The sequence below is a fragment of the Cucumis melo genome, chromosome 11 (genome assembly GCF_025177605.1).
Source record: "Cucumis melo cultivar AY chromosome 11, USDA_Cmelo_AY_1.0, whole genome shotgun sequence".
Classification (NCBI taxonomy): domain Eukaryota; kingdom Viridiplantae; phylum Streptophyta; class Magnoliopsida; order Cucurbitales; family Cucurbitaceae; genus Cucumis; species Cucumis melo.
In genome coordinates, this window is record NC_066867.1 from 28,335,694 (window position 1) to 28,407,782 (window position 72,089).

At 34.9% G+C, this 72,089-nt stretch overlaps 4 protein-coding genes and 1 long non-coding RNA gene across 5 annotated transcripts; 2 read left to right on the top strand and 3 right to left on the bottom strand.

Moving 5' to 3' along the window:
* Positions 1-20,797: 20,797 nt before the first annotated feature.
* Positions 20,798-34,392, bottom strand: LOC127151727 (uncharacterized). Its single transcript, XM_051091770.1, has 4 exons — positions 34,353-34,392; positions 33,601-33,663; positions 31,536-33,029; positions 20,798-22,039 (listed from the first exon to the last, which is right to left on the bottom strand). The coding sequence occupies exons 3-4, from the start codon at positions 32,411-32,413 to the stop codon at positions 21,106-21,108; spliced, it is 1,812 nt and encodes a 603-aa protein (XP_050947727.1). The 5' UTR covers positions 32,414-33,029; positions 33,601-33,663; positions 34,353-34,392; the 3' UTR covers positions 20,798-21,105.
* Positions 34,393-46,281: 11,889 nt separating this feature from the next.
* On the top strand, positions 46,282-49,356 carry LOC103503028 (uncharacterized). The gene is made up of 4 exons (XM_008467176.2): positions 46,282-46,576; positions 46,858-46,978; positions 47,282-47,435; positions 48,970-49,356. The coding sequence occupies exons 1-4, from the start codon at positions 46,385-46,387 to the stop codon at positions 48,983-48,985; spliced, it is 483 nt and encodes a 160-aa protein (XP_008465398.1). The 5' UTR covers positions 46,282-46,384; the 3' UTR covers positions 48,986-49,356.
* Positions 49,357-52,731: 3,375 nt separating this feature from the next.
* On the bottom strand, positions 52,732-54,370 carry LOC103503030 (uncharacterized). The gene is made up of 3 exons (XR_540704.3): positions 54,221-54,370; positions 53,228-54,109; positions 52,732-53,117 (listed from the first exon to the last, which is right to left on the bottom strand). It is a non-coding gene; the product is annotated as an uncharacterized LOC103503030 (long non-coding RNA).
* LOC103503029 (xyloglucan endotransglucosylase/hydrolase protein 31-like) lies at positions 53,463-55,117 on the top strand. Its single transcript, XM_008467178.3, has 4 exons — positions 53,463-53,793; positions 54,035-54,135; positions 54,246-54,463; positions 54,538-55,117. The coding sequence occupies exons 1-4, from the start codon at positions 53,463-53,465 to the stop codon at positions 54,878-54,880; spliced, it is 993 nt and encodes a 330-aa protein (XP_008465400.1). The 3' UTR covers positions 54,881-55,117.
* A 7,393-nt stretch (positions 55,118-62,510) lies between these two features.
* Positions 62,511-64,853, bottom strand: LOC103503031 (probable glucuronoxylan glucuronosyltransferase IRX7). Its single transcript, XM_008467179.3, has 4 exons — positions 64,303-64,853; positions 63,844-64,205; positions 63,506-63,756; positions 62,511-63,410 (listed from the first exon to the last, which is right to left on the bottom strand). Exons 1-4 carry the CDS (start codon positions 64,601-64,603, stop codon positions 62,945-62,947), a joined length of 1,380 nt encoding a protein of 459 aa, XP_008465401.1. The 5' UTR covers positions 64,604-64,853; the 3' UTR covers positions 62,511-62,944.
* Positions 64,854-72,089: the final 7,236 nt, after the last annotated feature.

Consider the following 72,089-nt stretch of genomic DNA (forward strand, 5'->3'; position numbering starts at 1 on the left):
GAGAATGTGAGATCATTCGGTCTTGTAGATGAGGCGGTAGAATACGTAATAGTTGAAAGAAGCCCCTTATCATTCATTCACTCATTAAGTGAGTTATTCATTCACATTCTCCAAACTCAGTCTTAACAAGTACACAGTTTCTCGCCAACAAGCAGACGGACAAGGTGGCTCTGAGTTACGAAGCCAGCTCCATTGAGGCGGTTTAATCGAAGAAATCGTAAGCTTGGACACATAGTGCATAGCCTTGAGACGAATCTGTTTCGAGTTTACTCATCTGAGGAAGAACAAAGAAAGCAAAGCAATTACCTACGGGCCCGGCTAAAGAGGCAGGTTAATAAGGGTTAAACTGCTGGACCACTTTCCCAAAGTTGGAATCTCATATTCGTTCGGAAAAGAAAGAAGAAGTTCAAGAAGAGAAAGAAGAAAGAAGACAAGACAAAATAAACTACGAAAGCCTAGGCTCCGTAGGAGTTGAGAGAAGCTTTCTTTTCTTGTTAGTAGGCTCCCAGTCCCGATCCGTGGTAGCTTAATTAGTCATTGATCTCTTTTCAAGGGATTCCACCTTCAACCCTTCCCAGTCAAATACCGCCATAAGAAAGGGTTTAGGTCTTTCTCAAAGCGCGTAGTGCCTTTCCCTGCCAAATGCTTTAACCTTCCAAGAAATAGGATAGAGGATTCGATAAAGGAATGAACCCCCCATTGACTCAAACTAGGGTCAGACACCCGTGGTGGTTGTGGTTGAGGAAGAAATGATAAACCGATAGGGAAGAGGAATTGACTTGCTCAACCTTTTGGATGAGGAATGAACTCTATGTTCAGGAAGTTGACAGGAAAGATGCGCCCATGATAACAGTCCTTGGTTCTTTCCCTTTCCGCTTTAGTTCCAGTTGCTCTCACTTTTGTAGTTGACAGAGTTTAGGAAGAGGTTAGAAATTGGAGGTTTCACGGTAGAAAGAAGAGGGATGGATACAATCCAAGGATACCGAGTCAAAAGACATGACCTCACTCATTCATTCACGATTCGATCTCAGACCTTAAAAAAGAGAAAGATTGACCATCAACTTCTTCCACTCCTTCGATCGAGAATATCGATCGATGTAAACTCCTTCGCCCTGTTCGAACGTCTTTCATTTCGAACCAGCCCTTGATAGAGCACCGACTCCCCACTGAAGACTTGGCTTTTCTACCGCTACGTGTGCCAATGAGAGGTTAATATGGTAGATTTCAGAGGACTGAGGGCTCAAAATGAAAGACGTTCGGACGTCTCCACTGAAAGGAGAGACGTCTCGCTCTTGAACTATTCTCAAGAGAATGATCTTCTTTTTCTTATGAGACAGCTTACTCGCTTTATAAGATTCATGATTCATAGTGTTTTTTTCCTCTTGATGTTATGAACTTTTTAGCTTCGGGCTTAAAGAAAGAAAGTATTTTGCGAGCCTATCAATACCAAAAAGAATAAGGAGACCCGACCAACCCGATTCATGGTAGCTTAATTAGTCGAGTTCTATAGCTTTCCCTTGATTCTCGTTCTCGACCCCTGACTTATTTCGCAACGGATACTTCTGACTCAGATGAACTATGACTCTGACTCAAGAAGAGAAAGACCCCTGACGGTCGAGCGCATATCAAATGATAAGAAGATCGATCGGAAAGATCTCAAACTTTCTCCTATCCCGATTTGTTAACTCAGTTTAGACATTCCAGGATGATCTCTTCTTTAACCTATCCGCTTTCCAGTATGGAGCCATCGTCCTATTTTACCCTTTCTATCCCTCCATAGAAGTCTCAAGAAGACAGATTCCTATCCAAATAAACTCTGCTTCTTTTTACTCAGATGAATATAGTATTTTGACTGGTTCGAATCTCTCACATTCTTTGATCCTCTTGATTTGTTTATATCCAGTCCTTATCAATGAGACCACTAAAAGCCTAGTCAACTCCTCTCAAATTCTTTGAACCTTGTTCATTGATGGACTTGTTCATTCCACTAAGATTTGTGGATGACTCAAACTTGGAGGCTACGCTTTCCTCTGACTTGATCTTCCTTTAATAATTTTAATTAGTAGGTTTAGAAGGAGGAGTCTGAAGGGAGAGAGATTTGACGTGATCTCATTCAATCGAGAGGCGCTCAAGAGGAAAGCATATAAAGTGGTCGCCTGGAGAGGAAGCGAACCCCACCTCTTGAAGGTGTCCTTTCCGTCATCGTAGCAGTTGAGGAGGCAGTCGATGTTGCCGTGAAGTGGAGGTTGAAGTTCTTATGCCTGCTAAGGATGCTAATATTTCGTAATTCTGAGAACGAGTAGGACGAGGAGTGGATTCACTACGGATTGATTCATCAGACGAGTAGTTTACCCACGTAGCGGTACGAAGAGTTCCCACCTTCAAGCAGAAGAAAGAAACTCCCAAACAGAAGGGAGCTCCCCAATCGTACCATAATCAGAGGCATCGGCAACTAATTAAGCTACCACGGACCGAGAAAGCCTAGGATCTTGCCAGGGAAAGGAGGACTGGCCCTAATTCAGAATAGAGTGGAAGCAGCTTTCCTTCCCCGATGCCCTGTCTCAGTCCCAGTTTAATAGGATCAAAGTGAAAGGAAGAAGTTTGAATGGAATTCAAAGGTTGGCTAATATATAGGATGAAAGTAGAACGAGTGAATATGCCCGAAATGGCCAATATCGCAGATCAAATGATAGACTTTGGAATCGCAGGAAGAAGTGGAGACAAGAGGAAGTCCAAGAATTCAATCTCAGTTGCTGGAATTAAACTACCATAAATCGGTATGAAGCAGGCTTTACCTAGTTTGAGAGGTCAGATAAATAGAAAGCTTTCCCGATCGGTGCAGGTTAGAAGCCGAAGAGGAAGAGTCAGACTTGGTTTGGGCCCCATTCCAGCTCTGTAGATATGGTAGATTTCATTGAGCTCCACTGGAAATGAACGGTGTAAATATTGCGAGACTTGAAGAGGAAGAAAGTAGCTCTTGAGAGTTGGAGAGAAGAGAAGAGGGTATAACGAAATAGGAAGCTTCATTCGAGGAGCAGCTGAGGCAGCAGAGTTGGAGAGCGAAGCAGCTGGTCAAGTTATCACTATTCACTAGTAGACTAGATTAGAACTAGCCGTCAGATAGAGGAATGAGATCTTTCATCAGTCACTAAACTAAGAAGCAAGGGAGAGGTGTCGAGGAGAAAGGGGTCTTTATAGAATACAATAAAAGGGAATCTGTCTCAGTAAGGCATCCTTAGATTCAACTACGGAGGACGAGTAGTCTTCTGGAATATATATTAGTCACCTGGACCTTTGTTTTTCCATAGATTAATATGGTCTTAGTTCATATGGATTTCAGATGTAAAAGGATCAAAGCTCATTGAATAAAGAGAGAAGGGGAATATGAATATGTCCTTATCAATGAGACCAAAAATAGCCGAAAGAATATTGATGAATTTGAGAGGAAGAAAATGAAGACAAGAAAACTCCAGAAGAAACTAAGGAATAAGACTTAAAAGGAGGCTTCCAAACCTACTAAAAAGATTTAAGCCTATCCTTTATCTAAATCTTTCTTAAGTTTCCTTTAAGCCCTTTACAAGGTAAGGACTTCAAACTCAAAGAAAGAAGTTTCTTCACCAAGGCATGAGTCAAAGAAAATGCTTTCTATATGTATCTAATGCAAGATCCGACGATAAGCTCAGGCTAGGAAGGAAGGCGAATCAGTCCATTCTCTTTTTCTTTCGCCTCCGTCCTCCCGTGCAACCGTCGAGGCCAAACCCTATACTAAGATAATCGGGCCAGAGGTTGTGCAGCAGCTTCCCGTCGAGCCTCCTACAGATCATCCGCCCGGTTGGGCTCAACCTCAGAGAAAGGTTGAGTGAAGAGGAATCCATATAATAAGGCCTTTCGCCGGCTAATCTCTTCCAAAGAGTATCAGGAGGGTGGAAGGGCAAATTCACCTTTTTGAGGCTCGCCCCAAAGAGCTAAAGCAAAAGGCCTTAGAGCTCCTTCATCCTCCTTTCATTCTAGTGGATGAAGAGTCAGATGTGGGGCTGGCAATCAATCTTCTCTTGGAGAAGAAGATAGGCGACCGCCCTGTGGGATTCCTCTCTAGGGGGATTCAGGCGATTAAGAATGGCAAAAGTCGCTTCGCTCCTTCCCTCCAAATCCCCGATACGCTCTCTGGTAGCACGAATGCGCCTTCTTTACTGGCAGGATCAACTCCTACGGAGCTACTCAAAAAGAGGTTTAACACTCTATGGCCTCATCTCATTTTTCAGTTGTCCCATTTTAGTAGTAATTGCAGAAAGCCTCTTTACAGCATCCATAGCCATACGTGCTAGTACTCAATTTCTTTGATATGAATTTGATGAGTAGCCTCTATTTATTCTAATTGATGTTGAGATCCGTGAATAGTACTTCTTCTTTCATCAGACTAGGACTACTTCCCCTTCCTCTTTCGGTTATCTTTCTCCCAGAGTTGTAGAGGAATCTCTCCATGAAGTAGGAATTGGATGGCTGGCCCACCCAATTCTGACTACTATAACCACGCTTCCTCTAGAAGAAAGAAACTTTGCAGAACCCTTGAACCTAATCGATCGTGGTTCAGTCAGCAATGGATTCGATCGATCATCCACGTCACGAATTGGATGGCGGCCCAATTCTAATTAGTTGTCCCCACTACTTTTCTGCAGTGAAAATATTTTGATGCCTATTTAGTGAAAAACTGGCAGGCTCTGGCTACCTTGCTCTACAATGAAAACCCAAATCACACTGCCTAGAAAAAAGGACGAACATTCTTTAAGCCTCCTATGGTCCTCTGGACTTGTTAATGGAACTGATTATAGTAGACGAAGGCAAGACTGAAAGGTGCGAAGTAGCTCAACAAAGAAGGCGTCAATGATGATAATAAGGGTTGAATCAGGGGTAAATCAGGGTCAAGACGACGAAGTGCAAATGTTCATTCCTTCATTTTGCTCTCTTGTTACGGGACTTGTGAATGGAACTGATTTTCATAGGACTCAATATTCTTTGAGCCTTATATGTTATCTAAAACTTTCTTCATCGTCTTTTTCCCTTTTCATACCTGCCCTCAGATCGTAGGTGATGACTTCTTTCTTAGCTCAAACTCAGAAAATGCTAGTAAAAGTAAAGGCGCAAAGAATTTGCAAAGGAGAGGATCTTTCGAAATCTTCATTCCACTGATTTGATAAGACTGATTTTGACATATAAAATTTCTTCTTTTTCTTAGCGAAAATGAACAATTTGCTAGGTTTTGACATAGGTTTAAAGAATTTTCAAGTCAAATGCCTTGTTTTTCAGTCTATTATTTTTATATAATTTATCAATCTGATTTTTTCTCACATTTTGCAAGAAAAAAGTCGAGAAAACGTCAACTTTCTAGGACAAGTTGGATCTTTGAGAATTTGCTTAACACATGAAGTCAGTCCTTATCAATGAGACCACTAAAAGCCTTCTACGCCATAAATCAGTCCAAGAAAAGTGAATGTGGAATCATTCATACATTTTGATATGAGTCGGCTTTGAGTGGCACTAAGCTAGTCCGGACCCTTAATTTAATCCATATTCATCTAAAAGGAGAGGTTCAAAGAATTTGAATGAAAGCGAAACTCCTTCCTTATTCTTCAAAAAAAAGGAGTGCAACGAAGTTCATTCCACTAATATTGTCTGGAGGACAGATGAAAGTATAGGACAAGCCCGCGCCCCACTGGATCGACTCTTTCCCCTTTTTAGTAAGGAATGAAAAAAAAGAAAGCTCCAGATGAGTTGAGGACGCACCATCCGGTCTTTACCGAGAAACGAAAAACTCACTCGTTAAGAGGTCTGGTGGCGGAGGTAGAGGTAGCCCTTGTTCATTGAGCCGGTAAGAGAAGTAGCTTATCCTCTACCTGCCTCACTCCTTTAAGATAGATCAGAAAAGTGATGAGATAACCTAATTGATAACTTCTTTATTTGCTTATTTTCCTCTCCCTCTCCTTACAGTTGAGTCGTTTTCACTCCTTCTCCTTCCTCTGAAACTATGAATTCCTAAGTCTCAGGTTCAGGTCTAAGAACTCTTCGGTAAGTAAACTCCATCGTCCTCGCTCTTCGTCTTTCGTCCCAAGGCGTGTCTTTCTGAATTCATTTATTTCATGCTGAGGATGAACAACGTGTCTTTCTGAATTCATTTATTTCATGCTGAGGATGAACATTCCCCAAAATCTGATTTGACTGGTGGTTTAGATACGATTTGCACTTGAATCACTCCCAAAACCTGCAGATCGAACTAATCCACGGGGAGGAAGGAAGGAGTTACCCGGGAGGGCGAGGTGCCCTTCCAACATGAGTTCTTTTAGCCGTTGTTGATGGACGATAGGTAATTGGAGTGAAATCAAGGCTTCTCTCAAGGCCCACGGGAAAGGGCGCGGTGAACCAACTGGGGAATCCGCAGCACCCATAGCTGTTCTTGAAAAAGCCCGTACGAAGGACTTATTTATGGTCCTTTTGATAGGCTTTCCTTCCTCAAATTCTTTGAGCCTATTCCCACTCCTTTCTTCTGAAATTAAGAATAGAGCTCCGACCTGATCCCAACCAGACTCTGATGAAAGACTAACCCTATCCTTCTCCGGCCAACTAAAAGGCATAAAAAAATTTTAACTAGGTCAATCTAGACTTGCTTCTGCCCCTACTCAATCTGATGAATGAAACTCAGCCAGTATCGCTTCCAGTTACACAGCCACTTTTGAAACTGATCATTGATCCCGATCCAAGAAAGAAGATCGGACACATCGAATTCACTGCAAACAGAAAGACCCAACTCCTCCGCAACTGCTCCTTCTTCGATCATTCTTTGAGCCTCTTTCGTCGTGAAGATGAGAGTACTAATTTCTTCTTCTTTTAGAACTTGTGACTCGGAGGCCTCCTTCCTTCGAACACCCACACTGGGGTTTCAATCTCTCCTTGAGATTCAAATACTCACTTCCTATTTCCCAGGGTTAAAGCCCGTTGAACTGCATACAATGTTGCTTTTCCGATTCCCCTATTTAGACCTCTTCTTAAAGAGTAAACTCAGATTAAGAGATCTGACTGTCCTCTCATCTTTGAGCTACTTCACGCCCCTCAAGCTCAACTATCTTATTCTGCCCCAAAAATAAGAAGGAATTCCCTATTTGGTCCAGTGCCAAGGAGATGTTAATATGGTAGATTTCTTCACAAATTCTTTGCCCCTCTCCTTCTTAGACGAGCTGCTTCGCACCCTCAACCCTTGTTCATTGATTCAGCTTGAATCTTGGACTCCTTTCGTAAATTATTTGCTTCTGTGAAGTCGCTTCTCAAGCCTTTGTTCATTGACTCCTTCTTAGTCGAGCTGCTTCGCACCTTGAAGGTGAATATGGATTTCTGACTCATCTGAAGCTTTCTTTTAGGACTCTTAACTACGAGGTCCTCCACCTTTCTTATTGAGAGCTTTGACCCTTTATTTTTAGGTCTCACTAACTATGAAAGGAGGACTAAGAACCTATCTCGGTTTCTATTTCTAGTATAGAGATTGAGAAAAGAGAGGGAAAGAAGTCAATGAACAGGGGCTCCTTCGCTCCTTTCTCCTCGGGATAGCTCCTACTCTCTCGCTACTTTCTAGCACTCCTAATTCTCGCTGTCTATTTGGGAATACTCAGAAGATCTCCACAATCCTTTTCCTTACCATGTATGGATCTTTGGTTTTGATTGGTCTTTCTTTCGAGTTGTACGCTCCTGGTCGAGTGACTAGGCTTTGATTCTTGAAAGAGAAAATGGGGTTTATAGTCAAGAAGTTGACTCAACTCTCATCCCAACCTTAAACTTGTCCTATCTATCTTGGTCGATCCGTTTGTGACCAATACACACATTAATATATCTACTCCGGAAGGGGAAAGATTTTAACCCCTATCTGATTCCGCCAATCCAGTCTTTGACTTCTTTCATACTACCGAGGTGGAAAGTGCTTTGAAAGAAGAAGGTACTCCCTCGATCCAGTCGAGTTATTTCATTCCGATTCCTTTCTTTTCTTCTTCGATCTGATTCTGGTCCTTTTCTTAGCAGTCGGCCAGTTACCACTACCCGATCGATCCAATAAGAGATGGATTCAACCTCTCATGCTTGAGAAATGGTATTGACTGATTTCAGCTTAGACGGAAAGATGACCCCTTCGCTAGCTTCGCACCGACCCTCAATCCAGTCTTTCTCAGGCAAGGGATCCCGCAACTCATCTTCGTCATCTGACTTCTTTCCTTTCTTCAGTGAGACCTCCAACCTTGAATGAGAAAAAGACTGAGACTTCTCCGATGTGGAATAAGTCAAAAAAGAGTGAGATTGCCTCCCCAACTTTTGCTTGTTATGCTTCTCCCCGATTGAAAGACCCGAGTTGTTATGCTTCGTCTGTGTCTAAAGGGAGAATGAGTGAAGGTTGGGAGCTGGTCTTTGAGCTGCTGCGCACCGAGCGTACTCTTGAGCTGCGTTTATCGCTTTGTCCTATTCCCCCCTCTTGTTCTGGCTGTTGAGCTACTTCGTCTGTTGACCCGCTTTGTTCGCTCTGATTTCGAGAACATGATGGGTGAGAAGAACGGATTCTGAGAATGAACTGACAATGAAAACCAGAATGAAAGATCTTGAGAATGAAAAAACACCTTGATCTGTTGAATTAGCTCTTTCAGAAAGTGATCCATGAGGAAGAGATCTTGAATGAACTAGAAATTTCACTCTCAGATTCCCAACAAACAAGATAGAAAGAAATTGAGATATCTTGAGAAATTCAATATATAATTTGAAGATAGTTGTTGCATCCGAAGGACTGATTTATCCATATTCACTGATTCTTATCTTTTAGAACCCCAAAAAAAAGGAAGGAAGACTCTGTAGGAGGCCTGCTAGAGGTGATAATTACCATTTACTCATTCAAGAGCGGACACAGCTACTGAAAAAACTAGGACATTATCCCTTAAGTTGTAACTCGAAGAAAGAACTGTGCCTCAACCAACAGCTTCCTCTACCCCTGCCTCTGATTCCGATCCGGAGACGGACTCTTTCAGTTATGCCTCATCTCCGACTGATGAGGGAACGGACCTACGCTGCTGGTTCCAATTGACTTTGGTCTCGTGTTTATCCGGGAGCAGAAACCTAGGAAACTGGGAGGGATTCCTATAACGAAAGAAGGTTGAAAGCTCTTTCCCTTCGTCGATCTTCTTCTCAGTAGAGGTATGGAATTGCTTTTATGAGACTTTATTCGTAAGGAGAAATCTCAAGTTTCTGCTCCTCCAAAATAGAAAGTAGTTGACGTTAACGCAGCCGGAGCCAAGAAGGTGAGGGTTCTTCTTGATACAGTTAAACGTCGTAGCATACATCATGAGGTGACCACTGGGCATCCGCTCATAACCAATTGAGAGCTCCTTTACCTATCAATCGACCAACTTATCGGGTTTTGAGAAGGGTGGAATCCTTCTCGCTCTATTAGAGAGATAGGGATGGCTTCGTAGGAGGACTCCTTTCTAAAATCAGCCTTGACCTTGACGACCATATCTGAGCGATAAACAAGGCTTTAAAGGAGTTGACTCTCTCATAGGGTGATGAGAAGACCTTTCCTATCTTTATACTCGACCAATGGCAACCTATCCTTTCATATTCCATCCTTGAGTCCTCTGGACTGGGAAATCTTGTCAACTGGGGAGGAAACCTTTTCTGGGGCGAGCAGCCGATGAGGTTAACTTCCACAAAGAATGCTACTAAATACCCTTCCACGAGACAAGGTTCCCTTCTGACCACCTATTTTGGAAAGCTTCCAGGGTTAGGTAGCGTACTCACTTATTCCTATCTTCTGAGACTGATTAGTCTTTTTCTAACCTCCTTTTCGTCTGCTTTGCTCCTTTCCTACCTTGAATCAATGGAAGGTGAAAAGCATTCAAACTAGTCTTTTCCCAGACTCAACCCCTCCGTTAGAAGTATTAAGACCGAAGGACTCATTCATCCATATTCACAAACCATCTCCCGCTCCCTTGATCTTTCCTACTTATCTTAGACGAATCTTTCCTACTTCTCCGTCTTCTTCCTCTTTCTCTACGCAAATGGCCGATCCCATTGATGAGTATTCCAAAGATTACTATCCGATTCAAATCCCTATCTCCCTTATACCGCATGGAGTGGGGAATTGAGATTCGAGGAGTGGATTTGAGGTGAAGTTCCAATTCTACTCAGCCCAGGATGGCAGATTTTGAGTATTCACATTTCCCTCGCTGTACTAAGAGACGAAGGCGAGGTTACGAAGGAGCTCGACGAGAAGAGGTTTAGTTGCCTCAGTGGCCTTCATGATAAAAGGTAATTGTCAACTAGAAATTTCTTTCGTACCTCGTAGTGGACAACCCCTCTTCCCACTCATACAGATATGTCTGAACCTCTACCAAAACGATCTTTTCTTGCGCGAGATCTAAGACAGCATTCCCATAGAAAGTCCTTCCTTTGTTCATTTTTCATGAATGGAATCAATTAATAGAAAGAAAGCATTAACTCATTAAGGAGAAAAGGAATGAGCACATTCACTCATTCCCAAGCATGAATCATGAGAGATAAGAAGTCGAATTCATAATAGATAGTAGAAGTCGGTGGATTTCCCTTTCCTCTCCAGCTCCACCAATGAGTATCGTGATTAAGAGTTTCGTCATTCACGTAGGCCTTCCCTCTCTGTCGTCGGTGGGCGGAGTACCTTGGAGCAGTTGAATGGTTCTTCACTCATCTTAATCAAAAGAAAAGCGTAAAGTCGTTTTCGCAAATTTTTTGCTCGGGTCCAGATGTTATGAAATAGCGAGACTGAATCAATGAACAAAGAGAAGCTCCTTACCTTAACAGGAGTGCAACTAAGGATTCTGGAATATGAATATTAGGATAGGCTTTCTTCCTTGCCTATGGTCCTTTTAATAGGCTTTCTCTTGTTTTTCTTCATTCAGTGGATAGTCGGACTTAGAAATCTAGGAATGAATTTCCTTGTTCATTGACCATTCTTTTCATTCATGAATTGAGAATGAAACCTATGACTTTTTGTAATCAACGACGTTGTAATCCTTAGCTAAAATTCTCAATTTGCTAGGTTTTGGGTATGGTAGGCAACAAGAAATCATTCAAAATCAGTAAAAACAAGGTCTTTTATAGGTCCGAGGACTCAGAAATCCATATTCACCTTCGTCTAAAAACTCACATTTTGCAAGGAAAAAACCGAGAAAAGGCAATGAATGAAAGGAAAAAAGGATCTCAGGGAATTTGCTTAACACATGAATTCAGAGAAAGAGAAAGAGAAGAAGAAGAAAGAAAAAGCTAGAACTACCTCCTAATTGACTTCTTCTATTTCATTTAGAACGAGATTTCTTTCTCTTTTCTTTCATCCTTCTTCAAAGAAGATTGAGAAAAAGTCATGATAAAGCTTGATAAATAGGGAAAAACTCTTCTGACGCTAGGAGCAAAGAATTTTCAAATAATGTCTTATGGAACTGAATAAAGAGGAATTGAACCCTTGTTCATTTACTCGAACATTGATTTGACTTTTTTTAGGGAGGGAAATCCCACATTTAGTCACTTTTGGCTATAGCTGGCAGCAACTTTGAAAATCAAATGGGTGGTTTTTTAATATATTTGGATATAATAAGAATAGGATCATAAATCGCTAAAATGGTCAAAATGCAATTATATGGATAAACGAGTCCGTTGGTTTTGATGATTTGCATTACTATCTCAAACCTGCGACACAACCTACGGCATTTTAGTGGATAAATAAGTCCTTCGGACGGGTGGAAAAGTCCTCCAGACCGTACTCCTTCTACGCGGTCAAACGCAACTTTCTTTCTCTCTTTTTTAAGACCCCATTGGCCTATTTCTGTTTTGGTACTTGGATTCTAGCCTCTTTTTTAAGACCCCATAGTAGGAGTCTTCCTTGCCCTAAATTCTGATGAGTCTCATTTTCTCTTTTTTTTCCTTCCAGCCTTACCCTAGGTTTTGAATCCGGTTCTTTCTCTCTTGCTTTCATATCACGATTTGAGTTCGTCGACCTCTCGCTTGGCTTCTTTCTCTTTTTATTGGGATTGTCATGATTGACACGTATTTTCCAGGTCAGAGAAATGGAAGTGAGGCTATTAGCCGACAAGTGACCATCGTAGCGGTTGTAAAGGGAAGGAGGTCCATCTATCCTAATTCAACTACCCGAGTGAACTAGCCTCAAGCCTGAAAGTGGGATCGGACTTCATCTTCTTCTTACTTATGTAGTGGAATGCTCACTAAAGGCTAAAAAGGAAATCGATTGAGATCTAAATCAATGCATTTTTCTAATATTCAAGACCAAAAGAAAGCACCGAGAAGAATGGAAGAAAGAAGACCTTCCCTTTTTGAACTCTGACTGAGACTTCCGGAAGAGAGAATACTAATGGCTTTCTCTTTCTCTTATGCCTCCAACTCTCGCTTCTGCTTGATCTTACTAAGGAGTGCTTGCTCGACCTACTTGTGAGGGAAAGGATGGAATCGGAGGCTAAAGGAGTACTTCCTCCTTTTGCTTTCCACAGGGAAACTGACCACATGATCGACAATAGGCATAGACCCAAAAATCAGATTCACTCCTTCAGCCCTCACTTAGACCCCACGGAGCGAGAGAGACCCCAAAGATAGGATGAAAGGGGTAGGCGATTCCTGAACGGATAAGATGGAAAGAAATTCATTATTTCATTTATTATACTGTCGGAAAGGCCGATACGATAGGCCATGAAAGACTGAATTTAAGGATTCCATATTAAGCTTTCTGACAAATAGAAGGTTCTCAATATTCTCCTCTCTCATCTTAACCTCTTTTCTCGTCTTATTCCTTGCCCCTGGTATTAACAATGAGTCTGATTCCTTTAAGGCTTTCTCAAATTCTTTGAGCCTTTATATAAAGCTGGATAGAGGTTGATTTTGCAGTCATTTTACATGAGTGCAAAGACTCCTACGTCCAAAGGAGAGGGTCGGAATCAATCTCAGTTTCATGATCAGGAGTCAAAGGGCTTGACTGTGTTGGAGAGAAAAAAGAAGAAAGACAAAGAGAAAATGAGAGTTGATTTAAGTTTCAAAGAAAGAGAGAGGTGAGATGATACTCGACCTACGGGAGAGAGAGGGGAGATGAAATTGAGGAGATCTTGTGCAAGGTTTATGAACGAGAAGAAGAACGAAACAGAGTTCTTTCAGTTTCTCTCAAAAGCTCTCATTCATCTGAACCCACGGAGCGGTGTTCATAACTAATTCAGTTTCATGATCTCTTTAATGATCTCCTAATTCTCTCTTTCCTGTCTTCTTATCTTCTTACCGAGCAGGAAAGGGTTCGAGATGATAGAAAAGCATACAATTCAGCGGAAACAGATCGGATAATTACTCTAATTGCAATTAATTAACAAAAAACCCTAAATTGAAAAAAAAATTAAAATTAGGGTTTTTAGGAAAAACTTATGTTCGAAGTACTTATTGATGCTTGAACCATCACTAGGGTTGACCTACTATCCTCTAGACTCAAAACCAGGTTGTAGGACCCGTTTAATGAAGGAAATCGGGAGAGAGAGAAAAAAATGGAAAAATATGGAAATGGGTTGGGTTTGATTTTTTTTTAGGAAAAAATAGCCCAATTTTTTTCTTTAGAAAATAAGCCAACCTTTTTCCTTGAGGCCAAAAGAGCCCAATTTATAGAGGCTTTTAATGCAAAGTTGCATGTGCATGCAAACAGACCAACACATAACCCACTAATCATTAGTGGGCTTAATCTCATTATAGTTTGTTAACACCTAGCCTACTATAGTTAGTGGGTATATCCAACAAAATGTTGGATTTTCCCACTAACTTTAGTCAAAGGATAAAATTGTCATTTGGTCAAAGTCAAACTTTGACTTTTCAAACCAAAAAGTCAACATTTTGACTTTTTACAATTTTATCCGTTTTGACTAATTTTGACCTTCCAAGCATGAATCCACATTTATTTTCTCAAGATTCAAATCAGATTTGAATATATTGCCGATCAAAGTTTGATTTTTCAAAGTCAAAAGTCAACATTTTGACTTTTTACAACTTTGACTATTTCCATCTTTTTCGAGCTTCCAGATATAAATTCACATTCATATCTTTAATATTTAAATCTAATTTAAGCATGAAGCTCTATTAGTAATCTAAAACCAACGGCTATATCACATATAATTGTCAGTTTCTCTCTCCTCTCCTCAAACAATTCGACTCATTCCATCATATTGTTCTAAGTTTATTCCATATGAGCTAGCAGAGGAATCTAATGGACCTATAGATCATGGGCTCCAACGATCCAAGATTAACAGGCTAAACTCTTTTATACTGAGATAATCAACATTCGTTAACTAACGGATCATTCCAAGTCCCGTAGTTGCACTTCCCTCACTATAGATATATTTGTGTCCATTTGATATAACCATGATCAATAAGTTAATCCTTCATAGGTTGTTCATAACCTCGGCTGGGTCAAAATACTGTTTTACCCCCGAGGCTACATCTTGTTCCTTAAGTCTCATTGATCCACTATTGAACAATTGGTTTAAGGTCCAACCTGTAAATCGAATCTCTCTCGAACCAATGAGAGAGTGGGGCCCCTTTGTTCAAGACTTGGATTCAGTTCTTAAGAGAAGAACCTATCTACTAACCCTAAAGCGAGTAAGAGTGAATTTCGTCTTGCACCTTATGTTCTCATCTATCCACCCAATCTTACCCCTGAAATGGGAGACTTATTAGGCCAACGCTAATGAGTTGCCCTCACCTATGCATATCTAAAGATAATCTCGTGAGAACAAGAGTTCACAGTTAGCTTAGGATTAAGATTAAGTTACCTAGGTCATTAATAATCGATATAGTCAGTTTTGAACAGTAAACGACATTATATCGCAAAAGTGACTATTTCATGGTTTTGTCTTATGTAAACCCCTTACATAGGATGCTCTCACTTTCATGTCTCTACATGAACGATTCAGGATTACATCGTTTGTATTAATTACAAAGCGAGTCGCATCCATAATATCTCTGAATAAGGCGCCCAACCTTTATTTATATACTATAGACTATTTATAGTATCTCATTTCCGCAATAGCTTTTGGAAGCACATCTTTATCCACGGCCCCTTGCGACCCTTCATAGAGTTTCGCACCTTTGTTCATTAATTGTTAACAAAAGATGAAAGACAAAGGGGGTACGAGGTGTCAAATAAAGGTCTTTTTACTTAGAAAAACGAGTTGGGAATCCTAGTAGAAAAAAGGAAAGGCATCTTTCCATTGATCGAACAAGAGCAGCGTCTGAAGCATCGGCTTATCGCACCAAGTATTCTCGTATAAAAGGTAGAGCCTTATTAACTTCAAAAACAAGATCCCACTCTGCGGTCTAGGTCGACCTCTTGTTCATTAAGGCGATAAATTCGACTTGGTCCTTTGCACCTTTCAGAGAAGAGTTCTTCCTCTTTTAGTTCCTCTGGAAAGCTAGTTCAAATTTCTCTCCTCCTTCCCAGCCTGAGGCACTAGGTCGATTTCTTCATCGAGCTGAGCTGCTTTAGGTGTCTTTAGTGCAGCGGGTCTTTATATAGGTTAAGTCTAGGAATGGTTCGATATCCTTGCTCTTTTACCGCATAGTGGGGCAAGAGACCTCTGGTCTCGTAGCTCGAATGGAAGAAGTCAAGGGATAGCTGTGAGGCTGCTTTGTTGACCAATGGACTTCAGGGTTGAATCACGAAATTCACGGTTTGACTGTGTTCCAGGTGTTCTTAATAAAGAAGAATGCATCAATGAACAAAGGCTCAAAGAATTTGAGAAGCAGAAGCCCGTACAGGAGTGAGAGTCGGCTACGTACCATGCGCCTGATTTTTCTTCTTTTCCCAGGCAAAAGTGAGTGTAGAAACTCTGAAGTTTTAGTTTAGTTGCCCTCAGAAATTGATGTTAGGGTTTCAGCAGATGAGAAAGTTGCTTTTCTCAAAGCTATTATGCATAGAATGTATGCATGAGAAGGAATGGATGAAATAGCTCTACGAAAGAATCAATCTGATAATCTGTACCCAAAGCGCAGTAGAAAGGAAAGGCACTCGGTCGACCCAAAGGGTCGCGAAGAGGCAAGGGCATTCAATCTCTAGCATACATAGCAGCCGAGAATTGGTCTTTCCAATGGCGGACGGGGGAGTCAGGTGTCAGAGGGAAGATCAAGGGCTAGCCCTAAACTTTTAGGTTGTAGTCTTTTTGTTGATGAGAGGTCTAGTCTAGATTTGAATTTCACTCCCTAGGAACTTGCTATACTCAGCTATAAATAGGCATGCATTAGAATGTGGTCCCCTTCGGAATCATGATTTTCCACTTTCATAGATGATAGTCGGTCTCTCTAAGTGGAGGTTGCGGCTGGGGAATCTCTCTAAGTGGAGGTTGCAGTCGCAGGAAGAGTAGTCTGGCCTCTTCACCTACGAAGCGGTCATTCTCAAATAAAAAGTATCCGATAGTCAAAAATGAGAAGGAGAACTCTATCTAGCATTATGAGAAAGATCGACTTAAGGAAGCAGATAAAGAAAATAGAGGTTTTGCCTATTCATGGATGATGAATTAATCAGAATCGGAAGAAGAAGAAGAAAGAGGCAGAGTAGGTAGGATTCTTGAATAGGATCTGTCCCCTTTCTATTAATGGATTCGGAGGCATCCTCATCCCCAACAAGGGCACACTCGCCTAGAAAGGTTATCATACTGATCGATACAGAGTCTAGAGAAGAAGGATCAAAAGAAGCCACGAGAGTGGAGAAGAATAGGTCAGATTCATTCTCAGTTCGGTAGGAAATATGCTCAACCAGATGGAAAAGGATTGATTTGAGCGAGACAGAGATTAGTAGCTCAAGTAGAAGACAGCAGCCGATCTCTTTCGATGCCCACGTAGCTCTTCTTGCAGCAGTTCTAGCTGTAGCTGAAGTAGTGCTGGCTGCTGAGGAAGGAATCACAAAAGTAATTCAGTAATAGAAGCTCCCCCTTCTTGCCAACCCTATAGCCTTAAGCCTGATAGCCTGAGCACCCATCTATTCAGCCATGATGTATTCATTCCTTAGTACTATGCTAGTATTTGTAGACTTTTCTCACTATTGGACTACCTTGCTCGACACATCCTTTCTTGCAAATGAAAGTTGGACCAAGGGTGAACTCTTTATATTGACAGGAATCTGTAGGATTTCGATGCGTCAGGCTCAGCAAGAACAGGAAGAGGACGAAAGGTCAGACCTGTAGATTAAACTACCACAGATCGATGCAGAGAGGGAAGAAATAGCTCGGAATCATAGATAGAAATTAGCATGAGAAGGATGTAATAATAAGGACGTAATCTAATTGAGTGAAAAGGTTGATCATATGCTCTCCCTCTTCTACCCCAAGCTTCTCTTCTCCCAGAGCAGGAGAGAAGGAAGAAAGAGAGAGATAAAAAGAAGAAGTAACATTCATTAAAATGCGAGAGTGGGACAAAGCATCAGACTAAGCCGCCGAGTTCACAAGGTGGATAGAATAGGACCCGAGCTAAGGACCGAGACAGGAGTTAGCTGTCTTGAGGAATAATCAGTAGACAGATCACGAAGAAAAGGAGTTTAGATCTTTCCGCCCTCATCGGTCGGCCTTCCTTCATTCGAAGGCATGAAAGGTTTCCTTTCATCCCTCTCTTTAAGAATCAACACCCCTACTACGTGGTCGTCGGCCTCTTCAAACTCTCTTTCCTTTGAATTACATATCCCACAGAGCGGTAGGGGTATTAGACAAATTATCTTAAGAGTTCGCAGATTGAATGAATAACTAAGAAATGAAATAGAGAAAGGGAAAGCGATTATTCTATGCTTGGCCTCAGTACAAGGACAAGGGTCCAAAGGCGAAGAGTCAGGTTCCAGAGATATAAGGATGAGTTCTTGGAAGTCCAAGATGGAAGTCCAAGACGGGCAGCCTATGTTATGATAACTAGAGCACAATCTATCTAACTAAGAATCATTAGTTTCACAACATAATAAAATACATAGATATTAAGTATCACTTCATTAGAGAAGAAATTGAGATAAGAGAAATCGAAGTTGTCAGGATCCATACCTCGAGCAATGCTTCAACATGCTGACCAATTTGTTAGAGAAAACAAAATTCATATGATGCCTTTATGTAATCGAATTTGAACTACTTGACAAATAGACCAAAGTGGCAATTTCCATGTTACTTGTAAAGGTGGGGGACGAAAAGAAACAAAAGCAAAATACCTATTTTCTGATGTAACCATAAGGCTCATTTTTTAAGCATATCCTTTAAATTTCTACATACAAAAGAAGTCAAAAGTGAGGTGTAGAGAGATTTATTTTGTAAAGTTCATCACATATTGAAAAGCAACAAAGAAGATAAACCTAGTCGGAGAACAATCAAGAACAACCTCAAGATTTTCAACAATGGCATGAAAACAAACAACAAAACCTATTAAGAAAGCAAGAAATACCTTAGAGTATCTTAGAATTTCCACCGAGAATTAAAGAACCTATAAGATTACCTTAAATGATTAGAAACAGAGAAGAAGACCTTTGTATAGATTCAGATTCTTTTAAGAAAGAGGAATTAATTCCTAAATCCTCATCTCAACATTCCTCTAAGATTTCAACCCCAACTTTGTTCAAACCCATTCAACATTACAAAAACATGAATCAAGAAAGTTTCCAAGATTCAAAAGCATAATTTGAATCAAACAAAAGAGAAATGCAATTTCATCAAAAATTTCAGGTAAAAAAGACAGTTATTTGCATACTCAATCTCAAATTCAGCAAACTTAAATTTTTTTCCCAAAACATTTCACAAGTGCATGCAAAAAGAACCAAGATCGAATCTTATATTTGTATCTCTACTAAACCAACATTAAATTAGGAACTATATCAAACTTACTTTCATGAAGTATTCCAAACCTCTCAACTTAAACAGATTAACATTACCTGTCAAGATCGACATTAACATCGATTGCAAAAGTTTCACAAATGGGAGCCATGGAGTCTCTCTCCCATTTCTCAACAAATCCAGTACTCCTCTTGTTATGGTTCTTCCATTTCATATTAGCTCACCTCCTTTTCTAGCCTACATCTTTTAGAAATCAAACTCAATCATGCAATTGGAATGAATAAAATTGGAATTCAATTGAGTCAGTTCATTCTTGAAAATTTGACAGTGAAATTACATGAATTTAGACTCACATATTCACATATATATGCATGTGCGTACTGTTTTTTCTTACTTGTTAATGTTTCCCTTTGTTATGTCACGTTTTAAAACTTGAAATTTTGAAACAACGTTCAAGCTAAGAAAGAAAACTCCATAAAACAAGCAAGCAGAAGTGATTAATCACATTTTTGTTCAAATAGAGCTTACAATGCCCTCCATGCAAATTTGTCAATCAATGCAAAATTGGAAACACGAAAGAAAAATAAAAGCTTCTTAATATCTCAATCAATATTCATGCAAGCTCTTTAGTTGACAAATAAGTCAAATGTGATGTGGAGATTTCAAACTTTGAAAGCAAAAGAGTTATTGAATGATTCAAAATCAAACGAGCAAAAATCAAAATATATTGTAATAAGTAGAGCATAATATATCTAACTAAGAATCACCAGTTTCATAATATAATAAAACACAGAGATATTAGGCATCACTTCATTAGAGAAGAAATTGAGAAAACAGAAACCTGTGTTGTAAAGATCCATACCTCTGGCAATCCTTCGCCATGCTAACCAAGCTAGTTAGAAAAAAAATCAAAACAAAATACCTATTTTCTGATGTAACCATTAGGCTCATTGTTGAAGCATATCCTTTAAATTTCTACATGCAAAAGAAGTCATAAATGAAGTTGAGAGAGAGTTCATTTGGTAAAATTCTTCACATAGATTGAAAAACAATAAAGAAAATAAACCTAGGAGAACCAGTTAACCTTTGTGTTCTTTCTTCCTTCACTAACCTTTCTCTTCATTTTCTTCTACTAATTAATTGCTCTGTCTTCAGAAATCTTCTATCCCTTCTTTTATGTACAACTGAAACGAAAGAGGAAAAATTTTGAGAGATTTGAGATTTGCATGACTGTAAGGTGGAGAGTAACTAAGTTGAGTCCTTTGCATTTCAAGATAGAGCACTTGTATGGTAAATGGAAAATTATCGTCGAAGTATCTCTTATACAAAAAAATTTCACTTTGGGTATGGACATTTGGGTTTTAGATCCAACAGGAAGAATGGTTGATAATCAACCAAGAAATACTCAACAATGGCATGAAAACAAGGAACAAAACCTATTAAAAAAAGCAAGAATTACCTCAGAGTATCCAAAAATTTCCAATAAGAATTAAAGAACCTACAAGATACCACAAATGAAAGGAAACAAAGAAGAAGATCTTTATATAGATTCAGATCCTTCTAAGAAAGAGGAATTAATTCCTAAATCATCATCCCAACATTCCACCAAGATTTCAGACCCTAACATTGTTTCACACCCATTCAACATTAAAGAAACATGAATTAAAAAAAATTCCAAGATACAAAAGAAGAATCTGACTCAAATAAAAAAGAAATGCAATTTCATCAAAATTTTAAGTTAAAAAAGACAGTTATTTCCATATTCAATCTCAAACTCAACAAACTTTAATTTTTTTTAAGAACATTCCACAAGAATTGCATGCATTCTACTTGACCTAACCAGCTGGACTCTAAAGGCTAGGCAGGTCTGGTTTTGGTTAGGCCAAAAGCAAAGAGTTCCCCACACAAGTTCTGATACTGAGGGAGCCCAACGCATTTTACTCGACCTAACCGGCTGGACTCTAAGGGCTAGGCAGGTCTGGTTTTGGTTAGGCCAAAAGCGAAGTGTTCCCCACACAAGTTCTGATACTGAGGGAGCCCAACGCATTTTACTCGACCTAACCGGCTGGACTCTAAGGGCTAGGCAGGTCTGGTTTTGGTTAGGCCAAAAGCAAAGAGTTCCCCACACAAGTTCTGATACTGAAGGAGCCCAACGCATTTTACTCGACCTAACCGGCTGGACTTTAAGGGCTAGGCAGGTCTGGTTTTGGTTAGGCCAAAAGCGAAGAGTTCCTCACACAAGTTCTGATACTGAGGGAGCCCAACGCATTTTACTCGACCTAACCGGTTGGACTCTAAGGGCTAGGCAGGTCTGGTTTTGGTTAGGCCAAAAGCAAAGAGTTCCCCACACAAGTTCTGATACTGAGGGAGCCCAACGCATTTTACTCGACCTAACCGGCTGGACTCTAAGGGCTAGGCAGGTCTGGTTTTGGTTAGGCCAAAAGCGAAGAGTTCCCCACACAAGTTCTGATACTGAGGGAGCCCAACGCATTTTACTCGACCTAACCGGCTGGACTCTAAGGGCTAGGCAGGTCTGGTTTTGGATAGGCCAAAAGCAAAGAGTTCCCCACACAAGTTCTGATACTGAGGGAGCCCAACGCATTTTACTCGACCTAACCGGCTGGACTTTAAGGGCTAGGCAGGTCTGGTTTTGGTTAGGCCAAAAGCGAAGAGTTCCCCACACAAGTTCTGATACTGAGGGAGCCCAACGCATTTTACTCGACCTAACCGGTTGGACTCTAAGGGCTAGGCAGGTCTGGTTTTGGTTAGGCCAAAAGCAAAGAGTTCCCCACACAAGTTCTGATACTGAGGGAGCCCAACGCATTTTACTCGACCTAACCGGCTGGACTCTAAGGGCTAGGCAGGTCTGGTTTTGGTTAGGCCAAAAGCGAAGTGTTCCCCACACAAGTTCTGATACTGAGGGAGCCCAACGCATTTTACTCGACCTAACCGGCTGGACTCTAAGGGCTAGGCAGGTCTGGTTTTGGTTAGGCCAAAAGCAAAGAGTTCCCCACACAAATTCTGATACTGAGGGAGCCCAACGCATTTTACTCGACCTAACCGGCTGGACTCTAAGGGCTAGGCAGGTCTGGTTTTGGTTAGGCCAAAAGCGAAGTGTTCCCCACACAAGTTCTGATACTGAGGGAGCCCAACGCATTTTACTCGACCTAACCGGCTGGACTCTAAGGGCTAGGCAGGTCTGGTTTTGGTTAGGCCAAAAGCAAAGAGTTCCCCACACAAGTTCTGATACTGAGGGAGCCCAACGCATTTTACTCGACCTAACCGGCTGGACTCTAAGGGCTAGGCAGGTCTGGTTTTGGTTAGGCCAAAAGCAAAGAGTTCCCCACACAAGTTCTGATACTGAGGGAGCCCAACGCATTCTACTTGACCTAACCGGCTGAACTCTAAGGGCAAGGCAGGTCTGGTTTTGGTTAGGCCAAGAGTGAAGAGTTCCCCACACAAGTTCTGATACTGAGGGAACTCAACGCATTCTACTTGACCTAACTGGCTGTACTCTAAGGGCTAGGCAAGTCTGGTTTTAGTTAGGTCATGTTTTCAGCAGCACATATTATTAAGTATGTACAGTGTTCACAATATTCATATAATAGATTGCATACATTTTACTCATTTCTAAGCTATTAAAGTACGCATTTTCAACATATTTAAGATATTTAAATAATAAAACAATCACAAACCCAAGCTCCATGCTTAAGGGTTAGGCAAACGTGTTTTCTAAGCTAAAAAACAAAGTAGGCATGATATTTATTCTAAGAATAGAGAATTTGAAAATTTTTAAAATTTAGGCATTTTTGGCAAAATGAAAATTTCCCAAAGAACATGGAACATGCAAAGCTACAACCCCACCCCCACTTAAAGTTGTCCTCAAAGCATGTTAAGCAAGATTCTAAGGATGGAAAAATAAAAGAAAGGGAACAGAAAACCTCCCCTTGCTTGCAAAGGTTCCAAGTTTGGTTATACTTCATTTCCCTTTATTCCTACGGAAAGAAAACAAGAACTTCTATCAAATTTCATTAAAGAGGTTAAACTAAAAATTTAAAACAAAAAAAGTTCTACAAAACTTGAAAGAAAGCAGTTTGCATTGTTAAAGATCGATCATGCAACTGTATTTTCCCTAATTTTACCCGGATCAATGACCAAAGGTTTCTCAAATACTTTCAAACCTCACCTGGAAAATCATCAAAACTTTTATTCCATAAGTCTTATCTTTGTCCTTATTTGGGCATTGTCCTTACTCCAAGAACAAAATTGATCGTTCAAACATGTCACTTTTAAAAGTTTTATTTGTTTTGTTCTTGATATATCCAATTCGAAGATAGTCTAGTAAAAAAAATTGTATTATCTGTGAAAGATGAAGAACTTTTGGTGCTATTTCCAACCATCACCTAGTTAAATTCTATCTAAAATGCAATGAAGTCTAGCATCAAAGTCAATTTATGATTTAATGCAGTGAGAAATAGTTAAGCTTTAGAATACTATCATCTTACATAACTTAAAAAAAAGAACAACAAAAAACTCCTTTATTTTCAGTTAAAGGAAAACACTTACCTCTTATCACGCTATTCCTTCACTCAACAGCATTATGCTCTTGGTCTGTCCTCAAAGAACAATCTTGAAATTACGAAAAAGAAAATCAAATTCAAATATAAGATCAAAGCTAAAATGAAAAAATTATTCGTAGAGATAAAAATTTAAGCATCTAACACTACAAGAGCTGCGAAAGAGCCCTTTTCAACCTCTACAATAACTAATTGAATGCTGACCTTCCTATAAATGTGCATATAATGGTTCAATTCAACACAAGCGAAGCTTTTCTGGTATTTTTAAGCCAGTTTCTCAACCTAAGTGGAAAAAAGGATTCATTTCTCGGAATCAATTTATATCTAATGTTTTATAGAACTCGTCAACACTATTATGTGTTAATATCATTCTAAGAGAGGTTACACATGGATGATGGGTCAACAGAACTGCAAACAGTGTTGCTGAACATTCTAACGTCTAAAAAGATAGATTCACATACGACTGCAGATTGTGTGTCTATATATACGTACCTATTTAAAGAGAGAGAAAGAGAGAGATTTTATTTGTTAATGCACTGTATGGAGTTCATCACTCGGTTCTTAACCAACATGCAAACTTTCAACTCATAAAAAGTAAACCAAAGTTCAGTCTCTCCTATAACAATTGCATAAATTTCTCCTTCCCCTTCTTATCGAAAACTATGATACTTGCTCTCAGTTCCACCCATCCATAATGTAATTTATAACATTTAGTACAGGAGATAGATAGGCCATTACCTCACTTTCTAAGAGTGCAATCTTGTTGGTTGCCTTTTCATGTATCATTTCAAGTTCGTCCAACATCAATTCCATCATCTTATGCTCCTTCAAAGCAGCCTGGAATTGTTTTTTGAGCTCCTTTCTTTCCAGCAAAACATAATCAAACTCGATTTCCAGAAATTGAAAAAATTGTTGCAACTGCATGAAATCAACCATTATCAAGTATAAAAAGGGAAAAACAAATTTTGTATAATCTGTCCAAGTAGCCTATGTGATACTCCAATACTACAATCACTTATTGACTGAAACTAGTAAAGTTCCCAGAAGCCACCAACCCATGTAACCAGAGAAAATTCAATTGTCAATCATATGAACTTTCAACTATAGTCACTTGAGACTGATGAATGAAAACGAACAAACAAAATGTTGAACTACACTTGTCCAACTGATGGTAATAAGTAAAATAGTTCAAACTATTGTTCAATAACTCAAGCTGCAAAGAACTCAATGGTACGATTCTGCCTTTCGAAGTCTTAAACAACTTACTAACGTAATATTTTATGCTTTAGAATATTAAGGATTCTCTAATCTTTACTAGAAACACCGTAATTATTTGATCGTTCCAAACTTTTCACTTTAATATCATACCCATTTATGGCTAACATACTAGTTAAAAGTAGTTTGAGTACTCAGTTAACTCCTACTTGCAAGCAAATGAAAGTCATGGAGATGTTGTCTATAAAAAATCTACTACCGTAATTTGAAGAATATTTTGCTTTATACATATTTTCCACAAAGACAAACCTATGATAAAAAAAAACAGAGAAAAGAAACACAAACAAAATATATCATTGTTGAACAAGCACAGATGACAATCAAGAAACAATGGAGCGAGAGGGCTAACCTGCCTTCCCCTTCGTAAAGCAGCTAAAATTCGTCCAGGAAGAGAGACAATTGCAATTATCCACACAAAGTTGTCCAAAATATGTTTAAGTGAAGACTGACCGAGGTCTTCAACAGCTTCAACCAAGTTTGAACAACAACAACAAATGTTTTCAAGATAAATGAGCATGTACGCATGAAAAACGAGAAAGGCCTCGTGACCAATAATATTGTAACATTAAGGAATTCTAAAGAAAAGCCATTGAACTCACCAGTACCACTACCTTTGTTGCTGAACTACATGCCATTGACCTTTCCGAAGCTGTAACCAGATTTATTGAACCCAGTTCTGAAAAACAAACAAATCCCTTCAACCAAACTGGACCGAGGAAGCCATATAATCAATTGAGCAGGTAAGAAGTTGATACCAAATTTTCATGAAAAGCTATTCACTAAGATAAGAACTTCATAACAAAAGGATGACAATGAACCTTTTTACTAACTGAATCGTAACATAAAAGACGAAAGAATAAACTAGTATTAAGAATAAGCATGGTTATGACATTATGTATTATCTCACCTTGAAGCATGGTCAAAGATTGCTTTTTGAAACCAGAATACGGATCGATCTTATGCTTTTTCATGTTTATGACATTTTGTATCTTCCCTCCTTTTCTCTTACAAAATTCTAACTAAATCAATCTTTGAGTGTAGTGTAATCCATCTAAAAAAGATGAAAATGCTAAAACAAGCACAAAAGTGGCGATTAACGTACATGGCTTGTAGGCATATAAAGGAAGAGATTGAACGCAGCAAATAGCCTTTACTGTAGATGTTCCTTTGGAAATGAATTCATGGTTCTTAGGTAGGTTAGCTTTCTTCGAATTTACTCTCCTTGAAACTTCAGAACTGGGTAGCTTATGGTTTTTATTTTATCATTTGGTTAGAGTGTTGAGATTTTATTGTAATTATTTGTTTCTATCTTTGGGATGTTTGAATTCCTCGATTGGAAGTTTTCCGTACCTTCCTTAGTTCCTTGGTAATATTTTCATTTGATCAACAAAAATTTTCTGTTTCGATGTTAAAAGAATCAAGGTAATAATGGGACAAATGCGGATAGGGAGAAATGCAAGAGTTCTTATTAAAAGAAAGGGGATGGGGAGAAACTATGGCCTCTGTCAAGGTTCCACCTTCAGTTTGGTGAACTTTTTCTAACTCACGAGCCCCTTAGTGCACAGGATTTTAGAATGTTTTCCCTTCTCTTTTTACTTTAAATAGTATCAAAGAAACTTTTTAGTTCTTTTTATGGGGGAGAAACTTACCTAAAGAGACTTAACAGAGTAACAAAAGAATGCAGCACTAAATGGTGGTTATAACGGAAAGCATGCAGCATTTTCTTTGGCGATAACAACCTCCACTTTTAGAGATATTCCTTTGTTTTACTTGTAACTTTATCCTTTCCCGGCAAGGGTTTGTGTTTTATTTTCATGTATGGTTTGCCTTCTACTTCCCTTTAACAAGCCCTTTTGTAGTCCTTTTAGTGCACTCATGACCTCACGTTAAATGTTTTTTTTCTCCAAATTAAAGTTGTGCCTTCATTAATTCATTAATGAAATAGTAATGAATAAAGGAATGGAAATACCTTATACTACATAAAGCTTGGGGTTTAAAAGCTGTGTTTCTATCTCATACACACACAAATTACCTCAGCACATATTCTACTAACGGTTGAAACGGTTTCTACTGGATGTAATCCACACAATGTCTCAGCCCCAAGAAGAATTGCATCACTTCCTGCAAACTCATGAGAAGACAGGTTATAAAAAAACGTCATACAATCATATCCCCTGTCAAGAATGGAACTAAGAACCCTGATTCATACTAAATAGAATGATACAATTGAACATAAAATAGATAAATTTTAAAAAGTTCAACCCAATCTTCAGCATCATTAAAAAGAACCATGACTTAAAAAATCCCTACATCTTCGGTCTTTAAACAATAGAGATTTAAAAATTGAATAACTCACCATCAAGTATAGCATTGGCAACATCAGTAGCTACTGCACGTGTAGGTCTCAAGTTGTTAGTCATGCTGTCTACCACACGAGTTAAAACAGCAGGCTTTCCAGCCATATTACATCTATAAAGGGCAGTTTTCTGAAACAAAAACACCTGTAACAATGTAGAAAACAGAAATAATCAATCCTAACGTAACCATGGTAAAGAATACGAGTAAAAAGTGAGCTGACAATGACTTACCTCTACACTTTCAATCTTTGCAAATATTTGAGTTTGGTTAAGGTCACCTAGCTTAGAAAGAAATTGTCGAGCCTACATAAAAATTTAATTTAGCAATCAATATCCTCTATTGTAATAATCAACATAGTCAAATCACCCACAATTGATCATTTGTTTAAAGTGAAGACTCAATGCAAGGAAATAATACTTGTCAAACATCTTCCACATGTCTAGCATGTGACAGAGAGAGGAAGTCAATCTTGTTTTTTACTCCCCACGTAGCTATGATCTAAAGTCACCAGTCAGCATCAAAAAATACTATGAGCTACCAATCATGTTAAGGTTGTATAAGCTAATTGCAAGCAATCAAAGAGACTTAACAGACATAACAAACAGGAAACTGAAGAATGTTACTCTTTGCCTTTCTCAGCAAGTGTTGGAAGATCAATGTGAATTTCAGCAGCATGCAAAGTGTACATTGTACCAACCAACGTGGCAGAGTTCTTTACCACACAACCAACATCATCTCCTTTCACTTCGAAAACCTGATAAATCCCCGACAGACATAACTCAGCATAACATCATTTACCACGATTCCTTACAGTGAAAAAAAATTTGAAGATCCCTACCAATATGCCCCATTACCTCCAACCAGACAGATGTTTCACTTCCAGTAAAGAGGTACTGACCAAGAAAAAGGGTGTCTCCTTTCTTAACGGCCTATATAAGAAAATTTCAAGTTTAGTAATATGAAGGAGATTATTGTATAATCAATGCAGTGAATGAAAGAACGCCCATCTTTTATAAACTTTGACTTTGCAAAATATCTTATTTGCATAAACTAAAGAATATTACTACGTGGTCGTCGGCCTCTTGAAACTCTCTTTCCTTTGAATTACATATCCCACAGAGCGGTAGAGGTATTAGACAGATTATCTTAAGCGTTCGCAGATTGAATGAATAACTAAGAAATGAAATAGAGAAAGGGAAAGCAATTATCCTACGCTTGGCCTCAGTACAAGGACAAGGGCCAAAGGCGAAGAGTCAGGTTCTAGTGATATAACTAGAGCACAATCTATCTAACTAAGAATCATTAGTTTCACAACATAATAAAATACATAGATATTAGGTATCACTTCATTAGAGAAGAAATTGAGATAAGAGAAATCGAAGTTGTCAGATCCATACCTCGAGCAATGCTTCAACATGCTGACCAATTTGTTAGAGAAAACAAAATTCATATGATGCCTTTATGTAATCGAATTTGAACTACTTGACAAATAGACCAAAGTGGCAATTTCCATGTTACTTGTAAAGGTGGGGGACGAAAAGAAACAAAAGCAAAATACCTATTTTCTGATGTAACCATAAGGCTCATTTTTTAAGCATATCCTTTAAATTTCTACATACAAAAGAAGTCAAAAGTGAGGTGTAGAGAGATTTATTTTGTAAAGTTCATCACATATTGAAAAGCAACAAAGAAGATAAACCTAGTCGGAGAACAATCAAGAACAACCTCAAGATTTTCAACAATGGCATGAAAACAAACAACAAAACCTATTAAGAAAGCAAGAATTACCTTAGAGTATCTTAGAATTTCCACCGAGAATTAAAGAACCTATAAAATTACCTTAAATGATTAGAAACAGAGAAGAAGACCTTTGTATAGATTCAGATTCTTTTAAGAAAGAGGAATTAATTCCTAAATCCTCATCCCAACATTCCTCTAAGATTTCAACCCCAACTTTGTTCAAACCCATTCAACATTACAAAAACATGAATCAAGAAAGTTTCCAAGATTCAAAAGCATAATTTGAATCAAACAAAAGAGAAATGCAATTTCATCAAAAATTTTAGGTAAAAAAGACAGTTATTTGCATACTCAATCTCAAATTCAGCAAACTTAAATTTTTTTCCCAAAACATTTCACAAGTGCATGCAAAAAGAACCAAGATCGAATCTTATATTTGTATCTCTACTAAACCAACATTAAATTAGGAACTATATCAAACTTACTTTCATGAAGTATTCCAAACCTCTCAACTTAAACAGATTAACATTACCTGTCAAGATCGACATTAACATCGATTGCAAAAGTTTCACAAATGGGAGCCATGGAGTCTCTCTCCCATTTCTCAACAAATCCAGTACTCCTCTTGTTATGGTTCTTCCATTTCATATTAGCTCACCTCCTTTTCTAGCCTACATCTTTTAGAAATCAAACTCAATCATGCAATTGAAATGAATAAAATTGGAATTCAATTGAGTCAGTTCATTCTTGAAAATTTGACAGTGAAATTACATGAATTTAGACTCACATATTCACATATATATGCATGTGCGTACTGTTTTTTCTTACTTGTTAATGTTTCCCTTTGTTATGTCACGTTTTAAAACTTGAAATTTTGAAACAACGTTCAAGCTAAGAAAGAAAACTCCATAAAACAAGCAAGCAGAAGTGATTAATCACATTTTTGTTCAAATAGAGCTTACAATGCCCTCCATGCAAATTTGTCAATCAATGCAAAATTGGAAACAAGAAAGAAAAATAAAAGCTTCTTAATATCTCAATCAATATTCATGCAAGCTCTTTAGTTGACAAATAAGTCAAATGTGATGTGGAGATTTCAAACTTTGAAAGCAAAAGAGTTATTGAATGATTCAAAATCAAACGAGCAAAAATCAAAATATATTGTAATAAGTAGAGCATAATATATCTAACTAAGAATCACCAGTTTCATAATATAATAAAACACAGAGATATTAGGCATCACTTCATTAGAGAAGAAATTGAGAAAACAGAAACCTGTGTTGTAAAGATCCATACCTCTGGCAATGCTTCGCCATGCTAACCAAGCTAGTTAGAAAAAAAATCAAAACAAAATACCTATTTTCTGATGTAACCATTAGGCTCATTGTTGAAGCATATCCTTTAAATTTCTACATGCAAAAGAAGTCATAAATGAAGTTGAGAGAGAGTTCATTTGGTAAAATTCTTCACATAGATTGAAAAACAATAAAGAAAATAAACCTAGGAGAACCAGTTAACCTTTGTGTTCTTTCTTCCTTCACTAACCTTTCTCTTCATTTTCTTCTACTAATTAATTGCTCTGTCTTCAGAAATCTTCTATCCCTTCTTTTATGTACAACTGAAACGAAAGAGGAAAAATTTTGAGAGATTTAAGATTTGCATGACTGTAAGGTGGAGAGTAACTAAGTTGAGTCCTTTGCATTTCAAGATAGAGCACTTGTATGGTAAATGGAAAATTATCGTCGAAGTATCTCTTATACAAAAAAATTTCACTTTGGATATGGACATTTGGGTTTTAGATCCAACAGGAAGAATGGTTGATAATCAACCAAGAAATACTCAACAATGGCATGAAAACAAGGAACAAAACCTATTAAAAAAAGCAAGAATTACCTCAGAGTATCCAAAAATTTCCAATAAGAATTAAAGAACCTACAAGATACCACAAATGAAAGGAAACAAAGAAGAAGATCTTTATATAGATTCAGATCCTTCTAAGAAAGAGGAATTAATTCCTAAATCATCATCCCAACATTCCACCAAGATTTCAGACCCTAACATTGTTTCACACCCATTCAACATTAAAGAAACATGAATTAAAAAAAATTCCAAGATACAAAAGAAGAATCTGACTCAAATAAAAAAGAAATGCAATTTCATCAAAATTTTAAGTTAAAAAAGACAGTTATTTCCATATTCAATCTCAAACTCAACAAACTTTAATTTTTTTTAAGAACATTCCACAAGAATTGCATGCATTCTACTTGACCTAACCAGCTGGACTCTAAGGGCTAGGCAGGTCTGGTTTTGGTTAGGCCAAAAGCAAAGAGTTCCCCACACAAGTTCTGATACTGAGGGAGCCCAACGCATTTTACTCGACCTAACCGGCTGGACTCTAAGGGCTAGGCAGGTCTGGTTTTGGTTAGGCCAAAAGCGAAGAGTTCCCCACACAAGTTCTGATACTGAGGGAGCCCAACGCATTTTACTCGACCTAACCGGCTGGACTCTAAGGGCTAGGCAGGTCTGGTTTTGGTTAGGCCAAAAGCAAAGAGTTCCCCACACAAGTTCTGATACTGAGGGAGCCCAACGCATTTTACTCGACCTAACCGGCTGGACTTTAAGGGCTAGGCAGGTCTGGTTTTGGTTAGGCCAAAAGCGAAGAGTTCCCCACACAAGTTCTGATACTGAGGGAGCCCAACGCATTTTACTCGACCTAACCGGTTGGACTCTAAGGGCTAGGCAGGTCTGGTTTTGGTTAGGCCAAAAGCAAAGAGTTCCCCACACAAGTTCTGATACTGAGGGAGCCCAACGCATTTTACTCGACCTAACCGGCTGGACTCTAAGGGCTAGGCAGGTCTGGTTTTGGTTAGGCCAAAAGCGAAGTGTTCCCCACACAAGTTCTGATACTGAGGGAGCCCAACGCATTTTACTCGACCTAACCGGCTGGACTCTAAGGGCTAGGCAGGTCTGGTTTTGGTTAGGCCAAAAGCAAAGAGTTCCCCACACAAGTTCTGATACTGAGGGAGCCCAACGCATTTTACTCGACCTAACCGGCTGGACTCTAAGGGCTAGGCAGGTCTGGTTTTGGTTAGGCCAAAAGCGAAGTGTTCCCCACACAAGTTCTGATACTGAGGGAGCCCAACGCATTTTACTCGACCTAACCGGCTGGACTCTAAGGGCTAGGCAGATATGGTTTTGGTTAGGCCAAAAGCGAAGTGTTCCCCACACAAGTTCTGATACTGAGGGAGCCCAACGCATTTTACTCGACCTAACCGGCTGGACTCTAAGGGCTAGGCAGGTCTGGTTTTGGTTAGGCCAAAAGCGAAGTGTTCCCCACACAAGTTCTGATACTGAGGGAGCCCAACGCATTTTACTCGACCTAACCGGCTGGACTCTAAGGGCTAGGCAGGTCTGGTTTTGGTTAGGCCAAAAGCGAAGAGTTCCCCACACAAGTTCTGATACTGAGGGAGCCCAACGCATTTTACTCGACCTAACCGGCTGGACTCTAAGGGCTAGGCAGGTCTGGTTTTGGTTAGGCCAAAAGCAAAGAGTTCCCCACACAAGTTCTGATACTGAGGGAGCCCAACGCATTCTACTTGACCTAACCGGCTGAACTCTAAGGGCAAGGCAGGTCTGGTTTTGGTTAGGCCAAGAGTGAAGAGTTCCCCACACAAGTTCTGATACTGAGGGAACTCAACGCATTCTACTTGACCTAACTGGCTGTACTCTAAGGGCTAGGCAAGTCTGGTTTTAGTTAGGTCATGTTTTCAGCAGCACATATTATTAAGTATGTACAGTGTTCACAATATTCATATAATAGATTGCATACATTTTACTCATTTCTAAGCTATTAAAGTACGCATTTTCAACATATTTAAGATATTTAAATAATAAAACAATCACAAACCCAAGCTCCATGCTTAAGGGTTAGGCAAACGTGTTTTCTAAGCTAAAAAACAAAGTAGGCATGATATTTATTCTAAGAATAGAGAATTTGAAAATTTTTAAAATTTAGGCATTTTTGGCAAAATGAAAATTTCCCAAAGAACATGGAACATGCAAAGCTACAACCCCACCCCCACTTAAAGTTGTCCTCAAAGCATGTTAAGCAAGATTCTAAGGATGGAAAAATAAAAGAAAGGGAACAGAAAACCTCCCCTTGCTTGCAAAGGTTCCAAGTTTGGTTATACTTCATTTCCCTTTATTCCTACGGAAAGAAAACAAGAACTTCTATCAAATTTCATTAAAGAGGTTAAACTAAAAATTTAAAACAAAAAAAGTTCTACAAAACTTGAAAGAAAACAGTTTGCATTGTTAAAGATCGATCATGCAACTGTATTTTCCCTAATTTTACCCGGATCAATGACCAAAGGTTTCTCAAATACTTTCAAACCTCACCTGAAAAATCATCAAAACTTTTATTCCATAAGTCTTATCTTTGTCCTTATTTGGGCATTGTCCTTACTCCAAGAACAAAATTGATCGTTCAAACATGTCACTTTTAAAAGTTTTATTTGTTTTGTTCTTGATATATCCAATTCGAAGATAGTCTAGTAAAAAAAATTGTATTATCTGTGAAAGATGAAGAACTTTTGGTGCTATTTCCAACCATCACCTAGTTAAATTCTATCTAAAATGCAATGAAGTCTAGCATCAAAGTCAATTTATGATTTAATGCAGTGAGAAATAGTTAAGCTTTAGAATACTATCATCTTACATAACTTAAAAAAAAGAACAACAAAAAACTCCTTTATTTTCAGTTAAAGGAAAACACTTACCTCTTATCACGCTATTCCTTCACTCAACAGCATTATGCTCTTGGTCTGTCCTCAAAGAACAATCTTGAAATTACGAAAAAGAAAATCAAATTCAAATATAAGATCAAAGCTAAAATGAAAAAATTATTCGTAGAGATAAAAATTTAAGCATCTTCTAACACTACAAGAGCTGCGAAAGAGCCCTTTTCAACCTCTACAATAACTAATTGAATGCTGACCTTCCTACAAATGTGCATATAATGGTTCAATTCAACACAAGCGAAGCTTTTCTGGTATTTTTAAGCCAGTTTCTCAACCTAAGTGGAAAAAAGGATTCATTTCTCGGAATCAATTTATATCTAATGTTTTATAGAACTCGTCAACACTATTATGTGTTAATATCATTCTAAGAGAGGTTACACATGGATGATGGGTCAACAGAACTGCAAACAGTGTTGCTGAACATTCTAACGTCTAAAAAGATAGATTCACATACGACTGCAGATTGTGTGTCTATATATACGTACCTATTTAAAGAGAGAGAAAGAGAGAGATTTTATTTGTTAATGCACTGTATGGAGTTCATCACTCGGTTCTTAACCAACATGCAAACTTTCAACTCATAAAAAGTAAACCAAAGTTCAGTCTCTCCTATAACAATTGCATAAATTTCTCCTTCCCCTTCTTATCGAAAACTATGATACTTGCTCTCAGTTCCACCCATCCATAATGTAATTTATAACATTTAGTACAGGAGATAGATAGGCCATTACCTCACTTTCTAAGAGTGCAATCTTGTTGGTTGCCTTTTCATGTATCTTTTCAAGTTCGTCCAACATCAATTCCATCATCTTATGCTCCTTCAAAGCAGCCTGGAATTGTTTTTTGAGCTCCTTTCTTTCCAGCAAAACATAATCAAACTCGATTTCCAGAAATTGAAAAAATTGTTGCAACTGCATGAAATCAACCATTATCAAGTATAAAAAGGGAAAAACAAATTTTGTATAATCTGTCCAAGTAGCCTATGTGATACTCCAATACTACAATCACTTATTGACTGAAACTAGTAAAGTTCCCAGAAGCCACCAACCCATGTAACCAGAGAAAATTCAATTGTCAATCATATGAACTTTCAACTATAGTCACTTGAGACTGATGAATGAAAACGAACAAACAAAATGTTGAACTACACTTGTCCAACTGATGGTAATAAGTAAAATAGTTCAAACTATTGTTCAATAACTCAAGCTGCAAAGAACTCAATGGTACGATTCTGCCTTTCGAAGTCTTAAACAACTTACTAACGTAATATTTTATGCTTTAGAATATTAAGGATTCTCTAATCTTTACTAGAAACACCGTAATTATTTGATCGTTCCAAACTTTTCACTTTAATATCATACCCATTTATGGCTAACATACTAGTTAAAAGTAGTTTGAGTACTCAGTTAACTCCTACTTGCAAGCAAATGAAAGTCATGGAGATGTTGTCTATAAAAAATCTACTACCGTAATTTGAAGAATATTTTGCTTTATACATATTTTCCACAAAGACAAACCTATGATAAAAAAAAACAGAGAAAAGAAACACAAACAAAATATATCATTGTTGAACAAGCACAGATGACAATCAAGAAACAATGGAGCGAGAGGGCTAACCTGCCTTCCCCTTCGTAAAGCAGCTAAAATTCGTCCAGGAAGAGAGACAATTGCAATTATCCACACAAAGTTGTCCAAAATATGTTTAAGTGAAGACTGACCGAGGTCTTCAACAGCTTCAACCAAGTTTGAACAACAACAAAGGTTTTCAAGATAAATGAGCATGTACGCATGAAAAACGAGAAAGGCCTCGTGACCAATAATATTGTAACATTAAGGAATTCTAAAGAAAAGCCATTGAACCCACCAGTACCACTACCTTTGTTGCTGAACTACATGCCAATGACCTTTTCGAAGCTGTAACCAGATTTATTGAACCCAGTTCTGCAAAACAAACAAATCCCTTCAACCAAACTGGACCGAGGAAGCCATATAATCAATTGAGCAGGTAAGAAGTTGATACCAAATTTTCATGAAAAGCTATTCACTAAGATAAGAACTTCATAACAAAAGGATGACAATGAACCTTTTTACTAACTGAATCGTAACATAAAAGACGAAAGAATAAACTAGTATTAAGAATAAGCATGGTTATGACATTATGTATTATCTCACCTTGAAGCATGGTCAAAGATTGCTTTTTGAAACCAGAATACGGATCGATCTTATGCTTTTTCATGTTTATGACATTTTGTATCTTCCCTCCTTTTCTCTTACAAAATTCTAACTAAATCAATCTTTGAGTGTAGTGTAATCCATCTAAAAAAGATGAAAATGCTAAAACAAGCACAAAAGTGGCGATTAACGTACATGGCTTGTAGGCATATAAAGGAAGAGATTGAACGCAGCAAATAGCCTTTACTGTAGATGTTCCTTTGGAAATGAATTCATGGTTCTTAGGTAGGTTAGCTTTCTTCGAATTTACTCTCCTTGAAACTTCAGAACTGGGTAGCTTATGGTTTTTATTTTATCATTTGGTTAGAGTGTTGAGATTTTATTGTAATTATTTGTTTCTATCTTTGGGATGTTTGAATTCCTCGATTGGAAGTTTTCCGTAACTTCCTTAGTTCCTTGGTAATATTTTCATTTGATCAACAAAAATTTTCTGTTTCGATGTTAAAAGAATCAAGGTAATAATGGGACAAATGCGGATAGGGAGAAATGCAAGAGTTCTTATTAAAAGAAAGGGGATGGGGAGAAACTATGGCCTCTGTCAAGGTTCCACCTTCAGTTTGGTGAACTTTTTCTAACTCACGAGCCCCTTAGTGCACAGGATTTTAGAATGTTTTCCCTTCTCTTTTTACTTTAAATAGTATCAAAGAAACTTTTTAGTTCTTTTTATGGGGGAGAAACTTACCTAAAGAGACTTAACAGAGTAACAAAAGAATGCAGCACTAAATGGTGGTTATAACGGAAAGCATGCAGCATTTTCTTTGGCGATAACAACCTCCACTTTTAGAGATATTCCTTTGTTTTACTTGTAACTTTATCCTTTCCCGGCAAGGGTTTGTGTTTTATTTTCATGTATGGTTTGCCTTCTACTTCCCTTTAACAAGCCCTTTTGTAGTCCTTTTAGTGCACTCATGACCTCACGTTAAATGTTTTTTTTCTCCAAATTAAAGTTGTGCCTTCATTAATTCATTAATGAAATAGTAATGAATAAAGGAATGGAAATACCTTATACTACATAAAGCTTGGGGTTTAAAAGCTGTGTTTCTATCTCATACACACACAAATTACCTCAGCACATATTCTACTAACGGTTGAAACGGTTTCTACTGGATGTAATCCACACAATGTCTCAGCCCCAAGAAGAATTGCATCACTTCCTGCAAACTCATGAGAAGACAGGTTATAAAAAAACGTCATACAATCATATCCCCTGTCAAGAATGGAACTAAGAACCCTGATTCATACTAAATAGAATGATACAATTGAACATAAAATAGATAAATTTTAAAAAGTTCAACCCAATCTTCAGCATCATTAAAAAGAACCATGACTTAAAAAATCCTTACATCTTCGGTCTTTAAACAATAGAGATTTAAAAATTGAATAACTCACCATCAAGTACAGCATTGGCAACATCAGTAGCTACTGCACGTGTAGGTCTCAAGTTGTTAGTCATGCTGTCTACCACACGAGTTAAAACAGCAGGCTTTCCAGCCATATTACATCTATAAAGGGCAGTTTTCTGAAACAAAAGCACCTGTAACAATGTAGAAAACAGAAATAATCAATCCTAACGTAACCATGGTAAAGAATACGAGTAAAAAGTGAGCTGACAATGACTTACCTCTACACTTTCAATCTTTGCAAATATTTGAGTTTGGTTAAGGTCACCTAGCTTAGAAAGAAATTGTCGAGCCTACATAAAAATTTAATTTAGCAATCAATATCCTCTATTGTAATAATCAACATAGTCAAATCACCCACAATTGATCATTTGTTTAAAGTGAAGACTCAATGCAAGGAAATAATACTTGTCAAACATCTTCCACATGTCTAGCATGTGACAGAGAGAGGAAGTCAATCTTGTTTTTTACTCCCCACGTAGCTATGATCTAAAGTCACCAGTCAGCATCAAAAAATACTATGAGCTACCAATCATGTTAAGGTTGTATAAGCTAATTGCAAGCAATCAAAGAGACTTAACAGACATAACAAACAGGAAACTGAAGAATGTTACTCTTTGCCTTTCTCAGTAAGTGTTGGAAGATCAATGTGAATTTCAGCAGCATGCAAAGTGTACATTGTACCAACCAACGTGGCAGAGTTCTTTACCACACAACCAACATCATCTCCTTTCACTTCGAAAACCTGATAAATCCCCGACAGACATAACTCAGCATAACATCATTTACCACGATTCCTTACAGTGAAAAAAAATTTGAAGATCCCTACCAATATGCCCCATTACCTCCAACCAGACAGATGTTTCACTTCCAGTAAAGAGGTACTGACCAAGAAAAAGGGTGTCTCCTTTCTTAACGACCTATATAAGAAAATTTCAAGTTTAGTAATATGAAGGAGATTATTGTATAATCAATGCAGTGAATGAAAGAACGCCCATCTTTTATAAACTTTGACTTTGCAAAATATCTTATTTGCATAAACTAAAGAATATTAAAATCTTAACCTCTTATCAATTTTTAATGAAAAACTCACGTGTCTTGATACGATGCAATTTTGACTGAGTAAATTGCATCAGGCAACAGACACGATGCAGACAAGTAATTAAATCATTAGTATAGTCAGTTAACATTAGTTTAGTTGATGATTTTAGATTAAATAATAGTTTGGATTTATTTATTTGTTTGTTTTATTTTCTTGTATAACAACAAATAGCCACTTCTAGAAATATACGAGGGGCTTTTCAATATCAATTTAAAATAAAACTTTAATTCATAGAAAGTTTTTCCTGAACTTCAGGGCTACAGATTTTCCTTGTTTGGCTGTGGATTTGGCATGATCTAAAATGTTCCACAAGTAGTATGAAGTTTTATAGTATTTCCCAACCTTTGAAAGTCCACCATAATTTGTAGGTAGCAGCCGAAGATGCCTCTAGTTCTTGATTGGGTGTTAGAACAACAAACCCATCTTCCTGAAGAGAGATAGATTTCTCACTTTAGTAACCAACACCTCAGGACCCGCTGTATCCAGCATAACCTGAAAAAAGCAGAAGAATTAGCTTGCTTATTCTTTGGCCAAGTTACTAAGAAAATGGTAGGAAAGTTCAAATGATAAAATATACACTCAAACGTATTAAAAACGAACGTACAGCACAAAGTTTCTTGGTGCTTTTAACAGCAATCTTCAAATTTTCCAAAGTCTCTTGATGGTAATCTGGACTGCCCCATGAAATGTCGAACCGAGCAACTAGCAGCCACCAAAGAAAGAATAGAAAAACAAAAGTTCCCTACTATAACTCAAACGCATTACCCACTAGAAACAAAGGGAGAGTTGCTAAGGAAGCCAACCATACCAGACATTCCAGCCGTCAAACAAGCAGAAATAACTTGTACAGATCGAGAGTTAGGACCCAGAGTACCAACAATCTTAGTCATTGTAGGAAAGAAGCTCCAGAAAACAAGAGGGCAACAAACAACAAAATTTCAAGGGGCCTCAAATACAAGAAAAAAATGCAATCTTTTCAAGATATCCCAAACCTTCACTCCTAACTTCTCGATCAAATCTTATGTTTCCAAAACTCGTAAGCTTATCAAAACTAGTAGTAAAGCTTGTTGAAATTGATCTCAATGTTCTCATGAGCGTGTTTCTTCGATAGACGAAGGTTTGCTTTCACTGTGTTGCAGGTGAAAACTTTCTGGACTCCTGGACAGGGGACAAAGCAAGTGGAACAGATGAACCAACAAATACTTCTACTATTTGATTTTGAAGAAGAGAATCACAGGAGATGGGGTACATCAGAAGAATTTCAACCGCACACAGAAAACAGATAAAAAATAGTACAGTTGACAACCCAAGAGCCATTTAACTGAAATATTTCCTAAATGATTAGCTGGTAATTATTTTATCTTAGAAGAGAACTAGAATTCACCCTGGTCTATAGACAATACATAGAGAAATGACAATATGATGTGAGCAATTGTTACTAAAGGAAAAAAATAGTTTACTGACAATGAATTGAAGTAGTCTTTCCTTTGTAATTGAATAATTTAAAGAGTGATCTAATGAATGTTATAAAAAATAAATGAGGGGAGAGAAACTCGACCATGGAGAGAAAATGGACAGTGAATGAAGTACCAAAAAAAACAAACTAGCGAATGCAGTCATTAGTTAAAATAAAACCATCTTCAAAAGTAGTCATAACTCAACCAAATGGCACTATATTTTCTATAAACCCAACTTCTTTTTACTTTAGAAATGTTCAATTTGTGTTAGTTCCTACACACAAAAAGGTTTCGAACTCCTGAAATGGATAGAATTACAGGGCTACAGGTTATAGTATTTTTGTGAACCTAAAGCAATTATGAAGCATAACCAAGTAGCAAACACAAACACAAACACTTGATGAAACTTCTAACAGTCACAAAAACTTTGGAAGTTAGTAGTGCAAAGAAAGAAAGTGAGAGAAGTCAGTTCTGGCTTAAAAAATCCCTTTTGACGCCTTCCCAACTTCCCGGATGCAGTTGAACCCCTTGAAAATGACCATAACTGACTCAAATTACAGTAAAAAATCAAATTGAGTGAACACATGGCAAGTGGGTTCAATTCCTTTTACCACAGAAAACTATAATACAAGTTCTTTCACTTCTTAGAACCCAAATTCCACAACCACAGTTATGCAAGAAGAAGAACAACAACAAAAATGCCTCTTAAACTCCAACGAGAAATACAGAACTTGAATTCCAAAAGGGAAACTTACCTCCGTACTTCCATGGATAGGGGTGCACTTAGGTGCGCATATTAGCACGAGGAAGATAAAAACCTTCATTAGAAGCCGAGTAACGTCTGCCATTGTGGATACACACTCCTCTGTTAAATTTTCTACACCAGATTTTACATCTTCTCTAATCTGTGAGATGATTCAGCATAAGACGAAATTAATTTTTCATATTACAGGAAAATATCATTTCACCACCCAAATTAAAACAAAAATATACCAAAACCCCAATAATCACACCACGTAAACTACCTTCGCAATAGAATCAGACAACCCAGGGATGGAATTCTCAAGAACGGTCTCCATACTGAGCTTCCGCTTAAGTGGGTTAGAAGAGAGAGCAGGCTCTTCAACTTAGTCGGCGAGGGTTTGAAATCGGGAACCATGAATTGGGATCGGACGGTGAATCATTTTCTTTGGAAGACGATGTAGGTTTCCGAGGGGTCTGCCGCCCTTGATTCCGGCGCCGTTAGCGCTAGGAATAGAAGATGGCAGTGGATCGGCGACATGGGTATGGGTTTCTTGGGTGCATGCTTCATTTTAGAGAATGGAAATTGAGAGATAGGAAGAGTGAAGACGAGGAAGACGAGGAAGACGAGGAAGACGAAGGAGACCAGAGAGCGAGAGAGAAGGGGAGGAGGAGAGAGAAGGAGAGGGGAGAGAGAGTGCCGTTGAGAAGAAACGTGAAGAAATTATAAATGAGAGAAGCTGTGAAGGGAGGGTTTCAAAGGAGAGAGAATAAAGGTTTTTTTGAAATTTGAAATAGTGTTAATGGGACTTCTACCGTATAAAGAGCAAAACATTTATTTGTAAACATAAATAAATCTAAATGTTCTGTGATTTTTTTGTTTCATAAAATGCTTTTAAATTTTAATTCAGAATTTATAGGAGCAAATGTAGAACTAATTTAAAATAAATAATTCTAAATATTCTTAAACTTTTAAAATGATTCAAAAACCGTTACTTTTAGATTAAAACCGTTGAAGTTTTATTTCAAAAATACCCTTAGAACTTAAAAAGAGTTCAAGAATATTCTTCTTAATTTAAATTTTATACCAATTTTCTCTCTATCTAAAATAAAAACTTAAATTTTAAGTTAAGATCATAGTCTTAATTTAATTTTTTTATAATTATTGTCATAATTAACACAGCTAATTAATTGTCAACTAAAAATTATATTTGACTATTAACACTCTTTTTTGTTTGACTAATTATAGTATGTTTTAAAGGAAAATTTTCGTTTTGGAAATTTACTCTGATTCTATATGAATAAGAAATACTTTTCTCTAAATTATTGACTATATAATATCAAAGCCATTAGGGTTTGCAATATCGTAGTGGGTGGTTTCCTTTTCCATTGGAGTTTAAGTTTAGGACATCGTTGAGTAGTCGGACTCATGATAATGTCAAAACTGCTAAAAATATTTACAAAATAGAAGTCTATTTGATAGTTTTGAGATCTCACTTTCATGAAAATATTAATTTCTATGAAAATTTTTAAAAAAAAAGTGATGTAAGTTGTTATAATTAATTAATGACACTTCTACTGTAACTTAATTAGACTATATATGATTGTCATTTTTAATCACAGTTTCTATAAAGTACGATAACATTTAGATATCTGTTGTAAATGGATGCCTAAACATTGATACAAGAACATAATTTGAAAAAATGGAAAAATAATTATATTACAAAACAATATAAAGTTTAGAAATATTTGAAGGTGTAATAATGAGAAAATTTCTTTTCTCTCTTACTTCCTTCTTTTTATGTACAGTTTTTTTTTTTTTTTTCTAAAAAAATTTGGTTTATTCTTTGTATTTTTTCGGATCAACCATGCATCAATTCACTAGGTGGAATGTAAATAGCAGATGTTTCTTTATTATTATTACTATCTTACTTCTTCTTGTCCATAAGTGAAAGAATACACACTAGTTACATATCATATATGTAACCAGAGAATAACCATAATGTTGGTTGTATAATAAGTGTACATATAAAAAGAAGATGACCACTTTCGTTTTGTTTTTTTTTTTTTTTCTTTAGGATATTTCAATAGGAATTTTCATCGGAGTTAGACTTCGCTTACGTGAATTGTTATTTTGTGGTTTATAAAGATGTTAAAGCATAATTTGTCTTTATTTGGTTAAGAATTTGTAATTTGTGTTATATATTACAAAAGTTATCCTAATATTATTATCGTCAATACTAATGTGTAGACTTGTGCATGCTTTAAAATGATTTTTTTTTCTTACAAGGTTTTACAAGAATCCATTGGACTCTTTGATTGAATTATAAGAAATTTCGTAAAGTTAGTGGAAAATTTTTTATTCCAATGTATTTATTTGAGGCTTGTTTAGATTGTACTTAATTACCGAACTTTAGTTACTAATTTGATTGTATTTGTCCCTTTGGGAACATTCCATAGGCTATTTGTACTTAAAAAAAAAAACGTTATCTATGTTATTGTTATATATGAAACTTTTTATTTACATGTTAATCAGTTGAGGGTGAAAATTATGTGTGTAATGAAGATTTAAAGAAACTATACAAAACATGTAATATGACATTATAAAAGTTGCATGTATGGATTATGTGACAATAAGTACATGTCGTATCGTGATAGAACATTTGTTGACAAAAAATATTTGTCGTGATTCAAATATTCTTGACAATAAAATGTCACGATTTCCATATTCTCAACCGAAAGAAAAAAAATCATTATATAGCCTTCTTTAACGTTTTATAATTGTCATTAATAGACATAATAGTACAAAAAATATTCAATTTTGAATCGATTGATGACAATTATTATATATCATAATATATTTCACAAAATTTTATAATTATCGATAATTATTTTTTTTATGATACTTATTTTTCATCTTGAGAAAACTAATTGTGAAGTTTTTTCTTTTGATAATCCTACCTTTACCAGTGATATAATCATAATGAATGCAAAGAGTTCCCCACACAAGTTCTGATACTGAGGGAGCCCAACGCATTTTACTCGACCTATCCGGCTGGACTCTAAGGGCTAGGCAGGTCTGGTTTTGGTTAGGCCAAAAGCGAAGTGTTCCCCACACAAGTTCTGATACTGAGGGAGCCCAACGCATTTTACTCGACCTAACCGGCTGGACTCTAAGGGCTAGGCAGGTCTGGCTTTGGTTAGGCCAAAAGCGAAGTGTTCCCCACACAAGTTCTGATACTGAGGGAGCCCAACGCATTTTACTCGACCTAACCGGCTGGACTCTAAGGGCTAGGCAGGTCTGGTTTTAGTTAGGCCAAAAGCAAAGAGTTCCCCACACAAGTTCTGATACTGAGGGAGCCCAACGCATTCTACTTGACCTAACCGGCTGAACTCTAAGGGCAAGGCAGGTCTGGTTTTGGTTAGGCCAAGAGTGAAGAGTTCCCTACACAAGTTCTGATACTGAGGGAACTCAACGCATTCTACTTGACCTAACTGGCTGTACTCTAAGAGCTAGGCAAGTCTGGTTTTAGTTAGGTCATGTTTTCAGCAGCACATATTATTAAGTATGTACAGTGTTCACAATATTCATATAATAGATTGCATACATTTTACTCATTTCTAAGCTATTAAAGTACGCATTTTCAACATATTTAAGATATTTAAATAATAAAACAATCACAAACCCAAGCTCCATGCTTAAGGGTTAGGCAAACGTGTTTTCTAGGATTGCTCAGCGAGGTCTAAAATCAAAAAAAGTTTCAGAAAATCACAATTACTGAAAGCTCGAGTTCAACAACATAATGGAAAAAACATAACCCTTATATAATATAAATCTCTAACAAACAACGCACGCAAGGAAAAGACATAGAGAGAGGGGCGGAAAGACCATGGCCTCGTTGTGGCAGTGGCGACAGGTGAAGATTTGGTTGCAGCATGGAGCTCGGATTTTGCACCGTCTCCTGTAATGCTCGCATCTAAATGAAATCGAAAAGAAGTCACAAGTGAAGGTAGCAATGAAGAAGAAGAGGAAGAAAAAGGAAAAAGGAAAGAGATTGATGATACCCATATTGCAATTTCCCGAAATCTTGTTTCATGGCGGATTGGGGCAGAGGGAAGTGTTCTTCCATTGGAGATCATCTCCTTGTTTGAGTTCTTCGGTAATAGAGAACAGAACAATTGGAGTATTAACATAATATTTATTAATTAATTCTTTTACAAATAATTTTTAAGGAGTAAATAAATAAAAAGACTATTTTCGAATATAGACAATAAATTCCTTTTACCTCATTTAAAGTTTTTTTTTTCTTTTTATTTTTGTTATTAAAAAAAAAAGTTTGAGGTCTTTTCAAAAGTATAACAAGGTGGCAAGTATTTAGAACAATTTCGAAAACAAAAAAAGCACCGACACGCACCGTGTAAAATACAAAAATGACCCATCAACCACGCGTTGTAATATATTTACGATCGTTTAGCGATTGTTTAGATATGACTATAATTTATCATTTCAATTATATCGTTTAATTTTGTTACTCCAATCTAAATGATTTTTTTCAAGATTCTTTAGAGGAAACGAAGAAAAAAGACAATGGAAAGATTAAACGACATAAAAAAAAAGAATAAAAAAAGAAGAAAGACGATGAAAAGAAATCATAGCAGAAAAAAAAAGAGAGAAAAAGAAGAAATACGACGGAAAGAAATCGTTGCAAAAAAAAAAAAAAAACGAAAGACGACGAAAGAAATCGCGAGTAAGAAAAAATGATGGAAAGACAAACCTATAATATTTAAAAAATGACCAACTTTATGCGCTCTGTAACCGTAAATAGTTTGATGTTTTGTTACATGAAAGTTTTTAAAAAAGTTTCTTAATAAAAATTAAGAAAAATATTAAATTTTTAATAACAAAAAAAATACTAATTTATAGTCTCACGTTAACTTATTTAAATCTTAAATTATTAGACACATTTTCAATTGTATGAACCAAAATTTTTATAAAATATTTACAAAATATATTAAAATTTTTGATTTTATACATTAGTGACATTTATAGAATTATCATTGCTAAATTCATACATTTTATTATATTTTGTAAATACTCTTAGCAGTTTTATTATTTATAATAATTTTTAATTTATAAGTATAAATTTATCCTATCTTCTTCATTTTATTTTATTGGTTAAATTATAAAAAACGCTTATAAACATTATATTTTATATAAAAAATATCCTTAAATTTTTAAAATAAGTTTAAAAAAAAGGCCTTATTGTTAGCTTTAGATTAAAATAGTTAATGTTCTATGTAAAAAATATTTGTTAACTTTCCAAAAAGTTTAAAATATAACTTTAAATATATATATATAAAAAGAATGTTAAGGTTTTCTTTATAGTTGTTTTTTTCTTTTTGTGTTTGGTACAACTAGTCCATTAAAATAGTTTTTGGATGTTAAAATAAATGAAAATGTGATTTGGTAGATGGAAAAATAATTTATTTTACCAAATAGTTTAGGGGTTGTTTAATTCTAAACATGACCCAATTTTCTTTGAAAAAAGTCCCTAAATAGCCGTAACAATACACTTTCTTTTTGTAAAACCGATCTTTGATGAAATTTATATTACATCAATAATTTTAAACTTTGGAGTTTAATTTAGACAAAATTTTAAATTTCAAAACAATATTTGAAAAGAGTGTAAATCGATATATCTACGAACGTTTAAAGTTTAAACTAACAAATTAATAGTTGGAAAATTTCGTCCTCTCGACCCTTTCCCTCCGGACAGTGTGAAGAACAGTGTTGTATTTTCCGTTTTCAGGAACGAAAGCAGTTTCCTTTAATGGAAAATGGTAAGCCAATAACAACCATGTGCGCAGTGATAGCTATGGATTACACCAATTTCTGTTACAGAGTGTGTTCTATCTGTGAGAGAACACTTCCCGTTAACCCATCTTCTTCTCTTTGCAAATTCTGCAACTTCAACGCCTTTAATCCCGGTTCTTCTTCCTCTAAACGCGTCTTCCGTCTTCTTGTGAGTATTTCGGTTCTTTTCTTACTTGGGAATTTGATTTCAGTATGTTTGAAAATCTCTTATGATGTTCTTTTAGTTGGAATTCCCCTTGACATTTGCGTGGGGAAATTTTTTGGTTTTGTTTGCTTTTGAGTGTTAATTCATTGCGGGGACTCGATTATATGTTTCTTTTGGAGGAAATGTTTTGTTCTGTAAAATGGGTTTGGGTTTGTGCATTGCATTGTGTTCTTTAAATTGAGGTTCTGATTTTGGGTCCTGTATTTCCATTGTTTTTTGGGCAGATGTCAATTGCAACGGATAAGGAAGTACAAACTGTAATATGCTTTGATAGGGTTGCTAAGGTTCTGTTTGGTTGCTCTGCTGATGAGTTTTTTGACTTTGCTAAGCTACATCCTTTTGCTGGTAAATCCCATTTGTATTTGTGAGTTACTTCTAATTGGTTTGCATGAGATTCTCCTTCAATGGACGTGAAGGATTGAGAACGAGACGCATTTTATAAAACTTTCATTAAACAACGTATCAAAAACAACCTAAACTAAAAGGCAGAGTCCCTTTGCCTAAGAGAAGATCCTCGGAGAATATGTTACTAATACAATTTGTGGGGAAATTTTTTAGTGACTTCCATGAAATGTAGCTCAATCTTCCTTCATCTAAGCTGTTTCGTTTCCTTTTGAATGCTAGTTGAATTTTTGTTGCGTACTGCAGCTGAAACTGTAAGTGAAATTCTGGTGGGAGAGATGTTTAGGATCACAATATCTAAACCAAAGAATGGCAATGCACAACACTCAAGAGTTGTCCAAATTGTTCCTCTGAGTTCATGTTTTCAACCAGCGATTATTAGACTGAGGGAATTGTATGGGTAAGAAGCTGCTGTTAATTTTCCTTTGTGATTAGTACTTACTTCTTATTATGCATTTTCCCACATGCCTTTTCTCTTTGTTGACAGACTATCATTTGTGGTTTGGGTTATTAGATGGGGTTCCAACTATCATCTAGGTTTGGGTTTTTAGATAATATAATTTTCTATCTTAAAACCAATTGACAATTAGAAGAGTAACTCACCCTTGATTTTTTTCATATCGGATCCTCAACACACTATTTCATGAAAATGCCTCTTTAGATTCACCATTCCTCGTCCCTTTTTGGACCGAATGCTCATTTAGCTTCCATGAGTTTTGATATCATATTAGATAACATAGGTTCACATCTCAAAATCAATTGACAACAAGAGAAAGTAACATATCTATCTTAGAAACATTGTGAGGTCCTTTGTTTTTCTGATATGGATCCTCAACCTGGGTGAATGTTTAGGCAACATATAAGATCCAAAATCTAAACAACTCTTGTGGATAAATGTAATATCTATTGATTGATGTAAAAATTATTTTTACCATAAAAAAGGTGTATAATGCGCTGAAGATCACTATTTCAGATATTAGGGAATTAAGATGCATCAATACTTATTAATATAGGGAGGGAGGAAAGTAAAACAAGCTAGTTCCTTGTAGGTGTTCTAAGAGAGATAAGGAAGCACTTAAATTCTCCTTAGCTGTTTTGTTGTAGTTTTTGATTATTTCGTAGGGTGTATCTATAGCGAAGGACATATGTAGAAATAAGATTTATCGAAGTGGTTTTGGGATTGCATGTTCTAATGTGGAACTACAATAACTTGATATTGAATTATGATGAGAGAAGACTCATGTTAAGCTCCGACTTACGAAATAATCTGGTGTCGTTTACATCTTTAATTGTAAAGCCCAATCCTTTTGCTTTTCCACCAAACAAGAGAGCTAGTATAACACTGTCTTCGCTCGGTGAGCGTCGGTGGAGCTGCACTATGGGATTGTCATTTTATCCATCCAAAGAAAAAAGAAGCATCAAATTCAAGGCTGTCCCTTCATCTAACCTCCTTTCTTCTTTGTCAAATGTTACAAAATTGAGCTTAAATGAACAGATGTGTGAAATTGCCCCTTCTGCTTCTTTATCTTTTCAATTTAGTTATGTATAGTGCTCAAGCATCTCCTCTCAAGTCTCTTGACATTGTAGCAGCCACTGGTCAAATCTGTTCCTCTTGTTGCTCTCTTGTTTGTATCCCTTGTTCTGAAACAGTTACACTTCATAGATATTCCTTGAGTTCAATACTGATCGAACTGATATTTTTTACGAGTTCCGTAAGAACAAAATTTAGGATTTAAATTACAAAAGTTACTCCAAAAGAGAGTTGAAATTGAAATCACTGGTGTAGAATATGATAGACCAGTTAGTTTTTCTTGAATTGTTTTTGGTCAGGTATCTCATGGTATATATTTTTATAGTTGAAATATGCATCTCTAATTTTTTTTAAAAAAAAGTTGGAAATATACATACAAATGTGTACTTGATTTTGTTTGCAGAGTAAATTCCAATTGATAACTATGGTTTCATTTGCTGTTGGTAATGGACAAAACAAGCAGTGGTTCCATAAAGTAAAAGAGATGTGATGTGGGCACCTCAAAATAACCTAATCCCATCCCATCCCAAGATTGTTTGCATCCTTTTCTTTCATTTAGAGTGGACAATATTTTGTTATTTGATGTGATTTTGTGTGCAGTGGAGAGGATTATTGTAACTTCAAAGGAAGAAAGAAGGTAGGTAAACAGTCGCAAACGTATTTGAATTAGTTTTAATTGCGTTTACTTAAATATTTTGTAAACTGATTATGTCTTCTTATTTTACCGTCACATATTAGGTATATCGATAACAATAACACAACAATAATTGTGAAATTTTCGTAATTTTTTTATTGGTTTTTATATTTCTTTAATTTTAACGGTAATTTGTATCTATAACGGTAACAATATTTCTATGTAATTTTCAGCTATAATCGGATTGAGCTCAGGTTACTAAATCAAACTGGGGATTTCCATTACAAACTTGAAAATGGGTTACACATCTCGTTACGATTACGTAACACCAATTAACAACGTCAAATATAATTAGATGGAAATCTACTTCTTTTCAAATAAGAGAAAAGCTTTCATGGGAATGAAAATGCTTATAAACATAAAATTAGTGTGGTTTAGGAAAAGATGCAACTCCTCTAAGCAAAAGCAAAACTCCATTTACTTTTTATATTAAGAAATTGGATGTTTATATGATTTTATTTCTAGGGTGTTTAAAAATATTCAACATGTATGACTTCCAAGTTTCATCTTAATATTAAGCTTAAGTCTTAAGAACTTAATTTTAGTGCTTTAGTTTTCATTTAGTTACTTTCCATTTCACTAACAACTCATAATTAACTTTACTTCTTTCTAAATTTAGCTATTATTTGAAACATGTCCATCGTCTACAAAATTGTCACGAACAGAAAGCCAATTATTCAAGTTTCAAGTCTTAAAAGAAAATAAGTGATGTCTTAATTAGATGGATTAGAGACTGAGATGAATGGATTAGAAATGTAGGAATGTAATTGGAGGGTTTATAGTAATGTACAAATCTGACTTTGAAAAGAGATGATAATTTGATAAAGACGTAATAAAATGGAAATAATGGAGATGAGAAAAGACAAATTATATTAAAAAGTAAACTCACAGCCACAATTTCAATACAAAACACACACACACACAGTCTCGTTTCTTCTAAGACATCAGAAGTTGTCGGTACAACATTAACATCCTATTCCTTTCTTTTATCAAACACTCTCTCTTTTGTGCCTTTCAACTTTTATTATAAATAATAATCTTTCTTTCTTTCTTTCTTTTTTTCTAAAAGAAATAAAGACAAAAACTTCATTTTCATTTTAATATTCCAATTCCAAAAAAATCATTTATATTTTAATAATATTTCATTCAAATTTTCAAACTGTTTTCTTAATTCTTATCCTTTCAAGATCCACGTATTAGTTAAATAAATAGTCGTTTTTTTTTTTTTTAAACTATTCATTTTAGTAATTTGTTAGATAAATAGTAGTGTAGGTTAGGGTTTTAAGAGGACGGATAATAGAAGAGTTTGATATGTAATGGACCCAAAGGTTGTTTTTAAGGATTTTTTTGGCAGTAATTTGGTGTTGGTTTTAACCATTTTAAGTCAAATTAAACTACTTAACACCTATGTAAATAACGGACACAATCATTCAAATGAGCATATAAATGTGTTAGTGACCAAAAAAGATCTACATGGATTGAATTAACCATCTCCTATTATACTCAACAATATATAGTTTGAATTATTCAAAATCATGTTTAAAGAGATTGAGAAATGGATTTAACCATGTAAAACGGACCATTGAACTCATTTTCATAATAAATGCGACATGTTTCCTAATGATAATCGATAAATGTAATTTTATCTTTTTTAAAAATCATTCCTGCACAAACATGTATTTCTTTTGTTATTTATTCTCTGCTTGCATGAAGAGGGAGAAAAATTATAAAGTCAATTTTTCAAAATTAGAAAAAGTAGTTTTAAAACTAAGAATTCAAGTAGTTGTAGAAGAAAATATGATATGAAATTCATATAAAGGTAAAGGAGATCCTACAACCCAAGTTGAAGGCACAAAGCAAAACACACAGAAGGGCAAAAAATGCATAAGGACACCTCCGTAAGATCAAAACAAATTATAACATAAGCAAAACAGAACAAAAAAAGAGAAAAATAAAGAATAGTGGCAAAAAGAGCAAACCCCGCTACAACAAGTCAGCAATATTCTCCAACCAAAAAGCAACACGAGCACGAACAATATCAACAAGAAGAAGTCGAAAATCACACAAGCAAAAGCCCAAACAACCTATAACAAAAACAATATCTTTTTCGGTACAATGGCAGTAGTGAAGAGGCATCTTTTTAGCTATCATATGTGTTACCAAAATTCCAATTGCTTTGGCAATGTCAATTAATTATCCTATAACGATAGACCGTACGGTCATATCCCACCCAATGTAGGCATTGAATTAGCACTTAGACAAGACACTTACTTATACCTTATAACTAATAACATAATTCAAATGATCAAATTTACTCTTTTCTTTTATATATAAATTTATCTAATTGAAGAATAATAATCTGGTTTCTAATCCTAAGGTGTGTGGTTTCATTAATAAAATCATTTTGTGACACATATATTTATATATCACAGATATTTAAATAATTGTCTATAAGTTTTGATCGATTGTTTATTTGTTATTTCTTTTCATTTGTGAATTCTATCACAACTTTAAACTTAAATATTTGAAAGGAAAATTAATTTTTTTTTTTTTCCGAATTTATTAGTAGTTATTATGACTATTCTAGAAGGGGTAGTTAGAGGTTGGGTTGATCGAGTTTTTCCAAATCATCGGTTTTTTTATGAATTGAATCCTAAATTTAGTTAAATATTGAAATAATTTCCACTTAATAACTTTTCTTATATATAAAATAAACAATGTAAAAAAGCTCCTAAATTTACTAACTTCAATAAAATCTAATTTAATTTAATTTTTTATTTAAAATTTTAGCAACAGATAAACAAAATTTAAGGATTTGCTTCATATTTTTTCTTTTACAATATCTTACCTCTTGTTTTTAGAAACACAAGCATTTGTTATGTTTTGTTGTTTCGGATCTTTAAAAACGTTTCAAATCTCTCTTAAAATTTTGGAAACACAAATAAAAGTATTATTCGATGATTTTTACTTATAAATTACATGATAATGTTCGAAAGTAAATTTAAAATTAACAATTTTAAAAGCTTTCTTTGACGTAAAAAGTTTTAAATTCCTAAGAAAGAAAATTAAAAAATAATTACCAAACATGTTAATATGTTTAAAAATAAATAATACGAAGAAAAAAATAGAAAGTTTCCAAACAAGAAACTAAAAATACATCCTAAGGTGTGTACTTTGGATAAATAAAATTCTATTATTCTGATTGAATGAGAATACTTATTAGACAAATAAGTAATAGTGACTAAACGTCTCATATACACGTACCAACATGACAATCTTTAGTGATTCAATAATACTTCCAAAAGCCAAAAAGACTGCAATAATAATAATGTTAGATTTTATTCACAAATCATATCAAACGCATGATATTGATACCCATCACCTACGTAGATGTGTGAAAATTGTAGCACTGCGCTTCTACACATCTGCAACAAATATATTATTTCGGTAGTAGTTTTCGTAAATATAACAAAATTTAACCGTCACCTTTAAAGTTTATAGAAGTCTGTCAACTATTAAAGATTGTTCTATAGCAAACGATGAACGAAAAGCATGCTAATAGAATATGACAGAATCAGTAATCAGAATTACATCCAAATTTTATCTAATGGGATTGTGTCTTTGAAATTAAAGCAAGAAAGTAATTACTATGAATAACCTTTCTTTTTTTTTTTTTTTAATATTGGCGTCAATCAATTCTTGCTTCTCATGCCTTATCTCCTGCTAAAGAATTTCACCAAAAAAGCATAAACTTGGGCCATTTGTGGTGACATCAATCACGTTCTTACTCCTTCCTTTGCCTTTACATGTGAGCGTATCGACCATAATATAACTTGCAAGTTTTTGTCATTCCATAACTGAAAAGCAAACATGTTGTGACAATCTCAACAATTCGATATGTTTATCACTAAAATAAAATGAACAGGTACAAACAAAAGAAAAGAGTAAAAGGAAGAGGGAATCACACCTATATCGTTTTAGCGATTCGACCGTAGTCTACATCCACTGTCGTATCAAAGAACTGAAGCAAATCTTATTAGGCCACACATCAAGATATGGAGAAGAAGGATTAGACACGACAAGTTTTTTGTTTTGGTTAATTGAAGAGAAGATTATGCTCCACTGATCTCATTCCGCAGATTCTACTTCAATCCCTCCATTTTGTGTCAACTGTTTCTGTGTAATGTGGGACCTGAAATCTCATGAACTCCTCTATTTATTCCCAAATTCCCACCCCATTTCTCTTCAATTTTCTTTGCCCCACACCTCCAACCACAGCTTCCAACAAACAGCAATATATGCTATCACATTATTGCTCTAGTTTCATGGCTGCTTTTCTTTTCTTCCTCGTTTTTGTTCTTTTAATGTCCTCTAGTAGCACTACTGCTCAGGGTCCACCCTTCCCTGGCTTCTACCCCAGTTCCTCTGTTCAATCCAATGGGTTTAGTCAGTATTTTAGAAACCTCTGGGGTCCTCAGCATCAAAGGCTTGACGACCAAGGCTCTGTAACCATTTGGCTCGACAATACTTCAGGTCAACGAGTTAAGAAGACCACCACAATGTAGCTGGTTCGAAATAAGCATTGGATGTATGAGAGAAACTCCCTAAAAGTCCCACATACATGCCGAACTTTCGAATCTACATCCAATGATTATTATAAGATTGATGCATTGTGGTGGTTTTTGTTTGAATAGTTTTACACTTTATTCACACTCTCACTGACCCCATGCTGTATTTTGGCTGATTTTTCTCTGTGGGTAATTTCGTCGAACAGGTAGTGGGTTTAAATCACTGCACTCATACCGATCCGGTTACTTTGGTGTTGCTGTAAAACTCCAACCTGGCTACACTGCAGGAGTTATCACATCATTCTACGTTAGTATAATTTTCGTTAAACAAGATACAGAATCATCCCAAAACTTGATAAACGATAAACACTCGAATAAAATATTGAGCTAACCGTGTTTTAATTCATTCTGATTCAGCTCTCAAACAACCAATATTTCCCTGGAAACCACGACGAAATTGATCTAGAATTCCTGGGAACAACACCAGGGAAGCCGTACACTCTCCAAACAAACGTCTTCATTAAAGGAAGTGGAGATGGAAACATTATCGGAAGAGAAATGAAGTTCCATCTCTGGTTTGATCCCACACAGAATTTCCATCACTACGCCATTCAATGGACTCCATCAGATATCATGTCCGTATAATCATAATACAAATTTCATAATTCACTCACTTGATTGACCTAGAGATTTCTTCCATATTTAACAGATTTTTGGTAGACGATGTCCCGATTCGGAGGTATACAAGAAGGAACGACGCGACTTTCCCAGTAAGACCAATGTGGGTTTACGGTTCGATATGGGATGCTTCCCAATGGGCGACAGAGGATGGGAAATACAAGGCGGATTATCATTACCAGCCGTTCGTATCAAAGTACCGGGAGTTCAAAATAAGCGGGTGCACTGCGGAGGCGGGGGAGTCTTGCCGGCCAAGGTCCGGGGGGTTGAGCGAAGAGCAATACAAGGCAATGGAGTGGGTGCAAAGGAATTACTTGGTGTATGATTATTGCAACGATCCAAAGAGAGATCACACGCAAATACCCGAATGTTAAACCACAAGGGGAAGGAGATATAATTTAAGAAAAGAAAAATAGGGTTTGATTATGAAAGTGAGGTCTTGAGATGGATGGGGGTGAAAAGGCCAGAAGGGTTTGAGAAATTACAATACAATACAATACAATACTACGTGTGCGTCCAAGTCCCCACACCCATATTTTAAGTTTCTTAAAAGGTTTTCTCTTTTGTATTGTTTGTTATATATAAAAGTGAACAAAAAGGATGTGTGATTATATTGTTTGTTTTCTCTTTTCTTTTTTTTCTAATGTAAAATATTGGAAGAGCAAAGTAAATTTTCTGAAATGTGTTTTATACAAACTTAATATATAATTATTTGTAAGTCACAAAACTGATTAAGTAAAAACAAAAAATATTATAACCTAAACAAACTATAATAACTAACTTGTGTCACAAATGCTCCCCAAGTGCTAATAAACTTTAAGCAAATTACACTTTTATTTATAGTGAGTGAACTCTAAATCTTAAGCCATACTATTTATCTTTGATTGTTAGTTAACTTTTCACTTCAAGTCACTTTTTCATTAGTCAACTAATAGTTATATTTAACACATCAACTATTTAAAACTATTTTTAAAACTCGAGAACAAAAGTGTTACTTTTAAAACATTAGGAACCAAATAGAAATAAACATCAAACATTAGGGACCAAAATTTCATTTTATCCAAATTTAAATTTACGATCAAAAGCATTGTCATTTTAAAAATATAATAATAATAATAATAAAAAAGAGACGAATCGTAAAATTCACACAAATACAACATAGTCTAAAGGATAGTAAAACTAACTTTTATTATATGATATTTTAAAAATGGGTTTTTGAAAAATTGTCATTTTGAATAAAAGAAAAACTATCATGGGATTGAAATGTGGAGTATAAGAAAGGGAAATTGGCTTTCAATTTGATATTTGATTTGTTGGGAAGTCCCCATTTTTTCAAGTAACTAACAAATGACAACAAAGTGACCAAAAATCTGAATTTATATATATAGTTTCCATTTGTAAAACAAATTCCTTGTTATTGGCTCCACATATTTAAGTGCACATCTAATCATCACCTTTCGGATCTTATCGTTAATTCCCCATAATTAATACCCCCATCAATCTTGCATACTTTTCCATTTCTACTAATTCATTTTTGCTTTCATACTTTTATTTAATTAATTAATTGCCATAATCTTATAGTAGTTTTAGAAGATTTTTTTTTAAGAAAAATCTACCAAATTGAAAAACTATTTCCAGGTGGATAATAGTGAGTTAAGTTATGCGATTACGATATTGAAATTGTAATAAAGATCACATAAATCTTAGACTCATAATTTAGTCACCAGCAAACAAATAAACCATTGTTTAAATTTCAGCAATAAAAGAACTTTGCTTTTTATGTTTTGTTTATCAAGAAAAGGAAAAACCGAAAGATGCAGCCCATACTACAAATAAACCAAATGACCCAAACTTTTCAAATTGCCCAAATCCAATACTGTCTCCATTTTACTATTCCAAAAATAGCAAATTTAATGGATAGAAAAATAAAAAATAGTAAATTGTTAAATTGTTTTGATTTACGAAAAACTATATGTTAGAATAATTTAACCACTTTTTTCTCGAATTTATCCATCACAATTGTTCATAAACAAATAAAACGTATTTGTTAAGATAAAAAAAATCAAACAAAATATCACATGTGTATTTGTAAAAACACTCCCTTATGATAATTCTTAACTAAATCAAAAAGAACATTATATTGATCCAACAATTCTTAAAGATATGATATTAGTTTCAATATCCCCTGATTATTAGGATACAAAATCAAGTAATTAACGAATTTGTATATTTCATATTATTTATAAAAAATATATCAAATAATACATATTACAAATTAATAATAACAATTTCAATCTACACTATCCTCTAAAATACTGATTTGAATTCAAATTCCCTGAGATAACTTCAAATATTGCATTTTTCATTTTTTGAATTATTGATGAAAAAATATACATAAAAATACTTAATACATATTTGATATTTTAACGTTATTTTTCACCCTTAGTTTTAATTCAAAATTATAACACTATTTTAAAATCCAAATTATACATATTAATTTTAGATTATTAAATAGAACTCCTAAAATTATGCCAAGAAAAAACATACATAAATACATTAATTTTAGATTCTTGAATTGAATTCCTAAAATTATGTCAAAGATACTGGACAATCCATTAATTTCACTATTTTTTATTTTTTAAAATTATTTACGAAAATACATATATAAATTAATTAATTTTAGATTCAAAATTAAATTCCTAAAATTATGTCAAAGATAATGGATAATCCATTAATTTCACCATTTTTAATTTTTTAAATTATTTACGAAAAAACACACATAATATATTAAGTTTAGATTCTTATTTTTTATTTTTCAAATTATTTATGAAAAAAATGTACATATATATAGTAATCGAACCTTCCAACGAATATATATATATATGTATACACACTACAAATTTTGGTTTCAATGATGCAAAATATATGTCATAAAGAGTTCCAACGACACAATTTTTGCATCATTGGAGCTACTATCAAGAAAGGCTCTTTAACGACCCTTTGGAAAACGTATCGTTAAATATGATTAGATGACATCAAAATTGTGTCATTAATACCTTTCCCTTAACTCAATAAATATGTCACTGTCATCTATAACTTGGCACTAATATATTGTCATTAATAATTTTACATTGACGCAAATCATGTGTCACCGTTATCTATACCTCGACACTAATATATTGTTATTAATACTTTTACATTGACACTGTAATTGTGTCACCGTTATCTATACCTTCACATGAATATATTATTATTAATACACTTTTATTGACGCTTTAAATGTGTCATTATTGTCTATCACGCAACATGAATATATGGTCATTAATAACCTTATATTGACGCTTTAAATGTGTCACCGTTATCTATACCTCGACCCGAATATATTGTCATTAATACTCTTATAACGACGCTTTAAGTGTGTCACCTTACAATATAACTCGACACTAATATATTGTCATTGTAAATGTTTCGTTGCACATAATTCTTGTCAAAAAATGAGCTTTGATGACACTGTTTTTGTTTAATAAAGTCTTATATGTCGAAATATGTTTGGTGTCATTATTCATTTTCATAACACGTATTTTCTTGTCATATATTTCTTCTTTCAAAAAAATTAAATACTAAATTTTAACATTACCCACATTTGTTTGGAAAGATATTTATATTGATAATAAAAAATGTAAATTATATTGTCGGTAAAGGTTTTATAATAATCCAAAAGATAAATTAACTGTAATATTACATATATGTACGACCTAATCTAATCAAACTAATGCAGGAATGAACTTGATCGACACCATGATTCATGGATTCTTCAACTACTTGCAAATTTGAAGAAAATGAAGTTTAGCCAACTTTCATTACGGAAAATGCAAAAGCATAAACATAAACCACTAGTACAAATTTAGGTTTTAACGATACTAGTAATCAAAATACTGTGTCGTTAAAAATAAAAAAGGGGCCAAGTGGAAGTAAAATTTTTTACAATATTTTAAAATACAAATTATACACATTAATTTTAGATTCTTAGTTTGAATCCCTACAATTATGCCACATATAATGTTTGATATGTGTCCCACCCTAATTTTACTCCATAGGTCATGGTCTTAATTCAAAAAATTTAAAAAAATTTTAAATCCAAATTGTACACCTTAATTTAATTAAGATTGTTGTTTTGAATCCCTAAAATTATGCGAACAATAGTATTTGTTATATATCACACCCTAAAATTATGTCAAATGTAATGTTTGAATCCCTATATTTAGTTTGTATAATTTATGAAATAATAATTTAATATACATCCCTCATATGCCATGATAGAGCTAAAAATCAAATATTTGCAATTTAATAATATTTTAACATATCTCTTTAGTTAATCATTCCCACACATTTTAAATAATGTTATCAATTTAAAATTATACTGTACAATAATTTAAAATACATTCGTCATATGATATGATAAAACTGGAAATCAAATATTTACAATTATTTTAGCATATATCTCTTCACTTAACTATTTTCACACATTTTAAATAAGTTTACCAATTTAAAAATATACACGACTACCCAGTAATCATGTTCTCTTTGTATATTCTAACAGTTTTTGGACTACTCAGTAAACGTGTTCTCTTTGAATTTTTTTTCAATGGCTTTACAACAAAGGTATTAAAAACGGCGAAGCAAACCTGAAGATGAAAAGCGTGAAGATTGAAGATTCAGATAAAGATTCAAAGACTCGAAATAATATAGCGAACCTGAAAATTGAATGCTGAATTTGAAGCGAAATATGCTGAAGGGAAACGAAAGGAAACAAATGGTTTGCATACATGAAGGGAAGCGAAAGGAAACGAAAGCTGAAAGCGACGTCGAAGTGAAGTGACGAAGCCGAACTGTTCTTGAACGTTAAAGATTCAACTGCGAATGGAAAAGCGAGGAAAGGCGAACCGAAAAGTCAGGAACGACGAATGACAAACAAAGATATGGCGGCACGAAGGAGATGCTAATCGAATGAAGAAGATTTGGTGGTACGAACAAAGAAGATGTGAAGGAAAGAAGATGCTAATCGAAGGAAAGGAGATGGGACAAAGAAATGCTAGGGTTTTCAAAATTGAAGAAAGAGATGCTAGTAATTTCAATTGCTTCCAAACTCTAAATGATTTGATGATTTATTTTCTTTTTGGGAAAAATTAGAATATTCAAGTGTGGGTGCATAGTTTGTATTAATTATAGGGTATTTGTGGATTCTATTACAAATGTATTTAGAAATCACATTTGTCACTTAGATAGGGACATTAAGGCATCGTTCTCCTATTTTTTATTTAAAAATTTTCTATTTTGCTATTTTGTCAATTTAAAAATAAAATTTTCATTTATCTAAAGTAAATCTCTCATTTTTCCATTCTTCTTATCAGCCCTTTAGAATATTGGATAAATTTTATGTAAAGGTAAAGTCTAAATAATCAGCCTAATACATCTAAAAAAGAAAGGGCTAACAAGAAGAATAGTAAAATTAGAAGTTTACTTTGAATAACAATTTTATTTTTAAATTGACAAAATAAAAAAACATAAAAATTTTAAATAATAAATGGGAGAACAATGCTTTAAATGCTCTTCTACCTAAATAACAAATGTGATTTCTAAATACATTTATAACAAAATTCACAAATATCTTATAATTTTCCCTAAAAAAGAAAGTAAACTATCAAATCATCTTCAACATATCACATCTTGTGCATGCCACCATTTCATACTGCAATTGAAATCCCTAGCATCTCCTTCTTAAATTTGGAAGAGAATAGCCTAGATGGCTCAGGTAACAAAGAAAGCAGCTCGGACGGATCAGCTCAGACGATGCAAGTGGCTCGGGTAACTAGGAGATCGACTCAGACGGCGTGGCTTGGGACATGACCGCTCGAAGATGGAGGTTTCTTCAACGGCGAAGAGAGCACGTCCAGGTGCGGCAGCATGCTACGAAGAATGATGGATGGTGCAACAAGCTCCACGCGAATGGGAGATCGTGACGGTGGCGACTGGATTCGTGGAGATACGACGATGGTGGTCGAAGCTTTGCAGATAAACACCAGTTGGAGCAGACACAGTCCGCCTACTTCAGATCCGAACATCGCGATGCAAAGAAGATGCTGACGGAAAAGAGAGTGACTCGGGGTGTAGCGGCTTGGGCTAGCGACGAATAGGAGCTTGACTGAGAACTAAGGTAACGGTGGCGGCTTCGATGAACGGAGGGAGATTGTCGCCGGAGATCTCGGTGGAGAGAAGAGAAACAGGGGCGGCGGTGGCCGTGTGATTTCAAAGAAGAAGAAGATTAGAGTGGGGAGGGGGGCTGCGATTGAGATGAAGAAGATGATGAATTTAGGGTTTAAAAAAAGATATAATAAAAATAATATAATTTATATTATAATATTATAAAATTTATATCTTTTTTTTTTATTTTTTCTTTTCCTTTCCAAACTTAAATAACTTAACACCCAAACAAAATAAAATCTTAAACTTTTAGCTCAAAATTTTGGGATGTTACATTAGGAATTCAAATTAAGAATCTAAACTTGATGTATTACGTGTGTTTTTTTTAAACAATTTAAAAAATAAAAAATGGTGAAATTAATGGATTGTCCATTAATTTTTGACATAATTTTAGGAATTTAATTTAAGAATCTAAATTTAATGTATTTATGTATGTTTTTTTTTATGGCATAATTTTAGGAATTCAATTTAATAATCTAAAATTAATATGTATAATTTGAATTTTAAAATAATATTATAATTTTAAATTAAAACTAAGGGTGGAAAATAATGTTAATGTTAGAATATTAAATATGTATTATGTATTTTTAGGTATATTTTTTCATCAATAATTCGAAAAATAAAAATTTGAATCTTTGAAGTTATTTTTCGTTAATTACTTCATTATAAATCATATTAATTAGGGGATGTCGAAACTAATGACATATTTTTAGGGATTGTTGAAACAATATAATATTTTCTTTGATTTAGTTAAAAATTATTGTAAGTGAGTGTGTTTACAAATACACTGTATTCGTGGTATATGATATTTTGTTTGATTTTTTTTTTATTTCAACAAATATTTATATATGAACAATTGTCATCCGAGGTGAATTTGGACCAAAAAATGAAAAAATTATTTTGTTAGTTAATTTTTACCATAAATCAAAATAATTTAACGGTTTTTTTTTTTCTATCCATAAATTTGCTATTTCCACAATTTTTTTCCAAAAAAGAAGGAAAAAAGCAAAGTGTTTTCATTTTTCTATTCATCATCATCTTTTAATGGATTCTTCTCTTATATTTGCGAAATTCAACCAAATTAAATAATAAGGCTATTTAAGATTTTTCTTTTCTTCTAGGATTGAGACATCCCAACTCAAAATTTGAACTTAATAATACGAGTATTGCGTAAATTAAGTTGTGGTTAAGTTACCAAAACAGGGTTAGTTATTGTTAATCAATTGACCATAAATTCAATCTGACATATTTAGAATCAATAAACTTAAAGAGGTATTTAATAAGAATGCAATAATAGAGAAACAGCTTTCCAAATAATAATTTTCTAACCAACCATAATTAAATAGTGCTGCACTACTTTGCACTCAAATAGTAACATTAATGTCAAATAAAAATAATCAGCTATATGATCCACATTAACGTACATAAAAATAAATAAGTTTAGGTGAAAAATAATAAAATTGTGTTTAATTGTAAAAATTGAATGAGTCCGTGAGAGAACGAACTGACCACGACCACTAAAAATCCGACAAAAACACGATTGTGTAATTCAAAGCTCTGACACTCTCCGGCTGTCAAAAACTTTTGTTTTTGCCTTTTCCTTTATTATTATTATTTTTTTTTTTTCTTCTTAAATATCCCACTTTTTTTTTCTCTCTGACATAATACTCACTATCTTCTATCTACCACCACACCTCCTCACCCATCACTTCTTTTACATAAAAAAGAAATCCCATCTAAATATGAAAAAGGAAAATCCTATATGGAATTGTTTATTTGTTTGCATTATTCGAAAATTTACAAATCGACAGCCATACTTGTTCTATTGGGCTCTTTCTCTCTCTCTCTCTCATTAATTTTATAGTTATTTCACCGGCGAAAAGAGAATCTCTCATTCACATGAATCCACTTTTGTTATTATATTTGCTTGATTATCCTATCCAATCATGTTCCGCCACGTCGTAAGTATTATAATCCCGGATGGGATACTTGACCAGCTGTATTCGGGGCCCACCCCCATCCCCATCCCCATCCCCACCACTGAAATAAAAACTATTCTTCACTCAACGCCCAGTTTCCATGCAAACTCCAGCTGTATTCCAACATCCACGTAGGAACACAGACACCTCCCCTTTAGTGCGCAGGTGGGTCCTTGAAGCGGCTTACGTAGCCTAATCTCATTCCTTGGAAACCCTCGAACGCCTATACGACCTATCCAGCTTCTCCGACAGGGCACGAATGACCTGCCACGTGGCGTCGCCGTCTTCTACCTGATTGTGAAACAGCAGGGCCCGTCCATTCCTCTGGTCCCACAAGTTCTTTTGGATAGTAGTAAGGTTCGAGGCTGCCACGTGGTCTAGAATCGTCCCTAATTTTCCGATATCCTTTTCCGCCACGGTTAATGATATCTCCGGCCAGTTCACGGCGGACGGGAACGGCAAACGGATACCATCGGCTATTATTACCGGCACGCAGCCCAATGCCACGGACTCAACAAGTCTAGGGCTCCATGGGGCCCAACCCAGTGGGCATAAACAAAAAACGGACCGTGCGATTTCTGACTGGTAACCGGGAAACCTGTGCCTCTGTAGGTAAAATCTCCGGTCACCGTTGAATTTTCGCCAGATCATTGTCCGCACCTTCCTAAAAAACAACCCACAAACCCGGACACATGAGATAAATAGAAATTTACCTAGGGAAATGTGATTATTAGAGACAAAATGGTCAACAATATTTACTTGCTGTAAAATCTTCCGCTGACATTTTTGGGGTTCACCTCCATTTTCCCTCTGAAGAACGCGAAAATGTCTCTCCGGCCAGTTACCGGCGACCTTTCGAGAGTGTTCTGTATAGAATCCGGCGAAATATACGGCGGAATGACGACGTGTTCAACATCTTGACATGGGTGTTTGTATTTCACTCCAAATGTTTGTAATATAATCGAGTTCTTCAAGAATGATGGTACTCCATCAGCTATTGCTACATGCTCCTGAAAAATTACAGAAAATAGAAATTAAAATAAACAAATGTGGAAATAAGTATGATTTTCTTGAGATGCTGTTGTATAACTGATTACCATGGTGTGGAAGCAAGAGGCAAAATCATGAGAAGCAACAAAAACATGGTCGGAGCCATTGGTGCGATTCCAAAAAGAATAATGAGAGGAAATGTGAGAAACGGCGGAGGAAATGAGGGAACGAGCATGGCCAATGGCCGGGAAGCCATTGACAGTGCTGAAGTTGCAAGAAACATAAACAGGGACGAAGAAGAAATCGGCTTCAAGTGGATCAAATGTTCTGTAATCGCTATTCAACAGAGCTCTATGAATGGCCACCTCCGAAGCAAACAAGTGGTTCGAACACCGTTCATTTGAAAGCCACTCGACGTTGTATTGAGGTGGCAAATCGTACACGAAAACCTTAACCTCCTCCAACAAACCTAAATCACCAAAAAAATAATCATATCAGATACAAAAAAGTAAAAAAAATATATATATATATGGAAAAACGGAGTAACAAAACAGAGAATGAATAACCTTGATTTTGTTGAACTTGGCGGAGGAATGTGGTATTCGAAGACTCGATTAAAGCTCGCGAAGGGAAAGATTTAGAATTTGAAAGGTGGGTTCTGGGCATTCGATCACTGGTCCCATGGGATTCATGGTTATGACTGATGTAATAAGAAGTAAAAAAATAAAGGGAAAGAGAAACCCAGAGAAGCCATTTGTAATATCTAATGAAAAAGCTTTTTTCTTGAGCTCTGCAATTTTTGTGCGGAAAGAGCTTCATTCTAACATAAAACCCCTTCCGTCTGGGGAATACTTTAGATTCCACCATCTCATTTAATATCTATCTACCAGAAAATCAATACCCAACGATCTTAGTTGGGGAAGAGCTTTCGGTTTCTGGTCTGCGATGGAGTAGAACCAAAGGAACAGAGTTTCGAACAAGATGAAGGAATGGGTTTGGTGGGGTTTCGTTTTTAGACGTCAAAAGAAAGAAAAAAGAAAAAGGGATTTAAAATCAAGAAATGGAATAGTTGAGAGAAACGGCGATGATGGGGGGATAGGTTATTGTTCAGAAATGAGAAGAGAGTAGAAATTGGCGAAGAAGAAGGGGTCCACTGTTTTAGAAGATTTAGAGGAGTGTAGAGACGAAAATACCCTTAAGAAATTTATTCTAAGTTTGCTAGGAAGGTGTACTTTTTAGTCAAAATGGAAGGCTGTTCTTATTTTCTTAATTAACAGATCTTAGAAATGCATTTAATCAATAAAGTCTTTCTTTTTTAAAAAAAAAATTATATATAAAGAAATGGGCTTCTTTTACCGAGAAACAAACAGCTTTGTTGAGTTGAAGCATGACAGCTCCTTTGTCACTTTTAAGAAACAAAAAAATAATTAGTTTAAATTTGAATTTAACAATTTTGTTTACTTTTTCGAAAAGGGACTATAATTCATAAAACCTTCTGCCCCCATGAAAAAGGTTGGGTGTTAAAGAAAATCATTGTTTTGTACTTGCAAATTTCCATATAACTATTTATGAAAAAATTATATATATAAAAAAAACTCTTTATTATATATATACAAACTATATCAATAATCGACCTATTAGATGTTTGATTTGTAAAAGAAGATGATGAATCGATAGGTTGACTTGAAAGGATTAGGGTTTGACATTGAAGCAGGACGAGTACCTTCAATGTAAGTTAGGGAGAGAGAACTTCTAATACCATATTAAACAAATCAAGGTAAATATTGTACTTAACTCTCGGTGATTAGAGTTGAGCAAATAAACACTCAACCACAAAGAGTACACATGGACAGTGGACTTAAAACCACACTGTAACAAACTAAGGAAGAGTCTAGTCTCAAAAGAAGTTCAATATGGTATTAAAACAACTCACGAGAAGAGGAGGACCCACAAGGGAGTGTACTCTTAAAGGAGTACCAAGGATAGCTTAGAGGACTCATTGAAGAAGACCTCTTGATCTTGTCTATTAAATATGAAATTGTGCAAATTCTGAACAAATTAGGTGTTAAAGGGAACGTCGAAAACATTCATGAGTCTGTTATAATGATTGTATAACTACTCATTGACTTTCAACTCAACAATTTTAGAAATTCAAGAACAGTAATTATGAACCCAAACATCAGTTAAGAATCAACTTACTATATAAACATGCATTTATCGAATGTATGCGTAAGTTTGCATACTATACTATTTTCTCTAATGTCTACTTACTCATAAATATAAGAGTGACTTGAGTGTTGGAGCGTTGACTAAAACACCACATATGTGCTTACCATATTTGGTCTTGTAGGTAGACACTTGGACAGATAATATCTCATCCGTAAATCAAATTTTACGATCCATCCATTTCTTGATATCAACAAGGTGTAGTCTCAACTTTTCATATACACTAATGTTTCAAACTAGAAATCTACAATTTCAAACTAAAATCAAAACCTAAGATATAATATTAACATATCGTGCATAGTCCCACTTCTCATCCGAAGGTCTAAAAAATGTCAACACAATGCATAAGGGTGGTTTTGATATATTTACAAGAAACCAGGGGCACTATTGCAAATTTACTTTTAATATAATTTAAATAAATAAATAAATGATTGTGTTTGATTTGAAATTAGGGTTCCATGTGAATATTAATTGGGTACGGGAGACATGGGAATTGTTATAATTATAGTAAACTCAAGATCTTGTTTAAGCTTAATCAAATCTTGATTATTTTATTATGAATTTAATTTCATAATATGTCTTAGTGAATTGAATGTAATGGGAAATTAATAGCTATATATGATTGCCAATCAAATATGCAACGTTTTTGTGATCTACTAAAATCAATTTCAATGGCTTTTTTCAAAAACCACTTTTGAGATTCCTTCTTAACACCAACACCCCCACTCCCCCAATATATATATATAGATATGCTTCTAATGATTGTAAGTTTTCACTTTTACACGTCAACACATTTATTTTAATGTTATAACAAAAGGTTTTTATGAGCTTATCTATTTAGATGTGTTTAATACTATGTTTATAAACCAAAAATCTAAATGTAGTTAGTTAACCACATGTTAAATTGATTATAGACTAATTATTAAGTAATTTATGATCATTTGTTGTGTTGAATATAAACATGTATGAATATAACAAAATATCACAACTTATATTTAACAGTATATAGTAAGATAGACAACAACATGACGCTTAGATAGTTATCCATATATAGATATGTCATGATATTTTATTATATTTTTAATAGTTTTTTTAATTTAAAGTAATTTCCTATAATATATAATACATATATTTTCTTTTGAAAATAATGGATGGAGTTTATTACATGATATACCTCACACACAAATGTATAAAATAAAACTTTGTATTTTAAAATTTTAAATTCAAAATGTTGTTATTAGAATTTGTATCGTTCTAATCACATAATTTAAAAATAATTTTTCAACCCAACAAGTTTGAAATTTTCTTTTCAAGCTTCTGACATTTTATTACTCTCAACTAGTTTAAGTGAATATTTTTTCAATTGGTTAATTGACTTTCCTTTGCAAAAGAAAAAAAAATACATATATTTTGTATGAAAGTTATTCCAAACATATACGGTAACATTCCTTGAAATAAACACAAGTATTGGATTGGCTAAACACGAGTCTTTTTTTTTTCTTCTTGGTATTGTATTCTTTAATTGTGTTGAAATGTGAATAGGAATATGTTGGTGTTGGTGTTGTTTTTGGTTATTTTTGGATGAGTAGGAATATGTTGTTAGATTGTAAATGATCCATTCATAAATGGATTGTTTTGTAAATGAAGTCACGTGCACGGCAAGGCAAAGCTGCAAAAAGTCACATGCACACACCCTTCCCTTTATTATTCCCTTCCCTCCTTCTCTCTCTCTCTCTTCAATTTTCCCATTTTTCTTTTTCCTTTTATTACTTATTTTCTTATTGAAACATTTTCAATTTTCAATTATAGTAAATAAATTGAAATCTATCTGCAAACTATAATAAAATTATTAATAATTTGTAAATAGTTTTAATTTTTGCTATTTACAATATTTATTATTATTATCATTATCATTCATTCGAGAGTTCGTTCTAATCAATTGGAGAAAAATTAGACTCGCATTTAGTTTTGCACCAAACTTAAATTTTCTATTAAAAAAACCATAAATTTAGAGAGGTTTGGTTTATAAGTAGAGTTCATAAATTTGGAGTTATTATTTGATGTATGTAAGTCAGATTGAGTTTTTCTTTTAGGACAACAAACCTCCGAATATCTCTACATTGGTATGATATTGTCCATACACTTTCATAACTTTGTTTTTGGTATCATTCCAAAAGGCCTCGTATATCAATGGAGATGGTTGTTCTTATTTATATACTCAAGATCATCCCCTTATCTAACCGATGTGAGACTTTGGTCGGATTCACATTTTTCATGATGTAAAAAAAATACAATAAAATTACTTGATAAGATAAAAAGTAAAGATAAATAGAAAGAATAAGTTTCTCGAAAAATATATATATATATATATATATATATATATATATATATATATATATATATATATATATATATAAAAGGGAAGATAAAGTTAATGTTGGTATAGATAGTAAATGACCATTTGTGTAGAATTGCTTTGTTCCACAAGTTAATATGTCCTTTTATAATTAACCGACTTGAACAAAACACAACTATATTCAAATGGTTGTAAATAGCCAATAAATACTTATCTTCTTCAAATTGCTTTTTAGAAGCTACCTTTTTCACAAACGTTTTTCTATCTCTCATAAAACTTTTCTCACTTTTTATAAAATCGTGCAATTTTTTGTTTATTTAGTTACATAATGTATGGTTCGTTTGTTTTTTTTGTAGACAAATGAATACAATCATCTCAAAAAGATATCATGAAGTCATCAAAACTCATATACTTTCTAGTATTATAATGTTACGTATTTTTTCTTTTAGTGATATTATATCCATATAAGAGTTATTCAACAAACATGTAAGTTAAACAATGTTTTTACTATTTACTATCGAAACTGAGTTATTTATCTTTGAACTTAAAAATTAATTCGTGGGTCAAACTACAAAATTTTAAACTTTAGGATTTAGGGGTGAATTAAGTAAGGTAATGATTGGAGGGTAAAGTGAGAGTTAATATGGTATATATACCGATGTGGGATTTGTGAGTAAAGAAGAGTAATATTAATAAATAATATGTGTTGGGGGACAGGGTCCCACACAACACATGTGGGTATTTGAAGTGATTCCCTATTAGGGCATTGATCGGACAGGACAGTGGTTGGAGCAAAGATTGTGGTTCTTCCAATAACATCATTTCATTTCCCCTTTTCTTTCTCTCCATCTTACAATCAATATTACTACTCCACCAGTCCACCATTCTTTTCTTTTCTTTTTTTTTGGGTACATTATCATCAACTTCCCAAAACGACACCGTACCTCCTCAAAAATGTTGCATTCAATATCAAGAAATCCATGTCAAACTTCTCTTTTTCCTTTTAAATAAATACACATCTTCATCCCTTACTTTTTTTTCTTTTCGTTTCAAAATTGATATACGGTTTATGTCTACCTTTTGTTAGAGTATACGACGAGAATGAGTCATTGTTTATATACCACCACAAAATTTCAACGTTTTATAACAAAAGTCATGTGATATATTTCTCGAACAATTAGATAATAATGAAATCCGAAAAAATGTGGAGGAGAACAATTTTATTTTCCATTCAAATATTTGTGTCTCGTCAATAAATGACAAAATAGATAACATTTATTTACTAAAAGAAATTTTTTCGCATCCAAATTTATTTTGATTCTAAAATGTTTCTTATAAAAGACATAGCCAAAGCAAGAGGGAGGGAGGCTCTCCAATTATTGAACATGAGACCAATTATAAAGGGGTCCAAAGAAAGAAAAAAGAGGGAGAAAGAAAGAATTGCATTAAATACACTACAAATAACATTGAAGAAAAGGTTACATCAATGGCAGAAGAAAAAGGATAGTATTTTTATATAACAGCTGCAAATATATACTTTCAGAAGGATTAAGTATATAGCAACTTTTTTAAAATATTGTAGATATAATTAAATCTGTCAAAGTCTATGAACGATAAAAATCTATCACTGATAGATTTTGCTGTATTTATAATTTTTTAAGAATGTTGTTAGACGCTTAATTATTATTTCTAAAATTGCTATGATCAATTATAATTACACTATTGTTATATAGGAAATGGGTATAAGGGACAATCGTACGAGGCCGGTCATAGTGGAAGAATTATGGGGTTACATAATATGGAGAGGAGAAAAAGGGAGAAAGTTTTAAGGACCCAATTGTGTTGGTTTGTCAAAGGGATTCCCTAATAATAATAAAAAGACGAACTGTCCCTTAAGAAAAACAAAACAAAATGTAGGACCTGCCCTTCTCAAGCTACAAAACAATGGCAACCCAAAAGAGAAAGGGATAAAAGAAAAGAAAAGAAAAGAAAAGGGACCCTTACATTTCTTGGAGGACATATGAAATGAACTGGAAAGTTTCAAACATTTTAGGGGCACTGACCCTACAATATTCAATTGTGAGCTGTCCAAGCACATGATAAGTTAGAAACATATATATATATATAGAGAGAGAGAGAGAGAGAGGGAGAGATAAAAGGGTTTAGGACATTTATGGGCAGTTGAATTTGGGCAATAATGGGTTATATGAAATTATATATATGTTTTGATTTCATGTGTACACGTGACTTATGAGAAAAAAGGAATAAAATGGGGTCTCCCCAATTTTTCAAACAATATATATGCTTATGCACATTTAGGTTATCCTGCACTTATATATATCTTTATGCAACTTATGATTTAATAATTAATATTAAGTTGGGTTTGATTTAATAATATTGACACCATCTTCGTCCTAAAGCTTGAAAGTTCAATCCCTCGTCTTATGATTGTTGTTCAATGTTGCATAGTTTTTGTACAAATGACCAAATTTTTCATAGGGTTTAGAAACGACCAATCTTCTAAAAGTAATAAAAACCAATTCTTTTGATGATACCACAAAGCATTATTTACATTAGGAATGTTGCTCCCATTGTAAAATAATTAGAGTAAACCCACTAGTGATTAAAAATTAAAATCACATATGTATTATGAGCTATTTTTTAGATTAAATATTAGAAGATTTACCTTAGTTGTTACTTTTCTTTTATATTTATATTATATTTCTCAATTGTAATCGTACTATGTTACTAACACAATAAGGCATTTTAGGTAGTAGAATGCTTTGTAACATTAACATATTTAAATTTTGTTGATTTCTTGTAATTTTGTCATTCACATGTGTGTAAAAGTCTCATTGATTGAAATGTTAATCTCATAACAAACTTTTATTTTAAAAAAGTTAAATTAAACTTTACCATAAAATTAAAAGAGATGCTATCATAATACAATCTAAAGCATATCCAAGTATTGTTATTTGGCTAATTAATATGGAAAATTCTACGTTACCTCATAATATGAATGCATTTGTTTTTCTACCAATTGCATGTCTAATTTTACAATATTCTCTTTTGATTTTAATTCTATATGATATTTTTTTCCCTACATTTTAATATAAAATGTCTTTGTGTTTTCCTTTGTCATCTTTTCTTTTACTAAAGAAAAAGAAAAGGAAAAAGAAGAATAAATGTTGGAAATTTTGGAGGCATTAACATTATTTAATAAAGGATTAAGGGTGGTAAAGAGAATAAAGGAGTTCGATTACACATAATTAATTAATATTATGGCCGATTCTTCGTCTTCGTGACACCACTCAAATATTTAGAAAAAAAAAAACAAAAATCTTGGATATTCCTCAAATTAATTTTATTCTTACACTTATCAATATTTTATTTTAGATTTATTAAACTTTATATTCCTAATTGATTGAAAAAGAAAACAAATGAGATATTGTTTAGCGTAAAGGGTAAGAAGGATAGAGGAAACTTAAAGGAAGCATGATATCAATCATTTTTGCTTCATTCTCCATTTCTTCTATTTGCTATGTATTATAATATTAGCTTTTCCAAAATTTGAGGGAAGATTTGGTACGACCCATCATCTATAGTCTTCTTAGTGATATTGCAACCATGATTAAAATATCTATGCATATGTCAATAATAATATATCCGTAAATTGAAGTGTTAGAAGTCGATATTAAGGATTCATTCATATCTCCGAACATTAAAAAAGGAATACAATTTTTGTAATTTTTATTCATAAAAATAGATATA

Excerpts from the sequence above, each read along its gene's own strand:
- LOC127151727 (XM_051091770.1), bottom strand. The coding sequence starts at position 32,413 with ATGCGTTGGGCTCCCTCAGTATCAGAACTTGTGTGGGGAACTCTTTGC. Across the intron at positions 22,040-31,535 it reads CTTAGAGTCCAACCGGTTAG|GTCGAGTAAAATGCGTTGGG; the intron begins GTCGAGTAAAAT and ends CCAGCCGGTTAG.
- LOC103503028 (XM_008467176.2), top strand. The coding sequence starts at position 46,385 with ATGGAAAATGGTAAGCCAATAACAACCATGTGCGCAGTGATAGCTATG. Across the intron at positions 46,577-46,857 it reads AACGCGTCTTCCGTCTTCTT|ATGTCAATTGCAACGGATAA; the intron begins GTGAGTATTTCG and ends TTTTTTGGGCAG. Across the intron at positions 46,979-47,281 it reads TAAGCTACATCCTTTTGCTG|CTGAAACTGTAAGTGAAATT; the intron begins GTAAATCCCATT and ends TGCGTACTGCAG.
- LOC103503029 (XM_008467178.3), top strand. The coding sequence starts at position 53,463 with ATGAACTCCTCTATTTATTCCCAAATTCCCACCCCATTTCTCTTCAAT. Across the intron at positions 54,136-54,245 it reads GAGTTATCACATCATTCTAC|CTCTCAAACAACCAATATTT; the intron begins GTTAGTATAATT and ends ATTCTGATTCAG. Across the intron at positions 54,464-54,537 it reads TGGACTCCATCAGATATCAT|ATTTTTGGTAGACGATGTCC; the intron begins GTCCGTATAATC and ends CATATTTAACAG.
- LOC103503031 (XM_008467179.3), bottom strand. The coding sequence starts at position 64,603 with ATGGTGGAATCTAAAGTATTCCCCAGACGGAAGGGGTTTTATGTTAGA. Across the intron at positions 63,757-63,843 it reads CCTCTTGCTTCCACACCATG|GAGCATGTAGCAATAGCTGA; the intron begins GTAATCAGTTAT and ends GTAATTTTTCAG. Across the intron at positions 63,411-63,505 it reads AGCGGAAGATTTTACAGCAA|GAAGGTGCGGACAATGATCT; the intron begins GTAAATATTGTT and ends GTTGTTTTTTAG.